The 72089-nt window shown below is 41.5% G+C and overlaps 2 protein-coding genes across 5 annotated transcripts in view; both read right to left on the bottom strand.

The window, feature by feature from the left end:
- LOC311140193 (retinoic acid receptor RXR-beta-A-like) overlaps window positions 1–7989 on the bottom strand; it is a 12244-nt gene extending 4255 nt beyond the window's left edge. The window contains exons 1-7 of one of the 4 annotated variants that reach the window (XM_084175135.1): window positions 7850–7989; window positions 6662–6858; window positions 6227–6371; window positions 4301–4480; window positions 3828–3851; window positions 3299–3459; window positions 2856–2985 (exon numbers count right to left, since the gene is read on the bottom strand). In XM_084175135.1, the coding sequence (XP_084031261.1) occupies window positions 2856–2985; window positions 3299–3459; window positions 3828–3851; window positions 4301–4480; window positions 6227–6371; window positions 6662–6802 (781 nt within the window). In that variant the 5' untranslated portion in view covers window positions 6803–6858; window positions 7850–7989. Of the gene's footprint in view, window positions 1–2855; window positions 2986–3298; window positions 3460–3827; window positions 3852–4300; window positions 4481–6226; window positions 6372–6661; window positions 6859–7674; window positions 7751–7849 lie in introns of those variants that run through there. The other 3 variants (XM_084175137.1, XM_084175138.1, XM_084175136.1) reach the window with 3 other exon arrangements.
- A 29816-nt stretch (window positions 7990–37805) lies between these two features.
- On the bottom strand, window positions 37806–56005 carry c4b (complement C4B (Chido/Rodgers blood group)). The gene is made up of 41 exons (XM_084175139.1): window positions 55890–56005; window positions 54249–54438; window positions 53952–54117; window positions 53482–53552; window positions 53230–53321; window positions 52972–53054; window positions 52694–52781; window positions 52359–52485; window positions 52007–52148; window positions 51770–51882; window positions 51512–51673; window positions 51176–51346; window positions 50895–51086; window positions 50539–50682; window positions 48354–48483; window positions 47906–47977; window positions 47565–47777; window positions 47262–47373; window positions 47100–47170; window positions 46852–46991; window positions 46533–46748; window positions 46362–46422; window positions 46172–46261; window positions 45886–46092; window positions 45372–45447; window positions 45036–45228; window positions 44585–44692; window positions 44195–44357; window positions 43882–44093; window positions 41414–41572; window positions 41048–41110; window positions 40884–40974; window positions 40626–40797; window positions 40396–40486; window positions 40067–40141; window positions 39883–39982; window positions 39008–39097; window positions 38754–38849; window positions 38559–38642; window positions 38206–38338; window positions 37806–38087 (listed from the first exon to the last, which is right to left on the bottom strand). Exons 1-41 carry the CDS (start codon window positions 55955–55957, stop codon window positions 37946–37948), a joined length of 5169 nt encoding a protein of 1722 aa, XP_084031265.1. The 5' UTR covers window positions 55958–56005; the 3' UTR covers window positions 37806–37945.
- Between the last annotated feature and the right edge of the window lie 16084 nt (window positions 56006–72089).

Consider the following 72089-nt stretch of genomic DNA (forward strand, 5'->3'; position numbering starts at 1 on the left):
TTTGCTGCTACAATAGCCCCCTGACGAAGGACAGTAAAGACATTCTTGCTATAATAGCCCCCTGACGAAGGAGAGTAAAGACATTTCTGCTACAATAGCCCCCTGACGAAGGACAGTAAAGACATTTCTGCTACAATAGCCCCCTAACGAAGGACAGTAAAGATATTTCTGCTACAATAGTCCCCTGACGAAGGACAGCTAAAGACATTTCTGCTACAATAGCCCCCTGACGAAGGACAGACATTTCTGCTATAATAGCCCCCTGACGAAGGACAGTAAATACATGTCTGCTACAATAGCCCCCTGACGAAGGACAGCTAGACATTTCTGCTATAATAGCCCCCTGACGAAGGACAGCTAAAGACATTTCTGCTACAATAGCCCCCTGACGAAGGACAGATATACAGTCGTGGTCAAAAGTTTTGAGAATGACACAAATACTAATTTTCACAAAGTCTGCTGCCTCAGTTTTGATGATGGCTATTTGCATATACTCCAGAATGTCATGAAGAGTGATCAGATGAATTGCAATTAATTGCAAAGTCCCTCTTTACCATGAAAATGAACTTAATCTCCAAAAAACATTTCCACTGCATTTCAGCCCTGCCACAAAAGGACCAGCTGCCATCATGTCAGTGATTCTCTCGTTAACACAGGTGAGAGTGTTGACGAGGACAAGGCTGAAGATCACTCTGTCATGCTGATTGAGTTAGAATAACAGACTGGAAGCTTTAAAAGGAGGGTGGTGCTTGAAATCATTGTTCTTCCTCTTAACCATGGTTATCTGCAAGGAAACACGTGCCATCATCATTGCTTTGCACAAAAAGGGCTTCACAGGCAAGGATATTGCTGCTAGTACGATTGCACCTAAATCAACCATTTATCAAGATCATCAAGAACTTCAAGGAGAGAGGTTCAATTGTTGTGAAGAAGGCTTCAGGGCGCCCAAGAAAGTCTAGCAAGCGCCAGGACCGTCTCCTAAAGTTGATTCAGCTGCGGGATCGGGGAACCACCAGTGCAGAGCTTGCTCAGGAATGGCAGCAGGCAGGTGTGAGTGCATCTGCACGCACAGTGAGGCAAATACTTTTGGAGGATGGCCTGGTGTCAAGAAGGGCAGCAAAGAAGCCACTTCTCTCCAGGAAAAACATCAGGGACAGACTGATATTCTGCAAAAGGTACAGGGATTGGACTGCTGAGGACTGGGGTAAAGTCATTTTCTCTGATGAATCCCCTTTCCGATTGTTTGGGGCAACCGGAAAACACCTTGTCCGGAGAAGACAAGGTGAGTCCTGTGTCATGCCAACAGTAAAGCATCCTGAGACCATTCATGTGTGGGGTTGCTTCTCAGCCAAGGGAGTGGGCTCACTCACAATTTTGCCTAAGAACACAGCCATGAATAAAGAATGGTACCAACACATCCTCCGAGAGCAACTTCTCCCAACCATCCAAGAACAGTTTGGTGCCGAACAATGCCTTTTCCAGCATGATGGAGCACCTTGCCATAAGGCAAAAGTAATAACTAAGTGGCTCGGGGAACAAAACATCAACATTTTGGGTCCATGGCCAGGAAACTCCCCAGACCTTAATCCCATTGAGAACTTGTGGTCGATCCTCAAGAGGCGGGTGGACAAACAAAAACCCACAAATTCTGACAAACTCCAAGCATTGATTATGCAAGAATTGGCTGCCATCAGTCAGGATGTGGCCCAGAAGTTAATTGACAGCATGCCACGGCGGATTGCAGAGGTCTTGAAAAAGAAGGGTCAACACTGCAAATATTGACTCTTTGCATAAACTAAATGTAATTGTCAATGAAAGCCTTTGACAGTTATGGAATGCTTGTAATTATACTTCAGTATACCATAGCAGCATCTGACAAAAATATATCATAACACTGAAGCAGCGAACTTTGTGAAGACCAAAACTTTTGACCACGACTGTACATTTCTGCTACAATAGCCCCCTGATGAAGGACGGATAGACATTTCTGCTACAATAGCCCCCTGACGAAGGACGGATAAAGACATTTCTGCTACAATAGCCCCCTGACGAAGGACGGATAAAGACATTTCTGCTACAATAGCCCCCTGACGAAGGACGGATAAAGACATTTCTGCTACAATAGCCCCCTGACGAAGGACGGATAAAGACATTTCTGCTACAATAGCCCCCTGACGAAGGACGGATAAAGACATTTCTGCTACAATAGCCCCCTGACGAAGGACGGATAAAGACATTTCTGCTACAATAGCCCCCTGACGAAGGACGGATAAAGACATTTCTGCTACAATAGCCCCCTGACGAAGGACGGATAAAGACATTTCTGCTACAATAGCCCCCTGACGAAGGACGGATAAAGACATTTCTGCTACAATAGCCCCCTGACGAAGGACGGATAAAGAGGAGGAATAAAGCATACAATTAGCGGCTGCTCTTTCTTTCTTTTTTATTTATATTAAAAACCCACCCCTACCCCCACACATTTGGGTACTAAACCATTTATTATTAAAACATTTACTTATTCTTTTAAATATATATATATATTTTTTTTAGGAGCCATCTCTTTTCTGGTCTTTCTTTCCCTGTCTTGTCTTTTTTTTTATAATAGCAGGATATACGGGCATGTAATACAATTGACAGCAGTTACAAATATCCCCACAATAGGGGCAGCTCCTTCTCTATGATCAGTCTTTTTGGGCTTTGCACTGGTAGAGAAATGTACACCATCATATGCACTACTCTGGTTGCCTCTTGAATAAATACAGGAACAGAAAATCACTTTTAAAATCTATTCTTTGAGACAGTGCATATCACATCCACCCTCCTGGTGTCTCCCTCCCTCCAGGCAGTGGTACCTGCACGCAGGAGGATGACCTGGTCATCCAGGGGCAGCTCAGAGAAGTGGGGGATCCTCTTGGCCCACTCCACCAATGCAAACAGCTGCTTGTCTGCAGTCTGGCAGATGTTTGTCACCGCATCATGGGGCTAAAACCACAAAAAAAAGATAGAAAAATCCCATAAAATGCAATAACATCAGACCCTAAAAGCCAATCCTGAAGCTAGAAATAATGCAATAATCCCTAGTAGGAAAGAAAACACCTTTAATCTTGATGCTAAACAGACAGCAGTTTATCTAACGTTTTCAAAGTATATTCGTCCCAAGAGTTGAGCAGTAGGCTATGAATCGGAGCCAGGTAATTCCTTGAGGTGACACCGCTCTATCCGAATACTTATTAGCGTCGCAAAATTTTGCAACCCTAATACTGATCCAGTCAACAGTATAGCCCTGTATACTCACAGAGCTACCAGCGGAGCCTGCGTCAGAGTGGAGCTCCACCCTCTGCTCCACGGACGTCTCCGCCTCCAAGATCTTCTCCACGGGCATCTCCTCGTTCACAGCACTGCTGCACTCCAGTCCCTCCTCTCGCTCCCTGATCCTCTGACGCTCCTCCTGGACTGCTGCACCCCGCCATGCACCCAACCACACCACACCACATAGCCAGGAGGGGAGAGGGAGAGACGGGAGACAGGAAGAGGGGTGGGGGTTAATAGGAGAGGGACGGGAGGGAGTGGAGTCACAGGGTTAGAAAAGAAAGGAGGAAACCCTGTTGTGCCCGTCTTAACTCGTGTTAGGCTTCATCCATACAGGGTGAAAGGTCAAATTGGTATACTTTTACACCATAATGCATTCACGTCTTTCATTTCATAGCCATTGTGATGTGAGAATTAGCCTACCAGTGTGTGCCGAGCATTTGGTGTTTAATTGCAATCTCTCAATACCACATCCAAATATATCATTCTTCATCTCTCCATGACTTTATCCTTACATTTCTGACGTTCATCTTGGACCACTATAGAAGGAGGGAGAGAGAGAATAGGGGGAAAGAAAAGTAAGAGAGGGGTTAGTTATATGAACCTACCCCGATATTCTCTCCCCCTCTGTTTTGTTAATGACTTTGAAAACAACGTACCCTCCCCCACACAATAAAATGATCAAATAGAAGTGATCGTCAAAGGTTTTACTGGGCTAGGCCTATATTCAATCATAATTCAATAATTTGGCCAAATGATTCTGGGCTTTGAACTATACCATTTCTGAGTCTATCCAAAATATATTCTTACAACAGCCTACTTTGGAAAAAAATGTAGTCAAGTTGATTATGCAGGTTTTAAAAACCCACAAGTTTCTCAATCTTTTTTAAATTTATGTTGCCCTTTCAAAAGCACTCCTACAAACTCTCATCAAAATTGATTAAATATGAATGCTCCAAACATTCAGTCCCTCCCCTCCCCTCCTCACCTTCCCTCTTCATGCCCATAGCCAGACACTTCTGGTAGCGGCAGTACTGGCAGCGGTTGCGCTGGCGCTTGTCCACCAGGCACTCTTTGTTATCCCTGCAGGTGTAGCTCAGGTCCTTGCGAACTGTGCGTTTGAAGAAGCCCTTGCAACCTTCACAGCTGTACACACCGTAGTGCTTACCTGCGGGGGGAGGGGGGGGGGGGGGGGGGGGGGGGGGGTAGGCTTGTCACGACACCAACATTTTACAAATGATATGACACCAGGCCAAGTAGTATCGCAATACCATAGTGGGGGAAAAATCAGTGGCCTTGAATCCTGTTCGCCTCATCCCCCGGACGCTTGTTCACGTTTTCTAAAAATTCACACTTCTACTCAATACAACACATTGAATTTAACTTCACACTGTTCAGTGTATAATAGCATAATGCATAGAATTACATTTACATTTAAGTCATTTAGCAGACGCTCTTTTTTTTGGGGGGGGGGGGGGGGGGCTAGAAGGATTACTTCATCCTAGAATGGCTGATTTGCTAAGTTTTGCAAAGGCCTTTCTGTGATTTGGCTGGAGGAATAGGAGGAAGGAATATACATCAGTGGAGGCTGCTGAGGGACGGACGGCTCATAATAATGACTAGAACGGTGCAAATGGAATGGCATCAAACACATAGAAAACATGTGTTTGATACCATTCCACTGATTCCACTCCAGCCAACTAAGGTGCCAGCAACCTCCTGTGATGCATAATGATCTGCATGTCATTGTGTGAGTAAGGGGAAAACATTGCATGAAACCTTCTTTACTCTTCAGTTAACACAGACAGACACACGGTCTCCCTCACTCTCATAAACACACACACACACACACCACTTGCACTCTCCCACAAACACATACACACACTGCTCCAACTTTTAAAACGTTAGGCACCAAACAGAATTTAAGGAGCACCAGAAAGAAATAGATTTTGAAATCGTTTAGTCTTCCATTAGGCCTACATCTCATGAGTAGCAAACCCTTTTCCTTTCTTCCTGGGCCATTCAGATGAGACTAAACCTACTGTCAAGTTACCAGGATGTTAGCTAGCTAGGTAACATGACTGAACAACGTTGTTCATTATTAAAGCAATAATTAGCGACCCGGGATTAGTTTAAAATGGCTCGCTACATTTTTTTAGAAATTATATAAAATACGTGTGAATCCCGATATAAATAAAAAAAGGCATCTCTGGTAATAAGGGTCATATTTTCGAGACAAGCCCTTTTCTTTGCTGTAAAGCAGCAAGCACGCCTGTCGCCAAGCGGTGCTCCATTTTCCCTCTCTGACACTCAGAGGCTGCATGACCATGAACTTGAAAAGTATACTCAGACTGGTCTGTGCTCTTGGTTATAACAGGCGATGAAATGATACAATGTATCATCATTGCTCGCTTTGCGCGCTGCTCCAATGTAACAAATCTAACAGAACACTCATCAGGGTCTGCATCCCCACTCGCCATCACAGCTAAATTATATTTTTTTTATCGGTAGGGCTGAAAAAGTCGGTAGTATCATATGAAACAGTACTACGGTATTCTAAAATGTTGGTATCATTAGTATCATGACGTTTTGGTACTGTGATATTACCGTGGTACAGGTATACCGTGCAACACTATGTAGGAATGAGGAGTTTTTTTTTTTTTACGAGCAGTTACGCAGAGCTTCACTAATTAATGAATCTGCAGCATTTCAAAAGCCTTTAGTGTTTATATACTGACATAGAATCAAACAGGCCGGTAAAGAACATTGGTTAGACTGATGCAGAGGTCAGGACACACAGCTGAAGACAGCTGACAAAAAGGATTATCCTCTCTGAAATTGCCAGGGATTTAAAATAAGTCCCCAGCCCGACGTTTCACCTCTACTAACCCTGCTCTTAGTGCACAGCACTCACCAGAGGAGCGGTCTCCACAGATGGCACACATGCGTTTCTGGGAGAGCATTATCCCAGGGCTGTGTGCAGACATAGGCCTCAAGCCAAACGGGGGCTTGACATCATCGGAGCTGCTGATCGAGTGCATCCCCATTGTAGAGTTGATCTGTGCACAAACAAAAAAGTGAAGAAAAATAATAAAATAAAAAATAATTATTATTATATATATATATATATATATATAAATAAATAAATAACAATACTGTTATCATGACTGATTAAAAAAAATAAAAAATAACATCTAGGCTAGCCTAAATGTCAGCGTTTATGTGTGCAGCAACAAACTTTTGCACTTGTCTGAGCTTGGAAATAATGCTAGAGAATAAACACATACAGAGTAGGATCATTCAAATGCAAACATAAAAGCAAAACAAGGTCCCTGGGTTTGTTTCTCACCTGACTACTGCTAATAGGCCCATAACCCATGGAGGGTGCCACACCAGGGGAGCCCAGTGAGGGGCTGATGACTGAGAAAGGTGAGCCAAAGGTGCTGGTGGGACTGTTGGAGGCTGAACTGGTGGGCTGATGCGAGGACATGGCTATTGAACTACCCAGCGGAGAGGAGGATGATGAGTTGTCTGAAGGACAATAATCTGTTGGGGTTGAAGGTTACATTATCACAATTGATAACAAAAAATGTTTTAAGGTTAGCTACTTCATGTGGCCAGCGAAATGTATTAGTATCCCCATAAATGCCACTTGTAGGCCCCTAGCTACTTAGACAACTGACGATATTCAGTTGATTGTAAGACATTCAGTATTCTCATTGGTAACTATTTGATCTAACAAATTACTTACCGGTAGCTAGCTAGTTAGGTTGTTCCTACTAGTTAGTTAGGTAAACTATTTAATTAAAACTAGAAAGGCCTAAATAACTGTCATGCTAGCTACCATGGAATGGGGTATGTTCGCTACTGTATTAATGATTAATACTCCTTAATCGTATAAACTGACAGGCCTCTCTTCACATTACCAGTTACTATACTAACTAGCTAAAATAAAACAAACGTCGTAGCTAGCTAGTTAAGTTAGCTAACTAACGAACATAGCTAACTAGTTACCTCGCTAGATAGCTGTAAATATGAGACGGTCAGCTGACTTTAACTTTAGCTAATGTTAGTTAGCTAAGAAAATTATAAACACTGGTTTCATCCAAGTGGTCCAATGAGAGATCACTTTAATCCAGCGTTAGCGATAATTGAAAAGCTAACATGTACTGTTGGCTAACAAGCGAACGTTTGCAAGCAATGATAAATTAGACCAGACGTTAGCTAACTTTAGTTAGCTAGCTAATGTCTAGCACGTTGCTACTGTATGTAAACTAAAAATATGTATACGTTGATTGTATGCAATTACATTTCACAACAAGCATCGATTGTACCGAACTATCAACCTTTAAAAAAACTCACACCATGTTTCGCTAGATAACTTGCTAGCTAGCTGCTTCAAACTCAATATCCTTTGGTGGTGGTAGCTTGCCAGCGAGCTAACGTTAGCAGGCTAGCAGCTAACTAATGTTCATGTTGGCCTCAAAATATAAATTAGCGAGTTACAATTGGGGGGGGGGGGGCGCAATATACTCACTAGAAACACCTTCGGCACATCGTTGTAGGTTACATAACTATTTCTAGTTGCGTATTATTTGCGAAATCCAAGAGACAGAGCATATGCGAGGTAATAGGCCTAAACTCAAACCCCGTTCACTTGATGCTGTTGTTGTTTACACGGAAAGGAAGCCATGTTGGCTCAATGCCAGTGACAGTGTCTTTAGAGCCACAATGTCTCTGGGCAAAACAGTTGCAATATGGACCAGGGGTAGGACTAATGTAGCAATTTTCCTCTATATACCGTAGCTAATATATAAAGGAAAATCAACAGATTCACAAATTAAAGAACATTACATTTTACAAATGTAACTATACTACTAGGCTACTATGAATAGATGTAAATCAATGTAGACTACATAGATTTAGGATATTTATCACCTGATGATAAAAGATTATTCTGCAAAAGCCTATTCCCAATACATTTCATGGTTGAATAATGGTGGTGGTTTGACAGGAGGACAGCTGGTTAAACTAAAATTAAAACATGCATGTAAACCATTTAGACAGCTTTATTTCACAATGATTCTTAATCTCAAATATATTTTGGGTTAAATAATACTTACAAAATAAAAATAAGACATACAACCAATATGGCTCAGTGTCTGTTTGTTTATTCACTTTTCTCATCATGTGATTATTTTGAGAGAAAATGCAAATTAGCCTACTGTATATTTTGGTGTAGCCTATGCAAATCTAGGAAGTTGAGCCTATATGGGAAGTTTGGTAAGCAGCCTCGGGAGATGACAGAGGTACAGTTAAATCTTCTATTTTCTACTTTGTTTGCTCATTTTGCCCTGGTGGTTGTGTTCTTTTGTATTATTATTATTTTTGTATTTTTTATTTTTTAATGGGAATGGATCAGCTTAATATTGCAGATAGATTGTATCTTCTATCAATGTAATTGTCTGCATCACTTCCAATCCCCCATGTTTTTTTATTTTTTATATATATACTCCCCTTTATTACTTTTCAACCCCACCATCCTTTCCCTACTTGGAGTAAATTAGTGAACAACAATGCCCAGGCCTCTACTTCCGGTCTATACTTACTATCTACACCTTATGGACAGAGTTAATTTTACAATAATTCTATTATATATATATATATATATATATACAGTGGGGGAAAAAAGTATTTAGTCAGCCACCAGTTGTGCAAGTTCTCCCACTTAAAAAGATGAGAGAGGCCTGTCATTTTCATCATAGGTACACGTCAACTATGACAGACAAATTGAGAAAAGAAAATCCAGAAAATCACATTGTAGGATTTTTAATGAATTTATTTGCAAATTATGGTGGAAAATAAGTATTTGGTCACCTACAAACAAGCAAGATTTCTGGCTCTCACAGACCTGTAACTTCTTCTTTAAGAGGCTCCTCTGTCCTCCACTTGTTACCTGTATTAATGGCACCTGTTTGAACTTGTTATCAGTATAAAAGACACCTGTCCACAACCTCAAACAGTCACACTCCAAACTCCACTATGGCCAAGACCAAAGAGCTGTCAAAGGACACCAGAAACAAAATTGTAGACCTGCACCAGGCTGGGAAGACTGAATCTGCAATAGGTAAGCAGCTTGGTTTGAAGAAATCAACTGTGGGAGCAATTATTAGGAAATGGAAGACATACAAGACCACTGATAATCTCCCTCGATCTGGGGCTCCACGCAAGATCTCACCCCGTGGGGTCAAAATGATCACAAGAACGGTGAGCAAAAATCCCAGAACCACACGGGGGGACCTAGTGAATGACCTGCAGAGAGCTGGGACCAAAGTAACAAAGCCTACCATCAGTAACACACTACGCCGCCAGGGACTCAAATGCTGCAGTGCTAGACGTGTCCCCCTGCTTAAGCCAGTACATGTCCAGGCCCGTCTGAAGTTTGCTAGAGTGCATCCAGAAGAGGATTGGGAGAATGTCATATGGTCAGATGAAACCAAAATATAACTTTTTGGTAAAAACTCAACTCGTCGTGTTTGGAGGACAAAGAATGCTGAGTTGCATCCAAAGAACACCATACCTACTGTGAAGCATGGGAGTGAAAACATCATACTTTGGGGCTGTTTTTCTGCAAAGGGACCAGGACGACTGATCCGTGTAAAGGAAAGAATGAATGGGGCCATGTATCGTGAGATTTTGAGTGAAAACCTCCTTCCATCAGCAAGGGCATTGCAGATGAAACGTGGCTGGGTCTTTCAGCATGACAATGATCCCAAACACACCGCCCGGGCAACGAAGGAGTGGCTTCGTAAGAAGCATTTCAAAGTCCTGGAGTCTCCAGATCTCAACCCCATAGAAAATCTTTGGAGGGAGTTGAAAGTCCGTGTTGCCCAGCGACAGCCCCAAAACATCACTGCTCTAGAGGAGATCTGCATGGAGGAATGGGCCAAAATACCAGCAACAGTCTGTGAAAACCTTGTGAAGACTTACAGAAAACGTTTGACCTGTGTCATTGCCAACAAAGGGTATATAACAAAGTATTGAGAAACTTTTGTTATTGACCAAATACTTATTTTCCACCATAATTTGCAAATAAATTCATAAAAAATCCTACAATGTGATTTTCTGGATTTCTCTTTCTCATTTTGTCTGTCATAGTTGACGTGTACCTATGATGAAAATTACAGGCCTCTCTCATCTTTTTAAGTGGGAGAACTTGCACAATTGGTGGCTGACTAAATACTTTTTTTCCCCACTGTATATATATATATATATATTTTTTTTTTGCTCCTGAACTTCTTCTACTCTCAACCTCTCCGATCATTTTCATGGTGTCCATCCGGTTTGCTTCTATATGCCATATCTTTCTAACTGTGCTCCTTCCCAAAAGTTCCCAACATTGTGGTCCTCTGTAGCTCAGCTGGTAGAGCACGGCGCTTGTAACGCCAAGGTAGTGGGTTCGATCCCCGGGACCACCCATACACAAAAATGTATGCACGCACGACTGTAAGTCGCTTTGGATAAAAGCGTCTGCTAAATGGCATATTATTATATTATTATACAACCTATATACTTATTATGGACACAGTATGCTTACATTATTAGCTATCTTTGTTATTATTTGTTGTTATTTGTTATTAGTCCCATCCTTCAACTCTATTCAATACCTCCCATCTATCTCTTAACACCATCCATATAGGATTTCTATTTGCCATATATATTTCAACCGTACTGTGATGTTTTACAACAATTCTGAACCTTTCTATTCTAAATAAATTGGTCATTTAGCAGACGCTCTTATCCAGAGCGACTTACAGGAGCAATTAGGGTTAAGTGCCTTGCTCAAGGGCACAGACAGTTTTTTCACCTAGTCGGCTCAGGGATTAGAACCAGCGACCTTTCGGTTACTGGCACAACGCTCTTAACCACTAAGCTACCTGCCTACCTATTCTCATTGCTTCTACAGATTGTGAATTAAAAATAAACATTTTTGCTAAAAGTATTATTATATTATTGATTGATTGACTATGACTTTTCAGATCACCCAGTAATGCTATCTGCAAGGTTAGTTCCAGGTAAATATTGCAATCCTTTAGCCATTCCTGGACCTGTGTCCAAAAACAAGCTACAAATGGACAGAACCAAAACAAATGATCTAATGATTCTGTCTCTTCACAGCAAAACCTGCAGAGCTGGGAAGATTGTATCCCCCATATAAATAACATTCTATTGGTAGCAAGAATTTTATATAATAATTTAAATTGAAAGATTCTAATTTTTGAATCCGGTGTCGTTTTGCGTGTCAGTTCATAAACACTATGCCATGGGATCGGTACGTCAAAGATCTCTTCCCAACTATTTTGCAATCTATATGGGACGGCTGTCAATCCTTTGGTCCTTAAGTGAAACTGATATACTTTTTTATTTATCACAGTTTTCCTTAACCAATTATGTTCTTTAATGCAAGGCCGACAGACAAGTTCCTTACTTTCTCCCCCTTCCACTTTCCTCTTCCACTTTTGCGGTAAGGCTGCAATTATTTGGTTGTAATTTTGGGTAGAGCAGACATTTCCACATGTTTTCGTTAGCTGCATGTGCGACATAACTCCACCAGTCCTACCGATGATATCATTTACGAAGATTATACCTTTTTTAAACATTCTGTCAAAAAATAAAGGTTTTTTGTCAATTAGTATATTTGAATTTAACCACAATATTTGTTGCATTATTTGTTCTGTCGTTTCTGGAGGATTAAATTGAAATTGCAACCAACTTTCTATGGCTTGTTTTAGAAATAGTGACATTTGGGAGATTATTTCCTTTTCAAATAACTGAAAGTGAGAGGTTGTAATCTGAATAAAGGGAAAAAGGCCTTTCTTGAACATTGGGTGAGACAATCTTACTAATTTGCTTGAGAACCAGTTCGGATTTAAGTATAACTTTTGTATGACTGAAGCTTTTAGTGATAGGTCTAATGCTTTAATATTTAATAATTTCTGTCCTCCGGATTCATATTCATTATATAAATATGCTCTTTTAATTTTGTCTGGCTTGCCGTTCCAAATAAAATTGAATATTTTTTTCTCATATAATTTAAAAAACTGTTTGCTAGGCGTAGGCAAGACCATAAGCAAATAGGTAAACTGGGATAATACTAAAGAGTTAATCAGGGTGATTTTTCCACAAATTGACAGGTATTTTCCTTTCCATGGTAGTAAGATCTTATCTATTTTTGCTAACTTTCTATTAAAATTTATTGAAGTGAGATCATGTATTTTCTTTGGGATATGTATTCCGAGTATATCCACATCACCATCAGACCATTTTATTGGTAAACTACATGGTAATGTAAAAATTGTATTTTTTAGTGATCCAATACGTAATATAGTACATTTGTCATAATTTGGTTGTAATCCAGAGAGGTTAGAAAATGTATCTAGATCCTCTATGAGGCTGTGCAGGGATTCTAGTTGTGGATTTAAAAGAAAACATGAATCATCAGCGTACAATGACACCTTTGTTTTTAAGCCCTGTATTTCTAATCCTCTGATATTATTATTGGATCTGATTTTAATAGCTAACATCTCGATGGCCACAATAAATAGATATGCCGATAGTGGACATCCTTGTTTCACTTCTCTTGACAGTTTTTAAAACTTTCTGAGAAATAGCCATTATTTACTATTTTACACCTAGGGTTACTATACATGATTTTGACCCATTTTATAAGAGATTCTCCAAAATTGAAATGCTCCAGGCATTTATATATAAACCCCAGTCGAACTTTATCAAATGCCTTTTCGAAGTCTGCTATGAATAGCAGGCCTGGTTTCCCATATTTTCCATAGTGTTCTATTGTTTCCAATACTTGCCTTATATTATCTCCAATGTATCTTCCATGTAAAAAACCTGTCTGATTAGAATGAATAATATCCGACAATACTTTTTTAATTCTATGCGCTGGAGCGATGGTGGTTGTGTTCTTTATTAATTCTGATTCGGATTTTAAATTTGTGACATGTAACATGGGAATCATTCTCACGTACGTATGTGCCCCAGTGCGGGCTCCTAGTCTTTTGCATCAAGCAGAGTTTAAACTTCCTTGTTCTTTAAAGGGGAACAGTAGGTCTGCTGATCACTAATCATGCCCTTGAGTGAACAATTCTGTCGCTAACTTGATGAATCATTTTGTTTTACGCTCATTTGTCAGACCAGCAAAAGACAGTAACTATATTGTTACCTGTTTGGGAAGGTATCTTCATACAGAGTAACCTGAATTGCTCAACCACATTCTTAGCAACTTACTAATGACTGTCCAATCTGGGACAATTGCTTTTTGTCTGTAAGCGAATAGACCTACCAATGACTTTTCCATTATCAGTGTATGTCAACAGGTTCACAATGTGATTACATAATTTTGGTCAATTATCATGTGGTTTTTGGTGACACGCTTCCGTGTTCTTGACTGACATGTCTTTCTTACCACCTGTCACAGCCCAGTCATGTAGGCTGTATGTATAAGAGCGAAAGGTTTAACCTGTTGAACTACCTTGTCAGGGAACATTATGACAAGGGTGAACCTAAAATGTGCTGCCTTTATAAGCAAGACCGGTCACATTCTTAGACACCTGCTACTAGGGAGTCCTAATAAGTAAGTCAACTAAGTTACAATGAGTGTCAGTTGCCTCCATTTCAGAGGATTATGTACTGGAGTACAACACAGGGTGTCACAGATTGTATGATTTGGTTAGATCTGAATGTTAGTAATAGACAGTTACGATGATTTCAGGTTTACAGTGTTTGACAACCCATTCTGAACTTAAAAGCTATCATGATGAGGAGCACTCCACTGTTGCATCTCCTGTTCATCTCAGGTATGTATTCTTCAGTGCTTTCAATAACATCAAAGTTCTTTGTTCAAATCATTGTGATAATCTAGGCATATAGGCCTACTGGGTATAATTTAGGCATCATTGAATAAGGCATTAAAATATAAATCCTTTAGAAAGAGGTATAAGTGTTGGAGTACCTCATACATAAAATATAATTCTGATCGTCTGTTATGCAATAAACACATGGGTAACTTTCAAACGGCAGCCCATTTTTCATGATCCTTTCATAGTTCTCTCTGTCCATAAAAAGCAACATGATGTGTATTATACGTTGATATGTTGTTGTTCATAACATTCTGTGATATTACTAGGATGTGTGTGTGAAATCTATGCATGCAGCAAGGAGATATTATTAACTTGCTCACTAATGGTTTTTGCTTGTATTTTACAGGACTGTATTACCTGACTGAAGAAACACATGAGAAAACAAAAACTAATTTTGTGCAAATGAAAAAAATTTGTTCACAACGTTTACCAAACTCTGACAAAGCAACTACTGTAGTCCTACCTGTTCAAAACACTCCGTCTACACCAGCACCAACTACATTCACTACCACAGAGCAAGGTTCAACTGAACAGTTAACTACTAAACACCTAACTACCGAACATGCAACTACTGTTAAAAAACCAACTACATTCAATACCACAGTAAATGTTACTAAACAGTTAACTACTGAACACCTAACGTCTGACCAAGTGACTACTGTACCTGTTCAAAGCAATATCTCAATGCCTGTACCAACTATATTCATTTCCACAGAACATGCTTCAACTGAACAGTTAACTACTGAACACTTAACTAGAGAGCAAGCAACTACTGGTTATATACCTTCAAGTGCTTCTACTGCACCTGTTCAAAATACTCCCTCAACACCAGTACCAACTACATTCACTAATACAGAGCAAGTTTCAACTGAACAGTTAACTACTGAACACCTAACCGCTGACCCATTTACTACTGTACCTGTTCAAAAACCAACTACATTCAATACCACAGTGCATATTTCTACTGGACAGCTGTCTACCAGACTCCTAACATCTGACCCAGTGATTACTGTACCTGTTCAAAACAGGACCTCAACGCCTATACCAACTACATTCATTTCCACAGAACATGCTTCAACTGAACTGTTAACTACTGAACACCTAACTACAGAAAGTGGAACTACGGTACCGGTTCAAAGCATTATTTCAACATCTGCACCAACTACCACAGAACATGCTTCAACTGAAATGTTAACTACTGAAAACCTAACTACAGAACAAGCAACTACTGTCCCTGTCCAAAACATTCCCTCGTCGTCTGTACCAACTACATTCATTTCCACAAAACATGCTTCACCTGAACAGTTAACTACTGGACACCTAACTTCTGACCCAGCGACTACTGTAACTGTTCAAAAACCAACTACATTCAATACAACAGAACATGCTTCACCTGAACGGTTAACTACTGAACACCTAACTACAGAACATGAAACTACTGTACCTGTTCAAAGCATTATCTCAACATCTGCATCAACTACCACGGAACATGCTTCAACTGAACAGTTAACTACTGAATACTTAACTACAGAACATGCAACTACTGTCCCTGTCCAAAACATTCCCTCAACGTCTGTACCAACTACATTCAATACCAAAGACCAAGTTACAACTGAGCAGTTAACTACTGAACGCCTAACATCTGACCAAGCAAATACTGTACCTGTTCAAAGCATTATCTCAACATCTGCCCCAACTACCACAGAACATGCTTCAACTGAAATGTTAACTACTGAACACTCAACTAGAGAGCAAGCGATTACTGATTACTTAACTACAAGTGCTTCTACTGCACCTGTCCAAAACACTCCTTCATCGTCTGTACCAGCTACATTCAATACCACAGACCAAGTTTCAACTGAACAATTAACTACTGGACACCTAAACTCTGATCAAGCAATTACTGCACAGGTTCAAAACACTCCCTCAACACCAGTACCAACTACATTCAATACCACAGAGCAAGTTTCAACTGATGAGTTAACTACTGAACACCTAACGTCTGACCCATTGACTACTGTACCTTTTCAAAAACCAACTACATTCAATACCACAGTGCATGTTTCTACTGGACAGCTATCTACCAGACTCCTAACATCTGACCCAGTGATTACTGTACCTGTTCAAAACAGGACCTTAACGGCTATACCAACTACATTCATTTCCACAGAACATGCTTCACCTGAACAGTTAACTACTGCACACCTAATTACAGAAAGTGCAACTACTGTACCTGTTCAAAGCATTATTTCAACATCTGCACCAACTACCACAGAACATGCTTCAACTGAAATGTTAACTACTGAAAACCTAACTACAGAACAAGCAACTACTGTCCCTGTCCAAAACATTCCCTCGTCGTCTGTACCAACTACATTCATTTCCACAAAACATGCTTCACCTGAACAGTTAACTACTGGACACCTAACTTCTGTCCCAGCGACTACTGTAACTGTTCAAAAACCAACTACATTCAATACAACAGAACATGCTTCACCTGAACGGTTAACTACTGAACACCTAACTACAGAACATGAAACTACTGTACCTGTTCAAAGCATTATCTCAACATCTGCACCAACTACCACAGAACATGCTTCAACTGAAATGTTAACTACTGAACACTCAACTAGAGAGCAAGCGACTACTGATTACTTAACTACAAGTGCTTCTACTGCACCTGTCCAAAACACTCCGTCATCGTCTGTACCAGCTACATTCAATACCACAGACCAAGTTTCAACTGAACAATTAACTACTGGACACCTAAACTCTGACCAAGCAATTACTGCACAGGTTCAAAATACTCCCTCAACACCAGTACCAACTACATTCACTAATACAGAGCAAGTTTCAACTGAAAAGTTAACTACTGGACACCTAATAACAGAAAGTGGAACTACGGTACCGGTTCAAAGCATTATCTCAACGTCTGCATCAACTACCACGGAACATGCTTCAACTGAAATGTTAACTACTGAATACTTAACTACAGAACATGCAACTACTGTCCCTGTCCAAAACATTCCCTCAACGTCTGTACCAACTACATTCAATACCACAGACCAAGTTACAACTGAGCAGTTAACTACTGAACGCCTAACGTCTGACCAAGCGAATACTGTACCTGTTCAAAGCAATATCTCAACATCTGCACCAACTACCACAGAGCAAGTTTCAACTGAACAATTAACTACTGGACACCTAATCTCTGATCAAGCAATTACTGCACAGGTTCAAAACACTCCCTCAACACCAGTACCAACTACATTCAATACCACAGACCAAGTTTCAACTGATGAGTTAACTACTGAACACCTAACGTCTGACCCATTGACTACTGTACCTTTTCAAAAACCAACTACATTCAATACCACAGTGCATGTTTCTACTGGACAGCTATCTACCAGACTCCTAACATCTGACCCAGTGATTACTGTACCTGTTCAAAACAGGACCTTAACGGCTATACCAACTACATTCATTTCCACAGAACATGCTTCACCTGAACAGTTAACTACTGCACACCTAATTACAGAAAGTGCAACTACTGTACCTGTTCAAAGCATTATCTCAACATCTGCACCAACTACCACAGAACATGCTTCAACTAAAATGTTAACTACTGAAAACCTAACTACAGAACAAGCAACTACTGTCCCTGTCCAAAACATTCCCTCGTCGTCTGTACCAACTACATTCATTTCCACAGAACATGCTTCACCTGAACAGTTAACTACTGGACACCTAACTTCTGTCCCAGCGACTACTGTAACTGTTCAAAAACCAACTACATTCAATACAACAGAACATGCTTCACCTGAACGGTTAACTACTGAACACCTAACTACAGAACATGAAACTACTGTACCTGTTCAAAGCATTATCTCAACATCTGCACCAACTACCACAGAACATGCTTCAACTGAAATGTTAACTACTGGACACTCAACTAGAGAGCAAGCGACTACTGATTACTTAACTACAAGTGCTTCTACTGCACCTGTCCAAAACACTCCTTCATCGTCTGTACCAGCTACATTCAATACCACAGACCAAGTTTCAACTGAACAATTAACTACTGGACACCTAAACTCTGACCAAGCAATTACTGCACAGGTTCAAAATACTCCCTCAACACCAGTACCAACTACATTCACTAATACAGAGCAAGTTTCAACTGAAAAGTTAACTACTGGACACCTAATAACAGAAAGTGGAACTACGGTACCGGTTCAAAGCATTATCTCAACGTCTGCATCAACTACCACGGAACATGCTTCAACTGAAATGTTAACTACTGAATACTTAACTACAGAACATGCAACTACTGTCCCTGTCCAAAACATTCCCTCAACGTCTGTACCAACTACATTCAATACCACAGACCAAGTTACAACTGAGCAGTTAACTACTGAACGCCTAACGTCTGACCAAGCGAATACTGTACCTGTTCAAAGCAATATCTCAATGCCTGTACCAAATACCACAGAGCAAGTTTCAACTGAACAATTAACTACTGGACACCTAATCTCTGATCAAGCAATTACTGCACAGGTTCAAAACACTCCCTCAACACCAGTACCAACTACATTCAATACCACAGACCAAGTTTCAACTGATGAGTTAACTACTGAACACCTAACGTCTGACCCATTGACTACTGTACCTTTTCAAAAACCAACTACATTCAATACCACAGTGCATGTTTCTACTGGACAGCTATCTACCAGACTCCTAACATCTGACCCAGTGATTACTGTACCTGTTCAAAACAGGACCTTAACGGCTATACCAACTACATTCATTTCCACAGAACATGCTTCACCTGAACAGTTAACTACTGCACACCTAATTACAGAAAGTGCAACTACTGTACCTGTTCAAAGCATTATCTCAACATCTGCACCAACTACCACAGAACATGCTTCAACTGAAATGTTAACTACTGAAAACCTAACTACAGAACATGCAACTACTGTCCCTGTCCAAAACATTCCCTCGTCGTCTGTACCAACTACATTCATTTCCACAAAACATGCTTCACCTGAACAGTTAACTACTGGACACCTAACTTCTGACCCAGCGACTACTGTAACTGTTCAAAAACCAACTACATTCAATACAACAGAACATGCTTCACCTGAACGGTTAACTACTGAACACCTAACTACAGAACATGAAACTACTGTACCTGTTCAAAGCATTATCTCAACATCTGCACCAACTACCACAGAACATGCTTCAACTGAAATGTTAACTACTGAACACTCAACTAGAGAGCAAGCGACTACTGATTACTTAACTACAAGTGCTTCTACTGCACCTGTCCAAAACACTCCTTCATCGTCTGTACCAGCTACATTCAATACCACAGACCAAGTTTCAACTGAACAATTAACTACTGGACACCTAAACTCTGACCAAGCAATTACTGCACAGGTTCAAAATACTCCCTCAACACCAGTACCAACTACATTCACTAATACAGAGCAAGTTTCAACTGAAAAGTTAACTACTGGACACCTATCTACAGAAAGTGGAACTACGGTACCGGTTCAAAGCATTATCTCAACGTCTGCATCAACTACCACGGAACATGCTTCAACTGAATTGTTAACTACTGAATACTTAACTACAGAACATGCAACTACTGTCCCTGTCCAAAACATTCCCTCAACGTCTGTACCAACTACATTCAATACCACAGACCAAGTTACAACTGAGCAGTTAACTACTGAACGCCTAACGTCTGACCAAGCGAATACTGTACCTGTTCAAAGCAATATCTCAATGCCTGTACCAAATACCACAGAGCAAGTTTCAACAGAACAATTAACTACTGGACACCTAATCTCTGATCAAGCAATTACTGCACAGGTTCAAAACACTCCCTCAACACCAGTACCAACTACATTCAATACCACAGACCAAGTTTCAACTGATGAGTTAACTACTGAACACCTAACGTCTGACCCATTGACTACTGTACCTTTTCAAAAACCAACTACATTCAATACCACAGTGCATGTTTCTACTGGACAGCTATCTACCAGACTCCTAACATCTGACCCAGTGATTACTGTACCTGTTCAAAACAGGACCTTAACGGCTATACCAACTACATTCATTTCCACAGAACATGCTTCACCTGAACAGTTAACTACTGCACACCTAATTACAGAAAGTGCAACTACTGTACCTGTTCAAAGCATTATCTCAACATCTGCACCAACTACCACAGAACATGCTTCAACTGAAATGTTAACTACTGAAAACCTAACTACAGAACATGCAACTACTGTCCCTGTCCAAAACATTCCCTCGTCGTCTGTACCAACTACATTCATTTCCACAAAACATGCTTCACCTGAACAGTTAACTACTGGACACCTAACTTCTGACCCAGCGACTACTGTAACTGTTCAAAAACCAACTACATTCAATACAACAGAACATGCTTCACCTGAACGGTTAACTACTGAACACCTAACTACAGAACATGAAACTACTGTACCTGTTCAAAGCATTATCTTAACATCTGCACCAACTACCACAGAACATGCTTCAACTGAAATGTTAACTACTGGACACTCAACTAGAGAGCAAGCGACTACTGATTACTTAACTACAAGTGCTTCTACTGCACCTGTCCAAAACACTCCTTCATCGTCTGTACCAGCTACATTCAATACCACAGACCAAGTTTCAACTGAACAATTAACTACTGGACACCTAAACTCTGACCAAGCAATTACTGCACAGGTTCAAAATACTCCCTCAACACCAGTACCAACTACATTCACTAATACAGAGCAAGTTTCAACTGAAAAGTTAACTACTGAACACCTATCTACAGAAAGTGGAACTACGGTACCGGTTCAAAGCATTATCTCAACGTCTGCATCAACTACCACGGAACATGCTTCAACTGAAATGTTAACTACTGAATACTTAACTACAGAACATGCAACTACTGTCCCTGTCCAAAACATTCCCTCAACGTCTGTACCAACTACATTCAATACCACAGACCAAGTTACAACTGAGCAGTTAACTACTGAACGCCTAACGTCTGACCAAGCAAATACTGTACCTCTTCAAAGCAATATCTCAATGCCTGTACCAAATACCACAGAGCAAGTTTCAACTGAACAATTAACTACTGGACACCTAAACTCTGATCAAGCAATTACTGCAAAGGTTCAAAACACTCCCTCAACACCAGTACCAACTACATTCAATACCACAGAGCAAGTTTCAACTGATGAGTTAACTACTGAACACCTAACGTCTGACCCATTGACTACTGTACCTTTTCAAAAACCAACTACATTCAATACCACAGTGCATGTTTCTACTGGACAGCTGTCTACCAGACTCCTAACACCTGACCCAGTGATTACTGTACCTGTTCAAAACAGGACCTTAACAGCAATACCAACTACATTCATTTCCACAGAACATGCTTCACCTGAACAGTTAACTACTGCACACCTAATTACAGAAAGTGCAACTACTGTACCTGTTCAAAGCATTATTTCAACATCTGCACCAACTACCACAGAACATGCTTCAACTGAAATGTTAACTACTGAAAACCTAACTACAGAACAAGCAACTACTCTCCCTGTCCAAAACATTCCCTCGTCGTCTGTACCAACTACATTCATTTCCACAAAACATGCTTCACCTGAACAGTTAACTACTGGACATCTAACTTCTGACCCAGCGACTACTGTAACTGTTCAAAAACCAACTACATTCAATACAACAGAACATGCTTCACCTGAACGGTTAACTACTGAACACCTAACTACAGAACATGAAACTACTGTACCTGTTCAAAGCATTATCTTAACATCTGCACCAACTACCACAGAACATGCTTCAACTGAAATGTTAACTACTGGACACCTAACTACAGAAAAATCAACTACTGTCCCTGTCCAAAACATTCCCTCAACGTCTGTACCAACTACATTCACTAATACAGAGCAAGTTTCAACTGAACAGTTAACTACTGAACACCTAACGTCTGACCCATTTACCACTGTACCTGTTCAAAAACCAACTACATTCAATACCACAGTGCATGTTTCTACTGGACAGCTATCTACCAGACTCCTAACACCTGACCCAGTGATTACTGTACCTGTTCAAAACAGGACCTCAACACCTATACCAACTACATTCATTTCCACAGAACATGCTTCAACTGAACTGTTAACTACTGAACACCTATCTACAGAAAGTGGAACTACGGTACCGGTTCAAAGCATAATCTCAACGTCTGCATCAACTACCACGGAACATGCTTCAACTGAAATGTTAACTACTGAATACTTAACTACAGAACATGCAACTACTGTCCCTGTCCAAAACATTCCCTCAACATCTGTACCAACTACATTCAATACCACAGACCAAGTTACAACTGAGCAGTTAATTACTGAACGCCTAACGTCTGACCAAGCGAATACTGTACCTGTTCAAAGCATTATCTCAACATCTGCACCAACTACCACAGAACATGCTTCAACTGAAATGTTAACTACTGGACACTCAACTAGAGAGCAAGCAACTACTGATTACTTAACTACAAGTGCTTCTACTGCACCTGTCCAAAACACTCCTTCATCGTCTGTACCAGCTACATTCAATACCACAGACCAAGTTTCAACTGAACAATTAACTACTGGACACCTAAACTCTGACCAAGCAATTACTGCACAGGTTCAAAACACTCCCTCAACACCAGTACCAACTACATTCAATACCACAGACCAAGTTTCAACTGAACAATTAACTACTGGACACCTAAACTCTGACCAAGCAATTACTGCACAGGTTCAAAACACTCCCTCAACACCAGTACCAACTACATTCAATACCACAGAGCAAGTTTCAACTGATGAGTTAACTACTGAACTCCTAACATCTGATCCATTGATTACTGTACCTGTTCAAAACAGGACCTCAACGCTTATACCAACTACATTCATTTCCACAGAACATGCTTCAACTGAACTGTTAACTACTGAACACCTAATTACAGAAAGTTTAACTACTGTACCTGTTCAAAGCATTATCTCAACATCTGCACCAACTACCACAGAACATGCTTCAACTGAAATGTTAACTACTGAACACTCAACTAGAGAGCAAACGACTACTGATTACTTAACTACAAGGGCTTCTACTGCACCTGTCCAAAACACTCCTTCATCGTCTGTACCAGCTACATTCAATACCACAGACCAAGTTTCAACTCAACAGTTAACTACTGAACACATAACTTCTGACCCTGCAACTACTGTACCTGTTCAAAAACGATCTACATTCAATAGCGCAGTGCATGTTTCTACTGAAGAGGCAACTACTAAACACCTAACTACAGACCCAGCGACTGCTGGTTACTTACCTACACATGCAACTACTGAGAATGTAACTCATCAATCAACAACTGGGACTGCGGACACAGAAATGCAACACAGCATTACACGAGCGACTACTGACCATACTTCTGCCCTAGATATAACCACGGTGGTTGAGACTGCTTCGTACAGTACTGCAGAGCCTGTCAGTGTCTCCACTGTTACGCCAACTGAAAACAGTCAAGGTTTAAGTCCAGGTAAGTTTAATCATTATATCATAACTATTGACATGTTGTAAGCCTAACCGTCTCTTTTTTTGTTTGGCTGTGGTTTTATGTTGTTTCAAAGATGTTATGTTACAGAGCAGAGGTATAAATGCATACAAATCTACATTTTGTTGAATGGGCTCCATGTTATCTATCTTTGTCTTTCTTTTGCTCAGACAACCTGGTATTGATCCGTGAGAACATGACGTGGAACGACGCCCTGAGCTACTGCAGAGAGCACCATGTTGACCTGGTCTCTATCACTACAGAGTTGCTTCAGTACAGGGTGGCCAAGAGGGCTACCAATGCCACTTCATCCCACGTCTGGGTGGGCCTGCGCTTCACCTGTTCATTCCACTTCTGGTTCTGGATCAGGTCTGATGCAGGCTGCTACCAGAACTGGGCCCCCGGGCACGGCTCAGACAGCCAGCAGGACTGTGGGATTGCAGGGGCTGTAGAGACCACCGGGAGGCAGCAGTGGGTTAGTCTGGAGGAGAACCAGAGGCTCAACTTCATCTGCTACAAATGTTCTGGGGACAGTGGTGAGGGGTTGATACATCCCTAATTCTGACAACTTTAAGTATGTAAGAAATGCTAACACGTCATGGCAGCCTAAGATTCATCTCCGGCAGCCTGTATATACCATGAGAACTCTATCAGAAGGATCCATCTCCAGCAGCCTGTATATACCACGAGAACTCTATCAGAAGGATCCATCTCCAGCAGCCTGTATATACCATGAGAACTCTATCAGATGATGCTGATTTTACCAACTCTATTTATGTTTCAACTGAATCTTGTTTTTCTTCAGGTGATTTGATTGTATGTTTGTCCATTATGCTGATTGTATTGCATCTCAGTTGTGGTAGTCTCGTCAAGAACCAGGCTTCCCGTGACAACGACGTGATTTTGGAGCTATGACTACAGTTGTCGTAGCACACTACAATAGTTTAAAAAAGTGACAGTGTGTTACTGTTGAGTTCTAGTGTGTTACTGTTGAGTTCTAGTGTGTTACTGTTGAGTTCAAGTGTGTTACTATTGAGTTCTAGTGTGTTACTGTTGAGTTCTAGTGCGTTACTGTTGAGTTCTAGTGTGTTACTGTTGAGTTCTTGGGTGCTGTTGCACTGTCTGCCACAAATGTTACATTGACACATCAGTAGATTGTATATTAAACAACTGTTACATTGACACAGAAGTAGATTGTATATTAAACAACTGTTACATTGACATAGCATTAGATTGTATATTAAACAACTGTTACATTGACACAGAAGTAGATTGTATATTAAACAACTGTTACATTGACATAGCAGTAGATTGTATATTAAACAACTGTTACATTGACACAGCAGTAGATTGTATGATTGAACGGCTTTATGGATTAAATCCGTATCACCGAACTTCAGCACTACAGCGCTATTGAAATTTAAAGTTAATTTCCGATCAGCGTTTACCGTGAATGTGGTCTCCGCTAATGCGGGAACATTGCCTTAAAATTTAAATCAAGCTATAACTCTGAACTTCCACTATATGGATCAAATCGAGCCCTTAATTTGACAACCTTCAGTAACATTTTATTTGGATAGTCCATCTCCAGATGCTCTACAGATTAGTAACATTTCAAATCAAATCAAATCAAATTGTATTTGTCACATGCACCAAATACAACCTTACCGTGAAATGCTTACTTACAAGGCCTTAACCAACAATGCAGTTCAAGAAATAGATTTAAGAAAATATTTACTAAATAAACTAAAGTAAAAAAAAAAGACTATGCATAGATAATAAACAGCGAGAGGGGGTCAATGTAAATAGTCCGGGTGGCCATTTGATAAATTGTTCAGCAGTCTTATGGCTTGGGGGTAGAAGCTGTTAAGGAGCCTTTTGGACCTAGACTTGGCGCTCTGGTTCCGCTTGCCGTGCGGTAGCAGAGAGAACAGTCTATGATTTGGGTGACTGGAGTCTTTGACAATTTTTTGGGCCTTCCTCTGACAATGCCTCTGTAGCGCCTTACGGTCGGATGCAGAGCAGTTGCCATACCAGGCGGTGATGCAACCGGTCAGGATGCTCTCGATGGTGCAGCTGTCTAACTTTTTGAGGATTTGGGGACCCATGCCAAATCTTTTCAGTCTCCTGAGGGGGAAAAGGTGTTGTCGTGCCCTCTTCACGACTGTCTTGGTGTGTTTAGACCATGATAGTTTGTTGGTGATGTGGACATCAAGGAACTTGAAACTCTCGACCCGCTCCACTACAGCCCCGTCGATGTGAATGGGGGCGTGTTCGTCCCTCCTTTTCCTGTAGTCCACGATCAGCTCCTTTGTCTTGCTCACGTTGAGGGAGAGGTTGTTGTCCTGGCACCACACTGCCAGGTCTCTGACCTCCTCCCTATAGGCTGTCTAATCGTTGTCGGTGATCAGACCTACCACTGTTGTGTAGACAGCAAACTTAATGATGATGTTGGAGTCGTGCTTGGCCACGCAGTCGTAGGTGAACAGGGAGTACAGGAGGGGACTAAGCATGCATCCCTGCCCCAACTAACTATCTACTAACCCTAGCTCCAACCCTTACCTTAACCCTTATCCTAATCCTAAACGTTACCCTTACCCTAACCCTAGCCCTTACCCTAACCCTTATTCTAAACCTAACCCTAACTCTAACGCAGACCCTTTACATAACAACAGTCTGATAACCCCCACAAAGTTTTCTCTCAGTATCAGGAACACCCACAACACTAATACTATGAATAATAATACTTTATATATTTCAGATTCTGTATTGACTTGACTATTAGAAAACAGCTTCCTGGAACATCCAGATACACATGTTTAATCACTGCAGCTAGCGACTGCAAAAAACTGCAAAAAAACTCCATCACGTCATTCAAAGACTCAATCATGGACACTCTTACTGACAGTTGTGGCTGCTTCGCGTGATGTATTGTTATCTCTACCTTCTTGCCTTTGTGCTGTTGTCTGTGCCAAATAATGTTTGTACCATGTATTTTTAATCCCAGCCCCCGTGTCACGGATTCTGCCGAGACTGCTCCTCCTCCTGGTTCGGGCAGGCTTCGGCGTTCGCCGTCCCCGGAGTACTAGCTTCCACCGCTCCATGTTTCTTGGTGTGATTGCTTTCGTCTGTCTTCAACACCTGTGTCCATTTGTGTGCTGATTACTTGTCCTATAAGTTCCTTGTTTTGCTTAGGTTAGATTGTGTGTTGTTTTTCGCCTGTCCATTGTGCTGCGTGTTTTGTACCTGTTTTCTTGTTTATTTGTTTTACGCACAGTTTGCGTATTTGCTCGCCTCTGTTTATTTGTTGAGGCCGTTCTCTGTATTTTTGCCTATTGGTAAACTTCAGTAAACTTTGTTGGACTAGCTTCGGTGTCCTGCGCCTGACTTCCACACACCTTACACCTCAGCCCTTGACAGAACAACACACCATCATGGAGTCAGCAGGAGCAGTGGCGGCACCCAAGTCGCTGGAGGATCGGATCAGCGATCAAGACACCATGATCCGGCAACTTGGGGCCGCCATGCACTCTGCGCCGGTTGGTGACTGGAGAGGTGCCCACGCCTTCTCACACCATCCCATCACCAACGGCCAGTCCTCCTCTCTCAGCACCGGAACCCAGTGGCATACGGCTCTCGCTCCCGAGGGCATATGACGGTTCTGCAGCCGGGTGTCAAGGGTTCCTCCTGCAGGTGGAACTCTACCTGGCTACCATACACCCAGCGCCCTCGGGGTACGAGAGCGTCTCCGCCCTCATCTCCTGTCTATCCGGCAAGGCGTTGGAGTGGGCCAACGCCGAATGGAGGGGAATAGACGCCGCTACCATCACCTACGCGGAGTTCTCCCGCCGCTTCAGGGCTGTCTTCGATCACCCACCTGAGGGGAAGGCGGCGGGGGAGCGTCTGTTCCACCTCCGACAGGGGAAGAGGAGCGCACAGGAGTTCGCCCTGGAGTTCCGGACTCTAGCGGCGGATGCGGGGTGGAATGAGAGGGCCCTCATCGACCATTACCGGTGTAGCCTACGAGAGGACGTTCGTCGTGAGCTGGCCTGCAGGGACACCAACCTAACCTTCGACCAGTTGGTAGACATCTCCATCCGTCTCGACACCCTGCTGGCTACCCGCGGACGTCCCGAGTGGGGGTCGTCCATTCCACCCTCCAGCACCTCCGAGCCGATTCCCATGGAGCTCGGGGGTGCTGGCGCTAGAGAGAGGAGGAGAGAGAACCCGAGGGGGGCCATCCCCTGCACCAACTGTGGCCGTGGAGGACACACCGCGGCCAGGTGCTGGGGAGGGTCTCCTGGGAGAGGGGACAACAGGTCACGCACTGGGGAGTCATTTCAGGTGAGTAGGCGCCCCACTTACCCAGAGCTCTCTGTTGGTCACATGAGTATACCTGTGAGATTTCCACAGGTGGCACCTCATTCCCAGCATAAGGCGCTAGTAGATTCAGGCGCAGCTGGGAATTTTGTTGATCGTGCATTTTGTTATAAGTTAGGAATTCCCCTTCGGCCGGTAGAAGCCCCCTTTCCTGTTCACGCCCTAGACAGCCGGCCGTTGGGGTCGGGGCTGATCAGAGAAGTCACAGCACCACTTAAGATGATGACGCAGGGGGGTCATGAGGAGACCATTCAGTTTTATCTGATTGACTCTCCTGCGTATCCCGTGGTGCTGGGGCTTCCCTGGTTAAGCACCCATGATCCTACCATTGCGTGGCAACAGAGGGCTCTTATGGAGTGGTCTGCCCAGTGTGTAGGGAGATGTCTAGGTGTTTCCTTAGGGGCGACCTCGGTAGAGAGTCCGAACCAAGTGCCCGCAATGCGCATTCCCCCCGAGTATGAGGATTTAGCACTTGTGTTCAGTAAAACGAGGGCTACACGGCTACCACCTCATAGACAGGGGGATTGTGCGATAGATCTCCAGACAGGAGCGGCACTTCCGCGGAGCCGTGTGTATCCACTGTCTCAAGAGGAGACAGTGGCTATGGAAACTTACATAGCCAAGTCCTTGGCACAGGGATACATACGGTCCTCCACTTCCCCGGTTTCCTCGAGTTTCTTCTTTGTGAAGAAGAAGGACGGGGGTTTGCGCCCGTGTATTGACTATCGTAGTCTCAATCAGATCACGGTTAAGTACAGTTACCCTCTTCCACTGATTGCGACTATGACAGAATCATTACGCGGAGCGCAGTTCTTCACAAAGTTGGATCTCAGGAGCGCGTACAATCTGGTACGCATTAGGGAGGGGGATGAATGGAAGACCGCATTTAGCACCACCTCGGGTCATTACGAATATCTCGTCATGCCATACGGGTTAATGAATGCTCCTTCAGTCTTCCAATCCTTTGTTGACGAGATTTTCCGGGACATGCATGGGCAGGGTGTGGTAGTATACATCGACGACATCCTAGTGTACTCTTCCACACGAGCCGAGCATGTAGCCCTGGTGCGCAGAGTGTTGAGAAGACTGTTGGAGCATGACTTGTATGTCAAGGCAGAGAAATGCCTGTTCTTCCAGGAGTCCGTCTCCTTTTTGGGTTATCGGTTGTCCGCGTCTGGTGTGGAGATAGAGGTAGACCGTGTGTCGGCCGTGCGTAATTGGCAAACTCCAACCACGGTCAAAGAGGTGCAGCAGTTCTTGGGTTTTGCTAATTACTACCGGAGGTTTATCCGGGGCTTTGGACAGGTTGCAGCTCCCATTACGTCCTTGCTAAAGGGGGGTCCGGTTCGGTTGCAGTGGTCAGCTGAGGCGGACAGGGCATTTGCCAAGCTGAAGAACCTGTTCACCTCGGCCCCGGTGCTGGCGCATCCGGATCCCTCTTTACCATTCCAAGTAGAGGTAGACGCGTCCGAGGCCGGCATAGGGGCAGTCCTGTCACAACGGTCCGGCACGCCACCTAAGCTCCGCCCCTGTGCGTTCTACTCCAAGAAGCTCAGCTCGGCGGAGCGAAATTATGACGTTGGGGACAGGGAGCTGTTAGCTGTAGTCCAGGCCCTAAAGGTGTGGAGGCATTGGCTTGAGGGGGCTCAACACCCTTTCCTCATTCTGACTGATCACCGTAACCTGGAGTACATCAGGGCAGCTAGGAGATTGAACCCTCGTCAGGCTAGGTGGAACATGTTCCTGACCCGGTTTGTTTTTAAGATCACATACATCCCAGGGTCCCAGAACGGTAAGGCAGACGCCCTGTCCCGGCGGTATGACACAGAGGAGAGGTCCATTGAGCCTACTTCCATACTGCCGGAGTCTTGTTTGGTGGCTCCGGTGGTGTGGGAGGTCGATGCGGAAATCGAGCGGGCACTGCGTACCGACCCTACTCCCCCCGAGTGTCCTGTGGGACGGACATACGTCCCGCTCGAGGTTCGTGATCGTCTGATTTATTGGGCTCATACATCACCCTCCTCTGGACATCCAGGTATTGGCCGGACAGTGCACTGCCTTAGCGTGAAATATTGGTGGCCAACGTTAGCTAGGGATGTGAGGGTTTATGTCTCCTCCTGCTCGGTGTGCGCCCAGTGTAAGGCGCCTAGACATTTACCCAGGGGTAAGTTACATCCCCTGCCCGTTCCACAACGACCATGGTCCCACCTATCGGTGGATTTTGTGACCGACCTACCCCCCTCCCAGGGGAATACCACCATTTTGGTCGTTGTGGATCGGTTTTCCAAGGCCTGTCGTCTCCTCCCAATGCCGGGTCTCCCTACTGCCCTACAGACCGCTGAGGCCCTATTTACCCATGTGTTCCGGCACTATGGGGTCCCCGAGGATATTGTGTCTGACCGAGGTCCCCAGTTCACCTCCAGAGTTTGGGGGGCGTTCATGGAACGCTTGGGGGTCTCGGTAAGCCTTACCTCGGGGTACCACCCAGAGAGCAATGGGCAGGTTGAACGTGTCAACCAGGATGTGGGTAGGTTTCTGAGGTCCTATTGCCGGGACCGGCCGGAGGAGTGGTCTAGGTTCATCCCCTGGGCAGAGATGGCCCAGAACTCTCTCCGCCACTCCTCTACCAATTTAACACCTTTCCAGTGTGTTTTAGGTTATCAGCCGGTCCTGGCACCATGGCACGAGAGCCAGATCGAGGCCCCTGCGGTGGACGAGTGGATTCGGCGCTCGGAGGAGACGTGGGACGCTGCCCATGTCCATCTGCAGCGTGCCATCCGTCAACAAAAGGCGAGCGCCGATCGCCACCGCAGTGAGGGACCGGTGTACGTACCGGGAGATCGAGTCTGGCTCTCGACTCGAAACCTGCCCCTCCGCCTGCCCTGCCGGAAGCTGGGTCGGCGGTTTGTGGGGCCCTTTAAAGTCCTGAGAAGGTTGAACGAGGTGTGTTACAGGTTACAATTGCCTATTGAGTACAAGAATATTAACCCCTCGTTCCATGTGTCTCTTCTCAGGCCGGTGGTAGCTGGCCCACTCCAAGAAGATGAGATAGGAGAGACCCCTCCGCCCCCTTTGGACATCGAGGGGGCCCCGGCGTACAGGGTCCGGACCATCTTGGACTCGAGGCGCCGGATGAGTGGTCTCCAGTATCTCGTGGAGTGGGAGGGGTACGGTCCGGAGGAACGGTGCTGGGTGCCTAGGAGGGACATCCTAGATCCGTCCCTCCTGACTGAGTTCCACCGTGGGCAACCCACGCGCCCGGGTCCGCGTCCTCCTGGCCGTCCCCGAGGCCGGGGTTGGCGCACGGCTGGAGCCGCGCGTCAAGGGGGGGGTACTGTCACGGATTCTGCCGAGACTGCTCCTCCTCCTGGTTCGGGCAGGCTTCGGCGTTCGCCGTCCCCGGAGTACTAGCTGCCACCGCTCCACGCTCTTGGTGTGATTGCTTTCGTCTGTCTTTTACACCTGTGTCCGTTTGTGTGCTGATTACTTGTCCTATAAGTTCCTTGTTTTGCTTAGGTTAGATTGTGTGTTGTTTTTCGCCTGTCCATTGTGCTGCGTGTTTTGTACCTGTTTTCTTGTTTATTTGTTTTACGCACAGTTTGCGTATTTGCTCGCCTCTGTTTATTTGTTGAGGCCGTTCTCTGTATTTTTGCCTATTGGTAAACTTCAGTAAACTTTGTTGGACTAGCTTCGGTGTCCTGCGCCTGACTTCCACACACCTTACACCTCAGCCCTTGACACCCCGTCCCCGCAGGAGGCCTTTTGCCTTTTGGTAGGCCGTCATTGTAAATAAGAATTTCTTCTTAACTGACTTGCCTAGTTAAATAAAAAATAAAAAAAATAAAAAATACAATTCTTGACAGTGTCATTGAGTGTATTTTCTTAGTCCAAGTAAAGTGACACAGTATATATGGTCATAATGCTTCTTGACAATGTCATAAAGTGTATTTTCTTAGTCCAAGTAAAGTGACACAGGATGGTCATAATGCTTCATGACAGTGTCATAAAGTGTATTTTCTTAGTCCAAGTAAAGTGACACAGGATGGTCATAATGTCCTAAAGTGTATTTTCTTAGTCCAAGTAAAGTTCTTTAAAGATGCACTGTGCAGAAATCGCTCCTCCATTTCCTGGTTACAAAAATGTGAATAGTGTGAATAATTTCAGTTTATGTGACGAAACAAGCCAGTATAGTGTAGAGAATCATTGTACCATCTAAATCACTGTGAAATATATTTTTCATTACCCAAAATATTGTATTTTCAGCTGTTTGAAGCTGGTGTACAAAACCGAAAGTAAAAGACGCAAAAACTAAACTTAAGACAGGAACGCATAGAAATAGCACACATAGAACTGCTCTACCGCTTCTTAGACTTGCTTTCAATGAGAAAGACAGATCTATAACACACATTTCTAAATGAAAGAAAACGTATTGGCAGGGGAAAAAACACATTTTAATAAATGTGGGATTTTACACTCTTACTGTATGTCCGTGTCATAACCAGCCATAAAATAACACAATATACACTACATGACCAAATGTATGTGGACACCTGCTCATCGAACATCTCATTCCAAAAGTTGGTCCCCCGTTTGCTGCTATAACAGCCTCCACTCTTCTGGGAAGGCTTTCCACTAGATGTTGGAACATTGCTGCGGGGACTTGCTTCCATTCAGCCACAAGAGCATTAGTGAGGTCGTACACTGATGTTGGGCGATTAGGCCTGGCTCGCAGTCGGAGTTCCAATTCATCCCAAAGGTGTTCGATGGGGTTGAGGTCAGGGCTCTATGCAGGCCAGTCAAGTTCTTCCACACCGATCTCTACAAACCTATTCTATATGGACCTCGCTTTGTGAACGGGGACATTGTCATGCCACAAAGTTGGAAGCACAGAAGATTTCCCTTCACTGGAACTAAATGGCCTAGCCCGAACCATGAAAAACAGACCATTATTCCTCCTCCACCAAACTTTACAGTTGGCACTATGTATTCGGGCAGCTAGCGTTCTCCTGGCATCCGCCAAACCCAGATTTGTTCGTCGGACTGCCAGATGGTGAAGCGTGATTCATCACTCCAGAGAACACATTTCCACTGCTCCAGTCCAATGGCGGTGAGCTTTACACCACTCCAGCCGACGCTTGGCATTGCGCATGGTGATGTTAGGCTTGTGTGCGGCTGCTCGGCCATGGAAACCCATTTCATGAAGCTCCCGATGAACAGTTATTGTGCTGACATTGCTTCCAGAGGCAGTTTGGAACTTGGTAGTGAGTGTTGCAACCGAGGAAGGACGATTTTTACTTCCCGAGTGGCGCAGTGGTCTAAGGCACTGCATCGCAGTGCTAGCTGTGCCACTAGAGATCCTGGTTCGAATCCAGGCTCTGTCGTAGCCGGCCGCGACCGGGAGACCCATGGGGCGGCGCACAATTGGCCCAGCGTAGGGGAGGGAATGGCCGGCAGGGATGTAGCTCAGTTGGTAGAGCATGGCGTTTGCAACGCCAGGGTTGTGGGTTTGATTCCCACGGGGGGCCAGTATGAAAAATTAAAATAATGTATGCACTCACTAGTCGCTCTGGATAAGAGCGTCTGCTAAATGACTAAAATGTAAATGTTACCAATATGTTATATAATACAATTCCAAAAATAAAACATTATTTCATCCTGCATGGCTCATAATACACCTACTGCTGCATATTGATAGCTACTTTTTCCACCATAACTCTGAGAATAGCTTGTCAATTACTATGGACTATTAGACATGAGTGTGTCACAGCGTCATAGGCTGCCCATGAAAAGGCATTGGTCAGTGAGCCTCTCTGCCCTCCCAGCAGGTCAATGTTAATGTCCCTTTGGGTCAATCCTCCCCCTTTTCTCACCCTCGTCTCCTCTTGTGTGCTGTCCAGCTGGCTGTGACCACTGACCCCGTTACCCTCACTCCTGACCCCTGGAGCCGTTCCCACGACACACCCTTTTGTGAGCACCTCTCCATGGTGACCCATGGTCACCCCCTCTCCCTCAACCTCTATAGATGATTGGGGGGGGGGGGGGGGGGGGGAAGAAGCATGTATGCCATAATTCAAATGCATTTGGGATCAGTGTAATGCGACCTCATTTGGCCTATTCCCATACCAAACTGATAGCACAAAATGATACAAATATAGTCTAGGACTATATCATATAAATGTGGACTATAAGGGAAACTCATTTTGCCGTCATGATGGGCTCCAAGCCCAAGTCCGTTGTATCATACATTAACCAAGCTCCTGAAGAGTAATGTTATATTTAATATGACTCTCTATTGAGAATGCCTTTTTCTAGTAAACAGTTGTTTAGTTGACCTCTGGGATAGCATACCTTACCATAGACCCAGAAGCTCTCTGCAGTTCTGTCAAACTATGGCAAATTTAAAACATAGTGTCATACTTTTTGTACACCAAATGCATGTAGGCCTGCCCTACACAGTATTTTGTTAACAAACTGAAATTCAATGCATTAGCATCAACAAAGTATTCATTGAAATACATCTTTATTTCAACATATTATGATTACCAGATCACCAGCAAACAATATTTTATGAAGATTGAAGTTTGTACAACTGAAGTTGTACTGTGTCATCCAAGTTGGGAGTTATTGGCTTTTAACTTTGCATCTCTCCACCTCTCTCTCTCTCTCTCTCTCTCTCTCTCTCTCTCTCTCTCTCTCTCTCTCTCTCTCTCTCTCTCTCTCTCTCGCTCTCTCTCTCTTTCTTTCTCTCTTCCCCCTCAGTTAATTGTAGTAAAATAAATGTTCTCTATTGAGGCCCAATCTCTTAGGTAACCCCAGTGCTGCATGAAATGAGATGGATAGAGGGATAGAGGGAGAGGGGGACATGGAAATGTGAAAGACCAACAGTTGAGGATGGACAGAGGAGTGCGGAATGAGGGGACTGGAACTTGGAATGGGAATACATTTGGAGGAAACTTTGACAGTAAAGGAGTTTTGGGTGTATAGGTAAGAGGTTATCTTGGTGGAAATGGAGTAGTTATCAATATGAATGGTGCATTAAGATTCTGTAATTATAACAATGGCTACCGATTTTCTTTGTTGTTATGGTGAATATGGAATAATTTATGTAAAATTTGAAGGTGTCTATGATTAAAATGTAAGGATTTATATCAACTAACATTTGCAGCTTTACATAATTAAGCATTCAGCGGCTTTCCAAAACATATATTAAGGCTAATCCTAGTCCTGTCAAATCTCCATTGATAATGTTTTTTAGTTCAGGACTAGTCTTAATTATTCTGTCTCTGGGATACCGGCCCATAGTGTCTAGTATAAATTCAGTTGTGAAATTGAGTTTAAGTTTACTGGAGGAGAGAGAGCTTGAATGTACTCTCCTACCCAAAGACATAAAGATGCAGTTGGATTACTGGTAAGAAAGTCCACAGAGGAACTGGCCAATTTATATATAGATGACACACTGTGTGGACAAAACATTAGGAACACCTGCTCTTTCCATGACATAGACTGACCAGGTGAATCCAGGTGAAAGTTATGATCCCTTATTGATGTCACTTGTTAAATCCACTTCCATTAGTGTAGATTAAGGGGAGGAGACAGGTTAAAGAAGGATTTTTAAGCATTGAGACAATTGAGACATGGATTGTGTATGTGTGCCATTCAGAGGGTAAGTGCCTTTGAACAGGGTATGGTAGTAGGTGTCAGGCGCACCGGTTTGTGTCAAGAACTGCAATGCTGCTTGGTTTTTCACACTGAAAAGTTTCCTGTGTGTATCAAGAATGGTCCACCACCCAAAGGACATCCAGCCAACTTGACACGAATGTGGGAAGCATTGGAGTCAACATGGGCCAGCATCCCTGTGGAATGCTTTCGAAACCTTGTAGAGTCCATGCACCGACGAATTGAGGCTGTCCTGAGGGCAAAGTGGTGCCACTCAATATTAGGAAGGTGATCCTAATGTTTTGTACACTCAGTGTCTAGTGTGTGTCATGCTACTGATATTAGCTTCCATCTTTAATGAGACGTCTACAAAACCAAGAATAATGCTGAAGAATACACATGGTGTCATTATACCACAGCCATTACTGTAATAATTATAATTGAATAACACTGTTTCAAATGTAAAAGGGCTTATGGGGTATCTGCTTTAAATAAGATATGTTTCTTTTACGGAAATATTTTCATGGACAGACTAAGATATACGATTATTGAACTACAGTAAGTTACAACACTCTTATAGAGAACTTGTAGCAATAATGCTGTTCTCTAGTATTGCAGAAAAGGCAGCTTTAGCCAGGCCCATGGTTTTTGATTTGAAAGATGTGTACTTTCATAATGGAACATTGCTACACTGTCTGTGAATGTTGGTTTTGAAAGCAGTTTTTCTTAAGATGGAAGTGGTTCACACAGACCTCTCTACCATAGTCCTTCTACCCAGCTGGAATTGGGGACTCTGGAGCTGATTGTCCAAACGCAATTATTGTGTCTGTCTAATACTAATCCAGGAGTTGTGTCTGTGACATCACACTCCTGACTCTCACTTACACCCAGGGAGACTGATAGAGCTAGAGAAGGGGATGGGATAAGGGTATTGGATATCAGGTCTCTAATGAAAATGTACTTGGAATTCATCTGTACCTGTTGGAGGGAATTTGTGAGGCAAGATAGAGATTGTTTATGTTTAAACAGTGATTTGTCAATGTCTGTGTCCATTAAAGATTAGTTATAATTGCTTGCAAGTTGTATATAGACCTTTCACAGTAGGTGACATGGTCTAAAGCCAATTTCTAGATTCTAGACATCTAGGTTGTTAATGCATTTGATCTCTAGAAATACTTCCCTTTTAAAGCAGCTATCAGCAGTTGAAACATGAACAAAGCGACCTCCCCACCACTGTTTCGGTAAAAAGCAGGGTGATGGCGCTGGAGAAATGTAACCAATCTCAAATTCATAGACAGAGCTATGGATGCAAGGACTGACCATCCATGATATCAACATGATAGTTTTAACAATGTTTTTAGACTATACAATGTTTACATGTATATTGTTTACAAACATCAGAGTAAAACAAGCTTATATTTTGGGTTCTGATGGGGTACTACAGTTGAACTGAGCTCATAAGGCAATTTATAAGTTATATGTAGCAACTGCTGATTTGCCCTTTAAATGTACACTTAGTGTACAAAACATTAAGAACATCTTCCTAGTATTTAGTGGCACCCCTTTTGCCCTCAGGCTTAAAAATCCTTCTTTAACCTGTCTCCTCCCCTTCATCTACACTGATTTAAGTGGATTTAACAAGTGACATCAATAAGGGATCATAGCTTTCATCTGGATTCACCTGGTCAGTCTGTCATAGAAAGAGCAGGTGTTCTTAATGTTTTGTATAGTCAGTGTAGGTTCCTTGTATTTATTGCCATGTGCTTACACAAAATGATTAAATAAAACTGTAAAAATTCAGGATGTTTTATGCTTCTCATTTGATTCATATTTTCAGTGTTGGTCAAGATGGTCAAAGACTGAATTACATGTTGTGGTTGAAATGCCATTTTATTGATCTTGAGAATTATTGAAAGTGGATGTTACAAGTACTGAATTATATGACTCGATTACATGTTTTCATTTTGTAGATGATGTGTTGAGTATGTATGTTAGCATGTCAGTGACCCAATCACTGGGTGCAGCCATTCAACATGTACTCAGATACAAAGTCATCAAATTTTTTGCAAGTAGGCCTGTTGTTAGATCCTTTGCACTTTTTCCCATCAGGCACTTGTTCAATCCAGGTATTTGATTCCAAAAGGTATTGCATCCTAAAAGACAAACAGAGAAATGGTGAGACAATTACCAGGGAGGTCCAATTTTCACAGAGTAGGACCTTAGTGGGAAACACATCTTCAGTTGTCTTATGACATCATATACAGAACTTACTGGCCATTAGAGTCGGTGGTGGCGCCATCTTTACCCATGATGAGGTATTTCTTCCCTGTCTCTAGCTGTCCTTTACACTGGAGCCTCTTGGCGAACACTCGCACTGTGCTCTCCTCCAGCTTCACATCTCCAGCTGGCAGAAAGAGGCACAGAGTTACCAAAGTTACCATGAACGTAGAAAGAAGTAAATGTACTGTCTATGGTGTTACGTCAGGATCACTTCTGTAATACACAGAGTTACCAGAGACCGTAGAAAGAAGTAAATGTACTGTCTATGGTGTTACGTCTTCATGACAATTCAAGTTACAGACACAGATCTCAGGTCAGGATGTAATAACGGTATTATTACTTACTGGCTCGAAGGACTTGAGTCACATTAGTGGTGTAGAGTTCAAAGTTACTCTTCACAGATATACTGATGACTTGGACAATGAAACCTAAAGCAACCAGATTTAAAACGAATTACTAGCTTCACCTTATTTGTCCCATACTGTAAATGTTAAATTATTGACTTCTGTGTCACACTCATAGCTAAATTGTCTACTGACCGTAATCCACAGTGGGGGAATAGCAAGCATGTTCAAAACGATCTTTCTTCTCTAGCTTCAGTGGTCCAAAAGTCTCCTTCTCTTTGTGGCAGGGCCCTAGAGAAACAATGGGAGTTTCTTTAGTGTCATAACCAATGAATCCAGAACCAATGGAATAGTCCCAAAAGTGCAAATCCCGCCTATAAGAGAATACTTCAATAGGATAACTGAGAGAATGTGTTGGTGATGTGATAGTGATGGAAATAACAACTTACTCTCTGAACACTGGCACACATCCCCTGCACACAGGGTTGAAACCATCTTGCTTCTGTTTGGTGCAGCATAGAAAGTAGTACACTTTCTGTCTGTGATTGTGTGTGTGTGTGAGAGCGAGAGCGAGAGAGAGAGAGAGAGAGAAAGGAGAGTGAGAGCGACAGGAGAAAGAGAGGGGGAGAGAGGGAGAGAGAGAGAGGGGGAGAGAGGAGAGAGAGCGAGAGAGAGAGAGGAGAGAGAGGAGAGAGGGGAGAGAGAGTGAGAGAAAAAGTGAGAGAGAGAGAGAGAGCGAGAGAGAGAGAGAGAGAGAGAGAGAGAGAGAGAGGAGAGGGGAGGGGAGAGAGAGGAGACCAAGAGAGAGAGAGAGAGAGAGCGAGGAGAGAGGAGAGAGAGGGGAGAGAGAAAGGAGAGAGAGGAGAGAGGGGAGAGGGGGGAGAGAGAGGAGAGAGAACGAGAGAGAGAGAGGGGAGAGAGAGAGAGAAGGGGGGGAGGGGAGCGAGAGAGAGAGAGAGAGAGAGGGGGGAGGGGAGAGAGAGATTGAGGGGGAGAGAGAGAGAGAGGGGAGAGAGAGGGGGAGGGGAGAGAGAGAGAGAGAGAGAGAGAGAGAGGGGGGGAGAGGAGAGAGAGAGAGAAAGGAGAGAGAGAGCGAGCGAGAGGAGAGAGAGAGAGAGGGGAGGGGAGAGAGAGATTGAGAGAGAGAGAGAGGGGGAGAGAGGAGAGAGAGAGAGAGAGAAAGAGAGAGAGGGGGAGAGATAGTCAAATTATGCTTGATTGTTTAGTGATGGCTAAAATAATCAGAAGACTATTTGACAGAGACAAAAGATCAATCAAGAAAAAAAAAAGTACAGAAGAAATATGAAAAGAAAGCCTTGCATACCTGGTTCATAGTAGTCATAGAATGTGGCTGGAGCAGGCTGCAGTAAACCTACCAGTACTGTCTGCACAGCCCTGAATGTTACACACTCCCTTTCCTCCAACTGGACAGAGAGAGAAAAAAGCCCTTTTAGCTTTCACACTGTTCTACTGAGTAGCTTGTGTATTTATGTCTGTTTGAGTCTCACCTCATTGAAGTACAACAGCACTTTGCCATGTGAGACCTCATAGTGAGAGATGTACTGTTCATCCGGGTTCTTTAGCTGTGGAGAGAAAACAATTAGAGACAGAGGGAGAGAGGAAGGAATGATCAAGGGATGACAAGGGGGAAGGGAGAAAGGGACTAAATATTGAATATACAAATTAAATTAAATAAGTAAGTAAGCTTTGTCCAAGCCAGAAAGGCCCATCCAATGTTAATATCTATAATTCCTATTCCTATTTGATTGATCATTTCAATTTGGGGATGATGAAGGATTTGATGCTGATACCGATGATGATGTCAATGATGATTTACCTTGTCCAGGTCATCAGTGTCTGCTTCAAAGCCACTGAGCAGTGTGATGTCAGCTATGGCCATTCCTGTGAGGTTCCTGCTCAGACTATGACTAAAGAATACAAGTTAGTTAGATTACTGAAAAAGCAGTGCCCTATCTCCTATGCCGTCAGAAGATATTCATCCCAGTCACAAATCTGTTGTGATTTATATATTCATGACAGAATCAGTTCAGTCTCTGTTTAACTGACCTGACACAGACTTCGTATTCAACAGCATTTTGGGAATTCCGGCTTTCCTGAGTATCTCTCCTGCGTCTGCTGCGAGCATCGAACCACTCAATCGCTGATCGGGGGACGTCCTCTTCCTCCCTTTTCTCTCCGTCTCCGTCTCCATAGTCGTTGTAGTCTTCAACAATCTGGGCTGATGAAACAAAGTGTTATCATAACTCAGTCACACACATCCTAACCTGGAGTAAAGGGAGTGTTGGATCAGTGTTGCACGCTCACCAGTGTACTCTACTTTCCCCTCTACTTTGACTGTGATTGACAGAAGGTTACAGTCGTCTGAGGTGTCCAGTAGATGGTAAGCCTTCGTAACCTGCCAGACAGATCAATATGTTACCAGTTTGAATGAACATCAATAAATCTGTTTTGATGATAAAGACTCCCACCTTCATCTTGGCTTTTCCCTGTCCCGTTAGCGCTACGTTAATGATAGCATTACCAATCAGTTTCTGGGGGAGTAGAGACAGAGAGAGAGAGTTACGTGTGTCTGTGAGTATGTGTGTGTGTGTGTGAGTGTGTGTGCATGCGTGTGTGTGTGAGTGTGTGTGCATGTGTGTGTGTGTGTGTGAGTGTGTGTGCATGCGTGTGTGTGTGCATGCGTGTGTGTGTGTGTGTGTGTGTGTGTGTGAATGTGTGTGCATGCGTGTGTATGTGTGAGTGTGTGTGCATACGTGTGTGTATACGTGTGTGTGTGTGTGTGTGTGTGTGTGTGTGTGCATGTGTGTGTGTGTGTGACTGTTGGAGTGGTATACCTTCAGCTCTGTTTCTACTTTCTCCCCCTTGTTGTCCAATGACAGCTTCTGAACGTCGCTCTTCCCTGGACTAGTGAACTGTACCTTCACTTCTGTGATGGGCGGTTGGGGCCTGTTCAGTGCATACTCAGAGAGAGCCTCCAAAGCTACTATAGTATCCTAAAGACATTATGATGAATGCATAGAATGGATACAAATTAAAGGTAGACATTTAACATGTTATTTCTACCAAATGGTGTAGAACGTAAACGTTCCATCGACTCTCAATGAGAGGGACTATAACCCCTGGGTCACTGTATCAGTATTATTTGACTGAATATGAAGGCGGAAAACTAGCAAAACATTCTAACTATGAACAAGGAAACTATTACCACTAGGAGGCAATGAAGCAACCACATCATGTTTAGGCATTGTTCAGCTCTCCATCAGTACAGTGCATTCGGAAAGTATTCAGACCCCTTGACTCTTCAACATTTTGTTACGTTACAGCCTTATTCTAAAATGGATTAAATAAAATAAAATCCTCAGCAATCTACACACAATACCGCATAATGACAAAGCGAAAACAGGTTTTTATACATTTTTGCACATTTATTAAAAATAAGAAACAGAAATACCTTACTTACATAAATATTTAGACCCTTTGCTATGAGACTCGAAATAGAGCTCAGGTACATCCTGTTTCCATTGATGATCCTTGAGATGTTTCTACAACTTGATTGGAGTCCACCAGAGGTAATTCAATTGATTGGACATGATTTGGAAAGGGGCACACCTCTCTATATAAGGTCCCACAGTTGACAGTGCATGTCAGAGCAAAAACCAAGCCGTGAGGTGGAAGGAATTGTCCGTAGAGCTCCGAGACAGGATTGCGTCGAGGCACAGATCTAGGGAGGGTACCAAAACATTTCTGCAGCATTGAAGGTCCCCAAGAACACAGTGTCCTCCATCATTCTTAAATGGAAGAAGTTTGGAACCACCAAGACTCTTCCTAGAGCTGATCATCTGGCCAAACTGAGTAATCGGAGGAGAATGGCCTTGGTCAGGGAGGTCACTCTGAGAGAGCTCCGCAGTTCCTCTGTGGAGATGGGAGAACCTTACAAGACAACCATCTCTGCAGCACTCCACCAATCAGGCCTTTAGGGTAGAGTGGCCAGACGGAAGCCACTCCTCAATAAAAGGCACATGACAGCCCACTTGGAGTTTGCCAAAAGGCACCTAAAGGACTCTCATACCATGATAAACAAGATTCTCTGGTCTGATGAAACCAAGATTGAACCCTTTGGCCTGAATGCCAAGCGTCCCATCTGGAGGAAACCTGGCATCATCCCTATGGTGAAGCTTGGTGGTGGCAGCATCATGCTGTGGGGATGTTTTTCAGCGGCAGGAACTGGGAAACTAGTCAGAATCGAGGGAAAGATGAACGGAGCAAAGTACAGAGAGTTCCTTGATGAAAACCTATTCCAGAGCGCTCAGGACCTCAGACTGGGGCGAAGGTTCACCATCCAGCAGGACAATGACCCTAAGCACACAGCCAAAGACAACACAGGAGTGGCTTCGGGACAAGTCTCTGAATGTCCTTGAGTGGCCAAGCCAGAGCCCGGACTTGAACCCGATCGAACATCTCTGGAGAGACCTGAAAATAGCTGTGAAGTGACGCTCCTCGTCCAACATGACAGAGCTAGAGAGGATCTGCAGAGAAGAATGGGAGAAACTCCCCAAATACAGGTGTGCCAAGCTTGTAGCGTCATACCCAAAAAGACTCAAGGCTGTAATCGCTGCCAAAGGTCCTTCACCAAAGTACTGAGTAAAGGGTCTGAATACTTATGTAAATGTGATATATATATAATTTTTTTATACATTTGCAAACATTTCAAAATACCTGTTTTTGTTTTGTAATTATGGTGTGTTGAGTGTAGATGTATTATTTTTTATTTACTCCTCAATTGGTAGTTACAGTCTTGTCCCATCGCTGCAACTCCTGTTTGGACTCGGGAGAGGCGAAGGTCGAGAGCTGTGCGTCCTCCAAAACACAACCACGCCAATCAGCACTGCTTCTTGACACAATGCACGCTTAACCCTGAAGCCAGCCGCACCAATGTGTCGGAGGAAACACTGTACACCTGGCGACCGTGTCAGCGTGCATGTGCCCGGCTCGCCACAGGAGTCGCTACAGCGCGATGGGACAAGGACATCCCGGCCGGCCAAACCCTCCCCTAACCCGGACGACACTTGGCCAATTGTGCGTCGCCTCATGGTTCTCCCGGTCGTGGCCGACTGCGACACAGCCCGGTATCGAACCAGGACTTGTAGTAACGCAGCTTGCACTGCGATACAGTGCCTTAGACCACTGCGCCACTCTGGAGGCCCAAGTGTAGATCCACTTTAGAATAAGGCTGTAATGTAACTAAATGTGGAAAAAGTCAAGGGATCGGAATACTTTCCGAATGCACTGTATCTCACCTCACCTGTGTGGACTTGAAGCCTCCTCCATAGTTCTCCTGTGAAGTCAGCCAGCAGGCTGCAGAGTCTGCCCACATTGTGTCCTTATGAGCCACTGCAGTTAACAGGGCGTAGGCTGTAGTCTCTACTGTTATGGCCTCTGTTGTCGGTACATAACGTTTATTTTCCTCATTCACCATTCCAGCGTTAGCATACCACCCATGGCAATGATCTTTCCCTGTCAAGAGGAGTCAAATAATATCAATGTTAGTAGCAATCCCCCATCAGCCCACACCATTTTGACCTACAATAGTGGTGTAATAGGACTAGGATATATACCTTCAGTTGCTAGTCCTTTGAGTTTTTCCCAGGCAGGCTCAGCCTTTGTCCGGTCAGACAGACAGACTGACAGGCAGTAGGCTGTTATGGCCACAGCGTAGGGCCTCTGTAGCCCCTCGACACGTGAGAGCAGGTAGTTTGTGGCTTTGACGATGCTGTCTTTCTACACACACACAAAAACACAAAGCAGCTAGCCATTCTGGTTAAAAAGAGAAGTATTTGATGATTGTATCAAATGTTGTTGTTTTTTCTCCAGGATGGAGACGGATGATATAGACGGATGATATAGACGGATGATTAGGTTGAAATCGGTTAATTGGTAACACTATAAAATAGTACACTATACTAAACACTTCTGAATTAGTAAGGAAATATGTCCACCTATCTTACCGTATTGTTCTGGTCCTTGTTTTCTGTCAGGAAAGGGAGGGAGCGATTTAGAGCCACAGTTATGAAAGCAGTCATGGACACATCTCCCTCTATCCCTCCAATGCCTCCCTAGAGACAAAGAGAAAACACACTGTTGAAATACAGTAGGGTTGCCAGTTCAAGTCCTGTGTCTGACTGGAAAAATCTATCAGGAAGTGAGCTGGCAACCGGAGGGTTGCTGGTATCAAATCCTAGATGCCATTGCCTGCTATTGTGCTTTTGAGCAAGGCACTTAACACCCACACAACAACAGCTCCCCAGGCGCCCAGTGTGGAAGCCCCCCACACCTCTCCAAAACCTGTCTATGTATGTGTGTCTTTCGGAGGGGTTGGGTTAAAAGCGGAAGTCAAATTTCGGTTGGACCTTGTGTGCAATTGACGTAGTATTGCAAGTGTTTTGAATAATCCTTTACCTGCATTTCCCTGTGTATTACTGGGTTAGGGTCCGAGAATGATCCATCCTCCTTCTGTTTAACCAGGAGGTATCTGACTGAATGACTGATTTCCTCCTCAGACACACCCTGTGCCTGTCTCCCCTTCTCTCTTCTGCCTGAATTCTGAAGTTCTGCCACCAGAGACATCACTTTCACAACAAGGCCCGTCAGCCTAGAGAGGAAGGGTATCAAACACTATGATAGGATCGGCCAGCTCCAGTCCTGGAGAGTTGCAGTGTGTACAGACTTTTGTTCCAGACAGCCAGAAAACTACAGTACAACAAAAACAAGCAACGTAAAGAGAGATGTACTGACCAGTAACTGGTTGGATGGCTCTTCCAAGCTCCATACGATCCATCAACCTTTTTAAACGTCAAAATTCTCATATAGCCTGACAGAGAGAGAGAGATAGAGAGAGAAAGAAATAAAGAGAGAGAGAGAGAGAGAGAGAGAGAGAGAGAGAGAGAGAGAGAGAGAGAGAGAGAGAGAGAGAGAGAGAGAGAGAGAGAGAGAGAGAGAGAGAGAGAGAGAGAGAGAGAGAGAGAGAGAGAGAGAAAGAAAGTGAGAGAAAGAGAGTGAGTTAGAGAGAGAGAGAGAGAGAGAGAGAGAGAGAGAGAGAGAGAGAGAGAGAGAGAGAGAGAGAGAGAGAGAGAAAGAAAGAAAGAAAGAAAGAAAGAAAGAAAGAAAGAAAGAAAGAAAGAAAGAAAGAAAGAAAGAAAGAAAGAAAGAAAGAAAGAAAGAAAGAAAGAAAGAAAGAAAGAAAGATATTGGATTTTGTGTTTCTTACTATAAATTAAAATAAAGCATCTTCATTATAGTTCTCTCACACCTTGCTCTGTGAACTGGAGGGCCGTATCTCTGATGCCAGGGGTCAGCTCATACCAACGCTGGCTCAGGTCCAGGTAGCGGAGGGCCAGGGCTGTGGGAGCCATTAGTTTCATAGTCTGCTCTGCACATCCATCAGGAGCATTGAGCAAGCCTTTAACCCCATCGGGAGAGAGCAGGGTCCTGGCAGTGGACTGGCCAAACACCTCCCCTGGGGAATGGATGAAAATTGATATTAAACTGACAATACTGTTGTGAGGAGAAATGACTGGAGGGCAAATGAGTCAGACCTTCCATCTTGACGAAGATATTGGTGTTGGAGCCAGGAACTGTGTTGTCTGGTAACTTTCCGTCAATCATGAAAGATTTGCTACTCTTCCCTGACAACAGAGAACGAGAGAAGCTGGTTGGTGCTTTTATGTCATAAACTATTCCGTGAACAAAATGTAGTTATCATAGATATTATGTTAGCAAGCTCACCAATATTGCCACTCAGGTCAACTAAATGAGTTTCCTCCACTCTCTTCTCTATTCCCTCCGTCTAAAATATGAGAAACTATTATATTACATACATGCAGTACCTTTACAGTAATGGATCCTCAGATATTTTTGTAGTAGTACTTTTTCCCTCTCTTTTTTTCGTATACTTACTCTAACATTCAGAATCTTTTCAATAGCATCCGTGCCATCCTCATTCTCTATGTCATAAAGGCGTATTATGATGGGTATAGGGCCGGTTTCCATGGGTACTGCAGAGAAAGTGACGGCTTTGGAGGAGTGGGCCTTCACAGTGATGTTGACATAGGTTTTGATGGAACTGGATCCAGGCGAACAGAGCTTGTCATTTCGCTCCATGTGGAGTGCAATCTGACAGGGAGGAAGGTGGTCCATCAGCTGTATGGCATTTGGTGTTTCTGTATATGCTTCTGAAGTATAAAACTGCAGTACTTTAGAAAGTTATTTACTCTACCTGTGCATTCTGGTTCCCGTAGTTGTAGACAATAGGAACAATAGACATTTGCTCAAATCTTTTGACCGAGTACGGCAGCCTCAGAGAGACAAAAACCTTCTTAAACACACGGAACTCATGTGGTTCTGCCACACAAATGCCTGCAGGAAGGTCATACACAGACATATGCATTACTCTCCAGAATGTCACCACAGGTTCCTTACTATCTAGGTACAGGAATAAGAACCAATAGAGGAGGAGGATGTTACCATGAGAAGCAGACAAGCTGACAGCCTGTATCTCCCAGGTGGTGATGGAATCAGGCAGAGCCACAGTATGACTAAGGGAGACAGAGAGAGAGACAAATTACAACAGTGTTTCAGACACAAGGCGCCAATATACTGTGTGTCTGAATGTCTGAATGTCCTCACCTTCCTTTGTCTTTTATATTGACCACTGCAAACACAAAGCTTGGGGGGAAGCTTCTGCGTATTTGCTGATTGGTTGTGTCAAAGAAGTCTTCGACGTCTGTGGCACTCGCAGCTGAGAGGAGAGAGTGCAGACCAAGGGAGTCACCATAATACAACCTTTTAAGATCGTTTTCTCATTGAATTAAATTAGAACAAGTCAGATATTTTGTTTCAATATTCCCATGTCTGTCTAAAGAATAGTGGTTCTTATCATTTTGTTACATGTTATAACGGTAATATCCCCAACAATCAAGTCATCCTCACTCCTGCCATGTCCTGTCTGGGCGTCGTCTCGTCTCTTCTTCTCTCTCAGTTTCTCTCCCTCTATGCAGCAGTCCAGGAAGGCCTTGACACAGACTGGGTCCTTATTGGCTCGTGCCACTCTCTCGGCTCGCTGCTGACACGTCTTCAGCATGGGGATCAGGGTGAAGCCATGAGAACAACACTCCTGCAGCTTGGCGTCTGAGTAACTCGATTCTGGGAGTGAGAGATGGTGAGGGGGCGACAAAAGGTTTTAGTTCGTACCTGCCAGGACTGACAAACACCCTCTCCCACCGCCTCAGCCAGCAGCTGGAGACAATTAGAGAAAAGTAACGCTGTAATACTTATGGACATCATCTGCTGCTGGAGGTCCAGGGAACGCCTCTGTCGTCTGAAGCCTGACTCACAGTTCAATCCTAAGACAAACAGACGTACAGTAGGGTGAAGACGATCATATCAAAACATCAACATGTAATATCAGCACATTGGGGGAACATGTAGGTTTTGAGCAAGTATGACGTCATTAATGTTTTATTGAAATGTGTGTACGTCTGAGTGGTTTTTTTCCTCCATTTTATTCATATTTTTTCTTGATGTTGAATGTTGGCCGTTAAGTCCCTGCCAATGTCATGTCTAGTTGAGTGGATCCAAGTCTGTGAAATGTTAAGTTGTCTACCCCCTAAAGGAATTTTAACCCTATACCAGAGAACATCATTCAGAAACTGTGGACCAGAGATAAAGTAGTGTAGACACTAGACAGATGTATGTTTAATCACACAATGCTCGTCATACCAATCCTCATCTTAGACTTCACTCCTGAGTTGGATATGAATGACAGGCCAGCGTCGTTGAACACAGAGGCTGTATCTGAGCCTCCACCGTATGAGCAACCAAGGTCATAGGACTGCATCGACGAGAATACCTGTGAACGGCACACACATTTTCACACTATTAGTCAAAAAGAGCCGTTTGGTCTTTATTTCATACAATATATTTATACCTGTAAATTATAAGGAGTGAGTTTTAGAGGAAATAATGTGGAGGAGACAGTATATATTATTATTCTTCAGTAAATAGGAGCTTGTACAGTGAGGGAAAAAAAGTATTTGATCCCCTGCTGATTTTGTACGTTTGCCCACTGACAAATAAATGATCAGTCTATAATTTTAATGGTAGGTTTATTTGAACAGTGAGAGACAGAATAACAACAAAAAATCCAGAAAAACGCATGTCAAAAATGTTATCAATTGATTTGCATTTTAATGAGGGAAATAAGTATTTGACCCCCTCAACCAGAAAGATTTCTGGCTTCCATTAGGAGCACACTCTTAAAGGGAGTGCTCCTAATCTCAGCTTGTTACCTGTATAAAAAGACACCTGTCCACAGAAGCAATCAATCAATCAGATTCCAAACTCTCCACCATGGCCAAGACCAAAGAGCTCTCCAAGGATGTCAGGGACAAGATTGTAGACCTACACAAGGCTGGAATGGGCTACAAGACCATCGCCAAGCAGCTTGGTGAGAAGGTGACAACAGTTGATGCGATTATTCGCAAATGGAAGAAACACAAAAGAACTGTCAATCTCCCTCGGCCTGGGGCTCCATGCAAGATCTCACCTCGTGGAGTTGCAATGATCATGAGAACGGTGAGGAATCAGCCCAGAACTACACGGGAGGATCTTGTCAATGATCTCAAGGCAGCTGGGACCATAGTCACCAAGAAAACAATTGGTAACACACTACGCCGTGAAGGACTGAAATCCTGCAGCGCCCGCAAGGTCCCCCTGCTCAAGAAAGCACATATACATGCCCGTCTGAAGTTTGCCAATGAACATCTGAATGATTCAGAGGAGAACTGGGTGAAGGTGTTGTGGTCAGATGAGACCAAAATCGAGCTCTTTGGCATCAACTCAACTCGTCGTGTTTGGAGGAGGAGGAATGCTGCCTATGACCCCAAGAACACCATACATGGAGGTGGAAACATTATGCTTTGGGGGTGTTTTTCTGCTAAGGGGACAGGACAACTTCACCGCATCAAAGGGATGATGGACAGGGCCATGTACCATCAAATCTTGGGTGAGAACCTCCTTCCCTCAGCCAGGGCATTGAAAATGGGTTGTGGATGGGTATTCCAGCATGACAATGACCCAAAACACACGGCCAAGGCAACAAAGGAGTGGCTCAAGAAGAAGCACATTAAGGTCCTGGAGTGGCCTAGCCAGTCTCCAGACCTTAATCCCATAGAAAATCTGTGGAGGGCAAATCTGTAAAATGCAAATCAATTTATAACATTTTTGACATGCGTTTTTCTGGATTTTTGTGTTGTTTTCTGTCTCTCACTGTTCAAATAAACCTACCATTAAAATTATAGACTGATCATTTCTTTGTCAGTGGGCAAACGTACAAAATCAGCAGGGGATCAAATACTTTTATTCCCTCACTGTATATATACAGTACCAGTCAAAAGTTTGGACACACCTACTCATTCAATGGTTTTTCCTTATTTGTACTATTTTCTACATTGTACAATAATAGTGAAGACATCAAAACTAGGAAATAACACATATGGAATCATGCAGTAACCAAAACAGTGTTAATCAAAATATATTTTATTTTTTAGATTATTCAACTAGCCATCAAGGCAAAGGGTGGCTATTTGAAGAATCTCAAATATAAAATATATTTTGATATGTTTAACACTTTTTTGGTTACTACATGATTCCATATGTGTTATTTAATTGTTTTGATGTCTTCACTATTATTGTACAATGTAAAAAATTGTAAAAATAAAGAAAAACCCTGGAATGAGTAGGTGTGTCCAAACTTTTTACTGGTCCTGTATATTTACTAAAAAATATATGGGGGATTGGAAATGATGCAGACAATTACATTGATGGAAGCTACAATCTATCTGCAATATTAAAGCTGATCTACCCCCTAAAAAAATAAAAAAATAAAAAATAATGAGTAGCTTGCCTGTTTGGGGGTGAGTTTGTTGTGGGCGTTGAGAGCATAGATAGCCTTGTCCACAGCCAGCAAGGCAACATTGGCCTTCTGACCATTTAAGTTTATCTCCAGCTTTGCCGTTGTTCCTGGTTGATATTCATATTTTGACTTTACCTAGATCATATAAATATACATAGGAATAAATTAGGATGATAACATCAAATATATATAATTAGTAAATTACTCTGAACTGAATTGTAACTTATTAACAGTCGGCAACACTTTATTTCTCTTTCTTCGTGTTCTCTGGCCATATTAGTGTCTGACCATCAAGAACTCTCTCTGTCAACGCTGACGCTGATCTACTCCAGTCACTGTTCACTCACCTCGACCGTCCCCTCACAAATGTCCTTGACGTCTACCCACACAGAGTCAGCAATGATGTCACCTTTCTGATCATAGTTGTAGCCAATCAGACGGAAGGAGGGTGTCATATCAGGCGTGATTGGAAGCATAATCTTTGTTAAATCCCCTGATTTGACAGAACCCTGTTTTCTTAGCACTCCACGGCTGAAAACCTGAGGATTACAAAAACAGAAAAGTGATTGTTTCTCCTCTCAGTTATATAACTTTTCCACCATGTCCTGTTCCTTGTGATATCTCTCACCATGTAGTAAATAAACCCATCCTCTGGAGACCCATTCAAGACTTTGAATGTCACAGAAAGGGATTGACCCGCCGTCAGAATCTCTTGGCTCACGCTCATGCTCAGATAGGTGTTGCCAGGAGACGAGGCACATTTGACGTCTTTGGTTTCTTTCTGGCCATCTACGGTCACCTGACAGGAAACATGGGATGAAAGAAGAAACAATCTGATCCGAAGCCTTTAGTTTCATATGATTTCTTCAGTGTTTTGTTTACAGACTATACTGTATTGCTTGAAGCTACTGCTAGAAGCTTCAGATTAATGTATGTTTTATTTGGACTATTTTGTTATACTTACCTCCACAGTAATGTCATGATCATAATTGCGAAGGTTAAAAACGTGCCACACTGCGCCCTCCTCGCTAGTCTTGATAGTTTGGGCGCCATCCTGGAGATTTTTCAGATGCATTTTCACTGGCTCTCCAACAGCTGGGGAACCATTTGGGAGACGTACCACCACCTAACAGATTACCGGACAAACAAATATACAGTACATCATTTCACAGATAGACATTGTTCTATCTAACGTATCTCTGTCATCCAAATTGAGGCTTACCACAACACTGAAAGGGACTCCAGGGATGTAGTGAGAGCGGGTACGGGACAGGTCTACAGTGTAACGCTTGGAAACAACAGGAAGAGACACCTCTGCTTCCTGCAGCTCACCACCTGGTGAAGGTACAAAGACAGTACAGTACCAATATCGTTTAGTCGTCTTGTACCTACTGTATGACTGTATCACATTTCAAAAGTCTATTCTTGCTTTAACTAAGAACAACAACTGCTGCCTTACTGATGATGTCAGTGACAGACACCGCCATGTAAAGCTTTGCTTCGCTCTGGTCCATGTCTGAGAGGGTGGTGTTGAGGTTGGATTGGAGTTGCTCGACGAGCTTGGATGTCTGGAGAACCGCTGACCCTTCTCCAGCTTGTATCTGAGAGAAAAAGGCAAGCGACAGGTTTTAAGTCAAACCATAACTCAAGCATTGCTTAAAACAAAATGTTGTAACTTTATGTAGAAATAGGTTGGCTGCCACTATAGTGTTGTCCATTAGAGCGCCCAGAGCTTTAGGCTTTGTGAGTCTTCTTCTCTGATCGCAGAGTACAGATATTTTGATTGAAATATGCCACATTTATCCTCTCACCGATCCAGTCAGCTCCAATCCTCTGATGAAGACAGTCTTCTCTTTTTCACCATCCGGACCCTGTGTTTTCTCCTTCACTCCAAACCGGCAGTGGAAAGCTCCCTGTATACTCTCACCATAGGAGTACCTTGGGGAAAATACAGTGTAGTCAGACCAACTGATAAATATGGCCACGTTCTATAACATATTAATAGATTTGATAAACATTTAGAGGACTTGCACTTGGACAAATGGCTCAATGAGAACCACACAGCCAGAACTAAAGTTACATGTAATTGTAAGGAACTAGATGTAGTAAATGTGGGGAAACAGTTGATATCAGGATTAAATCGTACTTGGCTGAGATCGTGAAGTTGAACTGCTCAGTGTTCAACAGAAAGTAGCTTTGCTCAGGTTTGACGGTCACCTCAAAGCTTGGCAGCACTAAAACAAAACATGTTCAGAACAACAAAACATTTCTTATCCTTTCTCCATGTGTAAGAACATTTATAAATAATAGCATGAATACAATTTAAGTCAAATATTTTCAGAAAGATTGGCTTTAAACTTGAAATATTCAAATGGTAAATAGAGAGTAAGTTGAGCAAAGCAGATAAAAAGAGAAAATATTAACCAAATTTCTTGACTTGAAATTCTCGAGTAACAGCATTCTTTTCATCTCCTTGGTAATGAGCCACAATCCGCCACACACCCATTCTAAAATAAAAACACACCAGGTATGATATTAGTATGTCTTATTATAATGTATTGTTTAAGTAAATCATAAAATCAATTGATCAACGAAGGGTAGTTGCACAATATCAGTCAATTAATAGATGCTAACATTGAATAATTGTGGAATTTCTACAGCACATAATATATATGATTGTACTCTGAGACATCAGGGATATTAAAAGGGGCATCTGCGAATATTCCATCCGTAGCTCTCTTAAGAGTCTTCATTATCCGGTTGCCCGCAGCATTCTACCAAGGAGGTACAAATCAGTTACTATTTCACAACTCTTTCAAACATCCAAAAAAAGCTTTTTGGCATCAAAGATCACCACAATGATAAACATTTCAACATTTAATGAAATGAAATGTAACAAAGGAATGTGGTCAGAAATTAAAAGTTTGTACTCACAAAAATAGAGATTTGAACATTTTCATCATGGGGCCTCATTGAGTGGTTTAGGGTAAATATCCTGTATCTCACTGGTAAAAAAATTAAAATCATAATATTTTTGTACGCTACAAATTATCTTCATTGTAAACCTTTGCAAAAGTAGTATCTGTATTTTGACCACATTTACCAATATTCAAGTTGTACTTCAAGATTTTGGCAGTGAGGCCCTTTATCTACTTCCCCAGAGTCAGATGTATATGGGTTTCCTAGCAGATACCTTAGACTTCCAGTCATTGCACTAACGCTAGTTAGCATCGGCTCGTAAAACTACCTCTAACTTGCTTCATACTGGACACAAAGACATACAAATGGTATCCACTAGTTAATCTGACTCTGGGGAAGTGGCTAAAGGGGAAGTAGATAATTGCCAAAATCCCAAAGTATCCCTTTAAGAGCAGGGTTCTATTTCATGTAGACTGCAGATCTACCTTGCTGTGTAGGGTTGTAGACAGGCTGGTCAGTCTGAATGAAGATGTAGCCTCTGTGTTGGGAGACTAAGACCCTCACCATCTCTTTGTTTTTGTTCCCTTCCATCTCAGCCACCAGCATAAGATAGGGAATGTCCACAAAGGTGGGCAGCTTGTCCCTGTCTACCTGCAAGGTGGGGAAGAAACTTAAATGATAACCAATACTACTGCATCTCCTATTTCTTGTTTATGGAGACGTCTCTTTAGTCTGTCTGTATGGTCACTTATTTTATCTAGTCAAGTCTCACTAAGTCATACCTCTAGTTCCACAGTTTGGATCGGTACCTCCTCAGTACACACAGTGCTGATCTTTTGAGATATCACTTCTCTAGATATCTCATGTTCCAGGTAGAGGGTAACACGTGTATTCAGGAGGGCTTTACCCAGCTGGACATAAACACGCTCCTTCACCCCCACATGGAACACATTGGGAGCTGAGATAAAGAACCTGCATAGCCAAGAGAAGGTAGCATTTAGAATCAACCACCTAATACTTTTAACAGTCTAGTATCTAAAGTATCACTTTAAGGTCAGAGACAAAAGCCTAAAGATGTTTTATGTTCGTCGAACACCAGTATATCAAAATGCTAAATGTGCAAGTCATTCAGAGGCATTGAAGTACACAATGTCCAGGGTAGGGGAGGGAATGGCCGGCAGGGATGTAGCTCAGTTGATAGAGCATGGCGTTTGCAACGCCAGGGTTGTGGGTTCGATTCCCACGGGGGGCCAGTATAAAAAATAAAATAAAAAGTATTCACTAACTGTAAGTCGCTCTGGATAAGAGCGTCTGCTAAAATGACTAAAATGTAAATGTAAGTAGTCAGATTAATCTGAGTTGAAACATTAGTTTAGAATACAACTGGAATATTGACATCACACACTGTAGAAAATATTGTGCAAGTTCCACTTTTAAAAAATTAGGAAACTATTTTCATCAGCTTTTTGAGGATTTCCAAAATGAGGTATTTTTACGTATAATATACTTACCTTTTAGTGTTTCACAAACACTAATATATTAAGTCCAGTATAAAAAAAATGGCTAAGAGACAACTTAATTTGATAAATCCAGAACTGTTATTGTACATTCGATCTACTTAATCTTTCTGATTAGTTACTTTTATTGATTGTGTCTTAGTGTTAAACATGGCTTTATGTATTTCATCGCTTGACATTTTTATCCACTATAGCAGGAATTGTTGAGCGCAGTGCTCGTTCCACTAGCACTAACTGGAGGTAAAGCTGCAAGCGTTGTAGATTGACGTATTTGCCTTTGTCAAGAGTGGCACGGATGATCTTACTAATAGTGAGAATGGGTGGTCACATCATTGAATGTCAATTTGGCCGACGGTTTTGATATCCGTTCATCGTGATCCATTACACCTCATAGCATAACAAATACTAATATAGAAATGTGCTTTTCATTCTTCAAAAATGCATACAACATTGTGTAAAAGTATCGTAAAGGTTTTTTAAAAACAGAGCCACATGGCAAGTTGTTGGAAGAACTTAAAGTTCTTAAGTTGAAAGGAAATATTATGAAAATTGAGTAAGTTAAACACAATTTTCCTTGTAGTTGTTTTTACACACAAACAGTTGTTTAGATTATGCATTTATCTTATGCTGAATTCATTTTTTTTTGGGGGGGGGGGGGTTGGTTAAACAAGTGAAATAAAGTACAAATTATATTATTGAAGTAAAGATGACAACTACGTTTTTTTATGTCAAAATAAATATAGTTTCAAGTATAATTTACTAACCACCTGAATAATGTTTTACAGTGCACGTGACAATGTTAAAACATAAGTAAAAGTATACAAATATACGTGCACATACAGGACACAGGAATGCACTGATATTGCACAGTAAAATGTTTCATGAAGATATTGTTGAAACATTTACCTGTCCTGTCCATGTACAGACTCAGCAGCCAAAAGGAAGAACACCATAAGACAGATGGGAGAGCCCATGGTTCCTGTTCACTGTCTTTGCTCCTGCTTTGTCCACAGACCCTATCTTCACAGTGTTATACACTCAGTTTATTTAGATCTGCCCCTTTATCTCTTTCACAAGCCTTAAAATGTCTCAATCCCGTATGGCCCTCCCTTCCCTCTGAGACAAAAGTCATGTCATTTGTAGTCACTGTCTGAATGAGGGAGGACGCCACTTACTGTTAGTCATCAATAATCAAAAAATGGTCACAACTTCATTGAAAAGACAACTGTTGTATTGTTCTCTTCAACTGGTTGGCTCAATATGGGCAATTCAAACAAAAAGAAGGAACTTATCTTTGTGATGAGTTGATCTTTGGGATCTTATAATTCAAAAGACACTTCACAGGATTAGATATTGTGTTACAAACAGAGCAGTTTATATAACTGTTTGGCTTGAGCAGTCAAAAGCTGGGGAATTTTGGAGAGGGATTCTTCCATTTCACAATTAGATTCTATGCTCCCATTGGTCAGCGCAATTCTGGTTTTCCCTGAGATCATGTGATTTCAAGGAATTCTGAGGCCTGTTCTAGTCAGTGCCAGCATAATACTATTTTCTGTGGCAAAGTAAAGCAAAGTAAAGCAGTAGAGTTGCACTTATACCATCAATAGTTTGGTGGTGGTTTTGTTTTATATTCTCTTATTCAATTTCACAATACCTTTCAATTTACATTCATCAAAAGTCAATGATGTTAATTATGTTAGTTAAGGCTATCCTGTTTGTATGGTACAGTATGTGTGTTCTTAGATTCCCGATACAATTACATTTAAAAACAAGTGTGTATCTTCTCTGGTTTGGTTATGTGATTCATCCAATGCCAAACTCTGGAAACTTTCACTTGTCTATTGCTATTATCCCACAAATGCAAGTCGGGTGAATGTCAAACTCCGCTAGAATGCAGTCTGTCTAAAGTGTAAATATACCTTTGCCCTATAATTGACAATATCACATTCCGGTAATGGCTGCAATAACTGAGCAATATCAGTTGAGCAATGCATCTGTCTGTGCAACAAACAAAACATGTTGATACTATCCTGTCCTAGGCACTGGTGTATATAAGGTCAGATAATAATTGAATCAGATAAAAGTGCAACCAGCAATACAAATCACTCATTTCTTGCCACACACACATAAAACTCTACCACTAATGTACTGTATACTGGGGAGTAAAAACTCTACCACTAACATACTGTATACAGGGGAGTAAAAACTCTACCACTAATGTACTGTATACTGGAGAGTAAAAACTCTACCACTAACATACTGTATACAGGGGAGTAAAAACTCTACCACTAACATACTGTATACAGGGGAGTAAAAACTCTACCACTAACATACTGTATACAGGGGAGTAAAAACTCTACCACTAATGTACTGTATACTGGAGAGTAAAAACTCTACCACTAACATACTGTATACAGGGGAGTAAAAACTCTACCACTAACATACTGTATACAGGGGAGTAAAAACTCTACCACTAATGTACTGTATACTGGAGAGTAAAAACTCTACCACTAACATACTGTATACAGGGGAGTAAAAACTCTACCACTAATGTACTGTATACAGGGGAGTAAAAACTCTACCACTAACATACTGTATAAAGGGGAGTAAAAACTCTACCACTAATGTACTGTATACAGGGGAGTAAAAACTCTACCACTAATGTACTGTATACAGGAGAGTAAAAACTCTACCACTAATGTACTGTATACAGGGGAGTAAAAACTCTACCACTAACATACTGTACACAGGAGAGTAAAAACTCTACCACTAACGTACTGTATACAGTGAAAGAGAGTAAAAACTCTACCACTAATGTACTGTATACAGTGAAGGAGAGTAAAAACTCTACCACTAATGTACTGTATACAGTGAAGGAGAGTAAAAACTCTACCACTAACGTACTGTATACAGGGGAGTAAAAACTCTACCATTAATGTACTGTACACAGGGGAGTAAAAACTCTACCACTAATGTACTGTATACAGGAGAGTAAAAACTCTACCACTAATGTACTGTATACAGTGAAGGAGAGTAAAAACTCTACCACTAACGTACTGTATACAGGGGAGTAAAAACTCTACCACTAACATACTGTATACAGGGGAGTAAAAACTCTACCACTAATGTACTGTATACAGGGGAGTAAAAACTCTACCACTAACATACTGTATACAGGGGAGTAAAAACTCTACCACTACTGTACTGTATACAGGAGAGTAAAAACTCTACCACTAATGTACTGTATACAGGGGAGTAAAAACTCTACCACTAACATACTGTACACAGGAGAGTAAAAACTCTACCACTATCGTACTGTATACAGTGAAAGAGAGTAAAAACTCTACCACTAATGTACTGTATACAGTGAAGGAGAGTAAAAACTCTACCACTAATGTACTGTATACAGTGAAGGAGAGTAAAAACTCTACCACTAACGTACTGTATACAGGGGAGTAAAAACTCTACCACTAATGTACTGTATACAGGAGAGTAAAAACTCTACCACTAACGTACTGTATACAGTGAAAGAGAGTAAAAACTCTACGACTAATGTACTGTATACAGTGAAGGAGAGTAAAAACTCTACAACTAATGTACTGTATACAGTGAAGGAGAGTAAAAACTCTACCACTAACGTACTGTATACAGGGGAGTAAAAACTCTACCACTAATGTACTGTACACTGGGGAGTAAAAACTCTACCACTAATGTACTATATACAGGAGAGTAAAAACTCTACCACTAATGTACTGTATACAGTGTAGGAGAGTAAAAACTCTACCACTAACGTACTGTATACAGGGGAGTAAAAACTCTACCACTAACGTACTGTATACAGGGGGGTAAAAACTCTACCACTAACGTACTGTATACAGGGGAGTAAAAACTCTACCACTAATGTACTGTATACAGGGGAGTAAAAACTCTACCACTAATGTACTGTATACAGGGGAGTAAAAACTCTACCACTAATGTACTGTATATAGGGGAGTAAAAACTCTACCACTAATGTACTGTATATAGGGGAGTAAAAACTCTACCACTAACGTACTGTATACAGTGAAGGAGAGTAAAATCTATACCACTAATGTACTCTATACAGTGAAGTAGAGTAAAACCTCTACCACTAATGTACTGTATACATGGGAGTAAAAACTCTACCACTAACGTACTGTATACAGTGAAGGAGAGTAAAATCTATACCATTAACGTACTGTATACAGTGAAGGAGAGTAAAAACTCTACCACTAACGTACTGTATACAGTGAAGGAGAGTAAAATCTATACCACTAACGTACTGTATACAGTGAAGGAGAGTAAAAACTCCACCACTAACATATTGTATACAGTGAAGAAGAGTAAAAACTCTACCAATAATGTACTGTATACAGTGAAGGAGAGTAAAAACTTCATCACTAACGTACTGTATACAGGGGAGTAAAAACTCTACCACTAACATACTGTATACAGTGAAGGAGAGTCAACACTCTACCACTAACATACTGTATACAGTGTAGGAGAGTCAACACTCTACCACTAACATACTGTATACAGTGAAGGAGAGTAAAAACTCTACCACTAATGTACTGTATACAGTGAAGGAGAGTCAAAACTCTACCACTAACATACTGTATACAGGGGAGTAAAAACTCTACCACTAATGTACTGTATACAGGAAAGTAAAAACTCTACCACTAATGTACTGTACACAGGGGAGTAAAAACTCTACCACTAATGTACTGTATACAGGGGAGTAAAAACTCTACCACTAACGTACTGTATACAGGGGCGTAAAAACTCTACCACTAATGTACTGTATAAAGGGGAGTAAAAACTCTACCACTAATGTACTGTATAAAGGGGAGTAAAAACTCTACCACTAATGTACTGTATAAAGGGGAGTAAAAACTCTACCACTAATGTACTGCATACAGGGGAGTAAAAACTCTACCACTAATGTACTGTATACAGGGGAGTAAAAACTCTACCACTAACATACTGTATACAGGAGAGTAAAAACTCTACCACTAACATACTGTATAGAGGGAAGTAAAAACTCTACCACTAATGTACTGTATACAGGAGAGTAAAAACTCTACCACTAATGTACTGTATACAGTGAAGGAGAGTAAAAACTCTACCACTAACGTACTGTATACAGGGGAGTAAAAACTCTACCACTAACATACTGTATACAGGGGAGTAAAAACTCTACCACTAATGTACTGTATACAGGGGAGTAAAAACTCTACCACTAACATACTGTATACAGGGGAGTAAAAACTCTACCACTACTGTACTGTATACAGGAGAGTAAAAACTCTACCACTAATGTACTGTATACAGGGGAGTAAAAACTCTACCACTAACATACTGTACACAGGAGAGTAAAAACTCTACCACTATCGTACTGTATACAGTGAAAGAGAGTAAAAACTCTACCACTAATGTACTGTATACAGTGAAGGAGAGTAAAAACTCTACCACTAATGTACTGTATACAGTGAAGGAGAGTAAAAACTCTACCACTAACGTACTGTATACAGGGGAGTAAAAACTCTACCACTAATGTACTGTATACAGGAGAGTAAAAACTCTACCACTAACGTACTGTATACAGTGAAAGAGAGTAAAAACTCTACGACTAATGTACTGTATACAGTGAAGGAGAGTAAAAACTCTACAACTAATGTACTGTATACAGTGAAGGAGAGTAAAAACTCTACCACTAACGTACTGTATACAGGGGAGTAAAAACTCTACCACTAATGTACTGTACACTGGGGAGTAAAAACTCTACCACTAATGTACTATATACAGGAGAGTAAAAACTCTACCACTAATGTACTGTATACAGTGTAGGAGAGTAAAAACTCTACCACTAACGTACTGTATACAGGGGAGTAAAAACTCTACCACTAACGTACTGTATACAGGGGAGTAAAAACTCTACCACTAATGTACTGTATACAGGGGAGTAAAAACTCTACCACTAATGTACTGTATACAGGGGAGTAAAAACTCTACCACTAATGTACTGTATATAGGGGAGTAAAAACTCTACCACTAATGTACTGTATATAGGGGAGTAAAAACTCTACCACTAACGTACTGTATACAGTGAAGGAGAGTAAAATCTATACCACTAATGTACTCTATACAGTGAAGTAGAGTAAAACCTCTACCACTAATGTACTGTATACATGGGAGTAAAAACTCTACCACTAACGTACTGTATACAGTGAAGGAGAGTAAAATCTATACCACTAACGTACTGTATACAGGGGAGTAAAAACTCTACCATTAATGTACTGTACACAGGGGAGTAAAAACTCTACCACGAATGTACTGTATACAGGAGAGTAAAAACTCTACCACTAATGTACTGTATACAGTGAAGGAGAGTAAAAACTCTACCACTAACGTACTGTATACAGGGGAGTAAAAACTCTACCACTAACATACTGTATACAGGGGAGTAAAAACTCTACCACTAATGTACTGTATACAGGGGAGTAAAAACTCTACCACTAACATACTGTATACAGGGGAGTAAAAACTCTACCACTACTGTACTGTATACAGGAGAGTAAAAACTCTACCACTAATGTACTGTATACAGGGGAGTAAAAACTCTACCACTAACATACTGTACACAGGAGAGTAAAAACTCTACCACTAACATACTGTACACAGGAGAGTAAAAGAGTAAAAACTCTACCACTAATGTACTGTATACAGTGTAGGAGAGTAAAAACTCTACCACTAACGTACTGTATACAGGGGAGTAAAAACTCTACCACTAACGTACTGTATACAGGGGGGTAAAAACTCTACCACTAACGTACTGTATACAGGGGAGTAAAAACTCTACCACTAATGTACTGTATACAGGGGAGTAAAAACTCTACCACTAATGTACTGTATACAGGGGAGTAAAAACTCTACCACTAATGTACTGTATATAGGGGAGTAAAAACTCTACCACTAATGTACTGTATATAGGGGAGTAAAAACTCTACCACTAACGTACTGTATACAGTGAAGGAGAGTAAAATCTATACCACTAATGTACTCTATACAGTGAAGTAGAGTAAAACCTCTACCACTAATGTACTGTATACATGGGAGTAAAAACTCTACCACTAACGTACTGTATACAGTGAAGGAGAGTAAAATCTATACCACTAACGTACTGTATACAGGGGAGTAAAAACTCTACCATTAATGTACTGTACACAGGGGAGTAAAAACTCTACCACTAATGTACTGTATACAGGAGAGTAAAAACTCTACCACTAATGTACTGTATACAGTGAAGGAGAGTAAAAACTCTACCACTAACGTACTGTATACAGGGGAGTAAAAACTCTACCACTAACATACTGTATACAGGGGAGTAAAAACTCTACCACTAATGTACTGTATACAGGGGAGTAAAAACTCTACCACTAACATACTGTATACAGGGGAGTAAAAACTCTACCACTACTGTACTGTATACAGGATAGTAAAAACTCTACCACTAATGTACTGTATACAGGGGAGTAAAAACTCTACCACTAACATACTGTACACAGGAGAGTAAAAACTCTACCACTATCGTACTGTATACAGTGAAAGAGAGTAAAAACTCTACCACTAATGTACTGTATACAGTGAAGGAGAGTAAAAACTCTACCACTAATGTACTGTATACAGTGAAGGAGAGTAAAAACTCTACCACTAACGTACTGTATACAGGGGAGTAAAAACTCTACCACTAATGTACTGTATACAGGAGAGTAAAAACTCTACCACTAACGTACTGTATACAGGAGAGTAAAAACTCTACCACTAATGTACTGTATACAGTGAAGGAGAGTAAAAACTCTACAACTAATGTACTGTATACAGTGAAGGAGAGTAAAAACTCTACCACTAACGTACTGTATACAGGGGAGTAAAAACTCTACCACTAATGTACTGTACACTGGGGAGTAAAAACTCTACCACTAATGTACTATATACAGGAGAGTAAAAACTCTACCACTAATGTACTGTATACAGTGTAGGAGAGTAAAAACTCTACCACTAACGTACTGTATACAGGGGAGTAAAAACTCTACCACTAACGTACTGTATACAGGGGGGTAAAAACTCTACCACTAACGTACTGTATACAGGGGAGTAAAAACTCTACCACTAATGTACTGTATACAGGGGAGTAAAAACTCTACCACTAATGTACTGTATACAGGGGAGTAAAAACTCTACCACTAATGTACTGTATATAGGGGAGTAAAAACTCTACCACTAATGTACTGTATATAGGGGAGTAAAAACTCTACCACTAACGTACTGTATACAGTGAAGGAGAGTAAAATCTATACCACTAATGTACTCTATACAGTGAAGTAGAGTAAAACCTCTACCACTAATGTACTGTATACATGGGAGTAAAAACTCTACCACTAACGTACTGTATACAGTGAAGGAGAGTAAAATCTATACCATTAACGTACTGTATACAGTGAAGGAGAGTAAAAACTCTACCACTAACGTACTGTATACAGTGAAGGAGAGTAAAATCTATACCACTAACGTACTTTATACAGTGAAGGAGAGTAAAAACTCCACCACTAACATATTGTATACAGTGAAGAAGAGTAAAAACTCTACCAATAATGTACTGTATACAGTGAAGGAGAGTAAAAACTTCATCACTAACGTACTGTATACAGGGGAGTAAAAACTCTACCACTAACATACTGTATACAGTGAAGGAGAGTCAACACTCTACCACTAACATACTGTATACAGTGTAGGAGAGTCAACACTCTACCACTAACATACTGTATACAGTGAAGGAGAGTAAAAACTCTACCACTAATGTACTGTATACAGTGAAGGAGAGTCAAAACTCTACCACTAACATACTGTATACAGGGGAGTAAAAACTCTACCACTAATGTACTGTATACAGGAAAGTAAAAACTCTACCACTAATGTACTGTACACAGGGGAGTAAAAACTCTACCACTAATGTACTGTATACAGGGGAGTAAAAACTCTACCACTAACGTACTGTATACAGGGGCGTAAAAACTCTACCACTAATGTACTGTATAAAGAGGAGTAAAAACTCTACCACTAATGTACTGTATAAAGGGGAGTAAAAACTCTACCACTAATGTACTGTATAAAGGGGAGTAAAAACTCTACCACTAATGTACTGCATACAGGGGAGTAAAAACTCTACCACTAATGTACTGTATACAGGGGAGTAAAAACTCTACCACTAACATACTGTATACAGGAGAGTAAAAACTCTACCACTAACATACTGTATAGAGGGAAGTAAAAACTCTACCACTAACATACTGTATAGAGGGGAGTAAAAACTCTACCACTAACATACTGTATACAGTGAAGGAGAGTCAACACTCTACCACTAACATACTGTATACAGGGGAGTAAAAACTATACCACTAACATACTGTATACAGTGAAGGAGAGTCAACACTCTACCACTAACACACTGTATACAGTGAAGGAGAGTCAACACTCTACCACTAACATACTGTATACAGTGAAGGAGAGTCAACACTCTACCACTAACATGCTGTATACAGTGAAGGAGAGTCAACACTCTACCACTAACGTACTGTATACAGTGAAGGAGAGTCAAAACTCTACCACTAACATACTGTATACAGGGGAGTAAAAACTCTACCACTAACGTACTGTATACAGTGAAGGAGAGTAAAATCTATACCACTAATGTACTGTATACAGGGGAGTAAAAACTATACCACTAACGTACTGTATACAGTAAAGGAGAGTAAAATCTATACCACTAATGTACTGTATATAGGGGAGTAAAAACTCTACCACTAACGTACTGTATACTGGGGAGTAAAAACTCTACCACTAATGTACTGTATACAGGGGAGTAAAAACTCTACCACTAACGTACTGTATACAGGGGAGTAAAAACTCTACCACTAACGTACTGTATATAGGGGAGTAAAAACTCTACCACTAATGTACTGTATACAGGGGAGTAAAAACTCTACCACTAACGTACTGTATACAGGGGAGTAAAAACTCTACCACTAACGTACTGTATATAGGAGAGTAAAAACTCTACCACTAATGTACTGTATATAGGAGAGTAAAAACTCTACCACTAATGTACTGTGTACAGTAAAGGAGAGTAAAATCTATACCTCTAATGTACCGTATAAAGGGGAGTAAAAACTCTACCACTAACGTACTGTATACAGGGGAGTAAACACTCTACCACTAACGTACTGTATACAGGTGTAGTAAAAACTCTACCACTAATGTACTGTATACAGTGAAGGAGAGTAAAAACTCTACCACTAACGTACTGTATACAGTGAAAGAGAGTAAAAACTCTACCACTAATGTACTGTATACAGTGAAGGAGAGTAAAAACTCTACCACTAATGTACTGTATACAGTGAAGGAGAGTAAAAACTCTACCACTAACGTACTGTATACAGGGGAGTAAAAACTCTACCATTAATGTACTGTACACAGGGGAGTAAAAACTCTACCACTAATGTACTGTATACAGTGAAGGAGAGTAAAAACTCTACCACTAACGTACTGTATACAGGGGAGTAAAAACTCTACCACTAACATACTGTATACAGGGGAGTAAAAACTCTACCACTAATGTACTGTATACAGGGGAGTAAAAACTCTACCACTAATGTACTGTATACAGGGGAGTAAAAACTCTACCACTAACATACTGTATACAGGGGAGTAAAAACTCTACCACTACTGTACTGTATACAGGAGAGTAAAAACTCTACCACTAATGTACTGTATACAGGGGAGTAAAAACTCTACCACTAACATACTGTACACAGGAGAGTAAAAACTCTACCACTATCGTACTGTATACAGTGAAAGAGAGTAAAAACTCTACCACTAATGTACTGTATACAGTGAAGGAGAGTAAAAACTCTACCACTAATGTACTGTATACAGTGAAGGAGAGTAAAAACTCTACCACTAACGTACTGTATACAGGGGAGTAAAAACTCTACCACTAATGTACTGTATACAGGAGAGTAAAAACTCTACCACTAACGTACTGTATACAGTGAAAGAGAGTAAAAACTCTACGACTAATGTACTGTATACAGTGAAGGAGAGTAAAAACTCTACAACTAATGTACTGTATACAGTGAAGGAGAGTAAAAACTCTACCACTAACGTACTGTATACAGGGGAGTAAAAACTCTACCACTAATGTACTGTACACTGGGGAGTAAAAACTCTACCACTAATGTACTATATACAGGAGAGTAAAAACTCTACCACTAATGTACTGTATACAGTGTAGGAGAGTAAAAACTCTACCACTAACGTACTGTATACAGGGGAGTAAAAACTCTACCACTAACGTACTGTATACAGGGGGGTAAAAACTCTATCACTAACGTACTGTATACAGGGGAGTAAAAACTCTACCACTAATGTACTGTATACAGGGGAGTAAAAACTCTACCACTAATGTACTGTATACAGGGGAGTAAAAACTCTACCACTAATGTACTGTATATAGGGGAGTAAAAACTCTACCACTAATGTACTGTATATAGGGGAGTAAAAATTCTACCACTAACGTACTGTATACAGTGAAGGAGAGTAAAATCTATACCACTAATGTACTCTATACAGTGAAGTAGAGTAAAACCTCTACCACTAATGTACTGTATACATGGGAGTAAAAACTCTACCACTAACGTACTGTATACAGTGAAGGAGAGTAAAATCTATACCACTAACGTACTGTATACAGGGGAGTAAAAACTCTACCATTAATGTACTGTACACAGGGGAGTAAAAACTCTACCACGAATGTACTGTATACAGGAGAGTAAAAACTCTACCACTAATGTACTGTATACAGTGAAGGAGAGTAAAAACTCTACCACTAACGTACTGTATACAGGGGAGTAAAAACTCTACCACTAACATACTGTATACAGGGGAGTAAAAACTCTACCACTAATGTACTGTATACAGGGGAGTAAAAACTCTACCACTAACATACTGTATACAGGGGAGTAAAAACTCTACCACTACTGTACTGTATACAGGAGAGTAAAAACTCTACCACTAATGTACTGTATACAGGGGAGTAAAAACTCTACCACTAACATACTGTACACAGGAGAGTAAAAACTCTACCACTAACATACTGTACACAGGAGAGTAAAAACTCTACCACTAATGTACTGTATACAGTGTAGGAGAGTAAAAACTCTACCACTAACGTACTGTATACAGGGGAGTAAAAACTCTACCACTAACGTACTGTATACAGGGGGGTAAAAACTCTACCACTAACGTACTGTATACAGGGGAGTAAAAACTCTACCACTAATGTACTGTATACAGGGGAGTAAAAACTCTACCACTAATGTACTGTATACAGGGGAGTAAAAATTCTACCACTAATGTACTGTACATAGGGGAGTAAAAACTCTACCACTAATGTACTGTATATAGGGGAGTAAAAACTCTACCACTAACGTACTGTATACAGTGAAGGAGAGTAAAATCTATACCACTAATGTACTCTATACAGTGAAGTAGAGTAAAACCTCTACCACTAATGTACTGTATACATGGGAGTAAAAACTCTACCACTAACGTACTGTATACAGTGAAGGAGAGTAAAATCTATACCACTAACGTACTGTATACAGGGGAGTAAAAACTCTACCATTAATGTACTGTACACAGGGGAGTAAAAACTCTACCACTAATGTACTGTATACAGGAGAGTAAAAACTCTACCACTAATGTACTGTATACAGTGAAGGAGAGTAAAAACTCTACCACTAACGTACTGTATACAGGGGAGTAAAAACTCTACCACTAACATACTGTATACAGGGGAGTAAAAACTCTACCACTAATGTACTGTATACAGGGGAGTAAAAACTCTACCACTAACATACTGTATACAGGGGAGTAAAAACTCTACCACTACTGTACTGTATACAGGAGAGTAAAAACTCTACCACTAATGTACTGTACACAGGGGAGTAAAAACTCTACCACTAACATACTGTACACAGGAGAGTAAAAACTCTACCACTATCGTACTGTATACAGTGAAAGAGAGTAAAAACTCTACCACTAATGTACTGTATACAGTGAAGGAGAGTAAAAACTCTACCACTAATGTACTGTATACAGTGAAGGAGAGTAAAAACTCTACCACTAACGTACTGTATACAGGGGAGTAAAAACTCTACCACTAATGTACTGTATACAGGAGAGTAAAAACTCTACCACTAACGTACTGTATACAGTGAAAGAGAGTAAAAACTCTACGACTAATGTACTGTATACAGTGAAGGAGAGTAAAAACTCTACAACTAATGTACTGTATACAGTGAAGGAGAGTAAAAACTCTACCACTAACGTACTGTATACAGGGGAGTAAAAACTCTACCACTATGTACTGTACACTGGGGAGTAAAAACTCTACCACTAATGTACTATATACAGGAGAGTAAAAACTCTACCACTAATGTACTGTATACAATGTAGGAGAGTAAAAACTCTACCACTAACGTACTGTATACAGGGGAGTAAAAACTCTACCACTAACGTACTGTATACAGGGGGGTAAAAACTCTACCACTAACGTACTGTATACAGGGGAGTAAAAACTCTACCACTAATGTACTGTATACAGGGGAGTAAAAACTCTACCACTAATGTACTGTATACAGGGGAGTAAAAACTCTACCACTAATGTACTGTATATAGGGGAGTAAAAACTCTACCACTAATGTACTGTATATAGGGGAGTAAAAACTCTACCACTAACGTACTGTATACAGTGAAGGAGAGTAAAATCTATACCACTAATGTACTCTATACAGTGAAGTAGAGTAAAACCTCTACCACTAATGTACTGTATACATGGGAGTAAAAACTCTACCACTAACGTACTGTATACAGTGAAGGAGAGTAAAATCTATACCATTAACGTACTGTATACAGTGAAGGAGAGTAAAAACTCTACCACTAACGTACTGTATACAGTGAAGGAGAGTAAAATCTATACCACTAACGTACTGTATACAGTGAAGGAGAGTAAAAACTCCACCACTAACATATTGTATACAGTGAAGAAGAGTAAAAACTCTACCAATAATGTACTGTATACAGTGAAGGAGAGTAAAAACTTCATCACTAACGTACTGTATACAGGGGAGTAAAAACTCTACCACTAACATACTGTATACAGTGAAGGAGAGTCAACACTCTACCACTAACATACTGTATACAGTGTAGGAGAGTCAACACTCTACCACTAACATACTGTATACAGTGAAGGAGAGTAAAAACTCTACCACTAATGTACTGTATACAGTGAAGGAGAGTCAAAACTCTACCACTAACATACTGTATACAGGGGAGTAAAAACTCTACCACTAATGTACTGTATACAGGAAAGTAAAAACTCTACCACTAATGTACTGTACACAGGGGAGTAAAAACTCTACCACTAATGTACTGTATACAGGGGAGTAAAAACTCTACCACTAACGTACTGTATACAGGGGCGTAAAAACTCTACCACTAATGTACTGTATAAAGGGGAGTAAAAACTCTACCACTAATGTACTGTATAAAGGGGAGTAAAAACTCTACCACTAATGTACTGTATAAAGGGGAGTAAAAACTCTACCACTAATGTACTGCATACAGGGGAGTAAAAACTCTACCACTAATGTACTGTATACAGGGGAGTAAAAACTCTACCACTAACATACTGTATACAGGAGAGTAAAAACTCTACCACTAACATACTGTATAGAGGGAAGTAAAAACTCTACCACTAACATACTGTATAGAGGGGAGTAAAAACTCTACCACTAACATACTGTATACAGTGAAGGAGAGTCAACACTCTACCACTAACATACTGTATACAGGGGAGTAAAAACTATACCACTAACATACTGTATACAGTGAAGGAGAGTCAACACTCTACCACTAACACACTGTATACAGTGAAGGAGAGTCAACACTCTACCACTAACATACTGTATACAGTGAAGGAGAGTCAACACTCTACCACTAACATGCTGTATACAGTGAAGGAGAGTCAACACTCCACCACTAACGTACTGTATACAGTGAAGGAGAGTCAAAACTCTACCACTAACATACTGTATACAGGGGAGTAAAAACTCTACCACTAACGTACTGTATACAGTGAAGGAGAGTAAAATCTATACCACTAATGTACTGTATACAGGGGAGTAAAAACTATACCACTAACGTACTGTATACAGTAAAGGAGAGTAAAATCTATACCACTAATGTACTGTATATAGGGGAGTAAAAACTCTACCACTAACGTACTGTATACTGGGGAGTAAAAACTCTACCACTAATGTACTGTATACAGGGGAGTAAAAACTCTACCACTAACGTACTGTATACAGGGGAGTAAAAACTCTACCACTAACGTACTGTATATAGGGGAGTAAAAACTCTACCACTAATGTACTGTATACAGGGGAGTAAAAACTCTACCACTAACGTACTGTATACAGGGGAGTAAAAACTCTACCACTAACGTACTGTATATAGGAGAGTAAAAACTCTACCACTAATGTACTGTATATAGGAGAGTAAAAACTCTACCACTAATGTACTGTGTACAGTAAAGGAGAGTAAAATCTATACCACTAATGTACCGTATAAAGGGGAGTAAAAACTCTACCACTAACGTACTGTATACAGGGGAGTAAACACTCTACCACTAACGTACTGTATACAGGTGTAGTAAAAACTCTACCACTAATGTACTGTATACAGTGAAGGAGAGTAAAAACTCTACCACTAACGTACTGTATACAGTGAAAGAGAGTAAAAACTCTACCAATAATGTACTGTATACAGTGAAGGAGAGTAAAAACTCTACCACTAATGTACTATATACAGTGAAGGAGAGTAAAAACTCTACCACTAACGTACTGTATACAGGGGAGTAAAAACTCTACCATTAATGTACTGTACACAGGGGAGTAAAAACTCTACCACTAATGTACTGTATACAGGAGAGTAAAAACTCTACCACTAATGTACTGTATACAGTGAAGGAGAGTAAAAACTCTACCACTAACGTACTGTATACAGGGGAGTAAAAACTCTACCACTAACATACTGTATACAGGGGAGTAAAAACTCTACCACTAATGTACTGTATACAGGGGAGTAAAAACTCTACCACTAACATACTGTATACAGGGGAGTAAAAACTCTACCACTACTGTACTGTATACAGGAGAGTAAAAACTCTACCACTAATGTACTGTATACAGGGGAGTAAAAACTCTACCACTAACATACTGTACACAGGAGAGTAAAAACTCTACCACTATCGTACTGTATACAGTGAAAGAGAGTAAAAACTCTACCACTAATGTACTGTATACAGTGAAGGAGAGTAAAAACTCTACCACTAATGTACTGTATACAGTGAAGGAGAGTAAAAACTCTACCACTAACGTACTGTATACAGGGGAGTAAAAACTCTACCACTAATGTACTGTATACAGGAGAGTAAAAACTCTACCACTAACGTACTGTATACAGTGAAAGAGAGTAAAAACTCTACGACTAATGTACTGTATACAGTGAAGGAGAGTAAAAACTCTACAACTAATGTACTGTATACAGTGAAGGAGAGTAAAAACTCTACCACTAATGTACTGTATACAGGGGAGTAAAAACTCTACCACTAATGTACTGTATACAGGGGAGTAAAAACTCTACCACTAATGTACTGTATATAGGGGAGTAAAAACTCTACCACTAATGTACTGTATATAGGGGAGTAAAAACTCTACCACTAACGTACTGTATACAGTGAAGGAGAGTAAAATCTATACCACTAATGTACTCTATACAGTGAAGTAGAGTAAAACCTCTACCACTAATGTACTGTATACATGGGAGTAAAAACTCTACCACTAACGTACTGTATACAGTGAAGGAGAGTAAAATCTATACCATTAACGTACTGTATACAGTGAAGGA

Source organism: Coregonus lavaretus (assembly GCF_964263955.1).
Source record: "Coregonus lavaretus genome assembly, chromosome: 13".
Classification (NCBI taxonomy): Eukaryota; Metazoa; Chordata; class Actinopteri; order Salmoniformes; family Salmonidae; genus Coregonus; species Coregonus lavaretus.

Excerpts from the sequence above, each read along its gene's own strand:
- c4b (XM_084175139.1), bottom strand. The coding sequence starts at position 55,957 with ATGGGCTCTCCCATCTGTCTTATGGTGTTCTTCCTTTTGGCTGCTGAG. Across the intron at positions 54,439-55,889 it reads TCTGTACATGGACAGGACAG|GTTCTTTATCTCAGCTCCCA; the intron begins GTAAATGTTTCA and ends TTGGCTATGCAG. Across the intron at positions 46,992-47,099 it reads CAGCTTGTCTGCTTCTCATG|GCATTTGTGTGGCAGAACCA; the intron begins GTAACATCCTCC and ends ACCTTCCTGCAG.